General features: G+C 39.2%; 3 protein-coding genes and 1 pseudogene across 4 annotated transcripts; all 4 read left to right on the top strand.

The window, feature by feature from the left end:
• The first annotated feature begins 1,134 nt into the window (after nt 1-1,134).
• LOC124964510 (zinc finger protein 69 homolog) lies at nt 1,135-6,979 on the top strand. The gene is made up of 4 exons (XM_047524953.1): nt 1,135-2,151; nt 5,174-5,259; nt 6,572-6,698; nt 6,951-6,979. The coding sequence occupies exons 1-4, from the start codon at nt 2,025-2,027 to the stop codon at nt 6,977-6,979; spliced, it is 369 nt and encodes a 122-aa protein (XP_047380909.1). The 5' UTR covers nt 1,135-2,024.
• Nucleotides 6,980-7,015: 36 nt separating this feature from the next.
• Nucleotides 7,016-17,487, top strand: LOC124964458 (zinc finger protein 69 homolog B-like; annotated as a pseudogene).
• Nucleotides 17,488-21,992: 4,505 nt separating this feature from the next.
• On the top strand, nt 21,993-37,853 carry Zfp69 (ZFP69 zinc finger protein). 2 transcript variants are annotated; one of them, XM_047529845.1, is made up of 6 exons: nt 21,993-22,499; nt 23,531-23,970; nt 25,317-25,402; nt 31,941-32,067; nt 32,391-32,486; nt 36,586-37,853. In XM_047529845.1, exons 2-6 carry the CDS (start codon nt 23,847-23,849, stop codon nt 37,716-37,718), a joined length of 1,566 nt encoding a protein of 521 aa, XP_047385801.1. In that variant the 5' UTR covers nt 21,993-22,499; nt 23,531-23,846; the 3' UTR covers nt 37,719-37,853. The 2 variants fall into 2 exon arrangements, with proteins under 2 accessions (XP_047385801.1, XP_047385791.1); XM_047529835.1 differs by having other exon boundaries at nt 32,388-32,486.
• A 5,238-nt stretch (nt 37,854-43,091) lies between these two features.
• On the top strand, nt 43,092-47,950 carry Exo5 (exonuclease 5). Its single transcript, XM_047560957.1, has 2 exons — nt 43,092-44,009; nt 46,461-47,950. Exon 2 carries the CDS (start codon nt 46,490-46,492, stop codon nt 47,633-47,635), a length of 1,146 nt encoding a protein of 381 aa, XP_047416913.1. The 5' UTR covers nt 43,092-44,009; nt 46,461-46,489; the 3' UTR covers nt 47,636-47,950.
• Nucleotides 47,951-60,948: the final 12,998 nt, after the last annotated feature.

The raw sequence follows: 60,948 nt of genomic DNA, 5'->3' as shown, positions 1-60,948 counted from the left end.
ATGATAGCTAGAGAACAAAGCCTCATAATTGTAAACACTTATGCTAGCATATTAGATGGTTTGGGCTGCAATAACAAAATGACTACATAGTTTAAACGGTAGAGTTTTTTTTTTTTTTTTCTCACAGTTTTGGAGACTAGAAGTCGCAGATCAAGGTTCAGCAGGGTTGATTTTCCAACTAGGATTTGTTCCTGACTTGCAGACAGAGACTGCTCCCTAAGTCTTCACATGGCCTTTCCTTCTTAGTGACTGATGAAGAGAGGAGTGAAAGAGAGCCCTCTGGTGTCTCTTTTTATAAGAACAGAAAAGTCATTAGATCAGTGTCCCGCCCTTTAACTTTATTTAACCTTAATTCCTTCCATAAAGGTACTATCTCTAAACACAGTTGCATTGGGGGTAAGGGCTTCACAATAAATTTTGAAGGTACATATTCAATTCATAGCAGCTAGCAAGTCCCACAGTTTAGTCTATTTTCTAAATTGTTATTTTTGGCAGCTATTAACGGAGAGATGTACAGTATTTGAGATGATGTACTAGTTTGTTGAGGGGAGAAAATTCAGCAATAAAACAGCATTACAGTATAATCACTTCTATGGTAAATATCTTAAAATGCATGAAAAACAAACGGAACGTGTGCGTATAGGGAAGACTGCGGGTCAAATGTTAGCAATGGTTATCTGTTTGCTGAGATTACAGGTAATCACTATTCTCCTGTTTTTGTGTATTTTCAGACATTTCAGAAATGTAAGGAAGGCAATTAACGTGAGAGCTTTTATTGAATGGTAGAATAGAAAGCTACCTGGTTGTATTCTTTTAATAAAACTGCAATACATTTAATTTTTAGTCTTTTTCCGTATACATATTATTCAGTGAACGTGGGATTCGTGGGTTTTAAACAAAAAGCGGTTCCCTTTTGTCAAGGGCTCAAATGTCCACGTAGACACTTTGATGTGCATTCTCAGCATGGGGCACCCAGCTCCTTTCCCTGAAGTGGGGCTGACGTGTTGGGTTCGCATTCTGGGTGACCCAATCGTGGGGGTCAGGGCGGGGCGAGCGCCCAGGCCGGCTCCCGCGGAGGACGCCGGGAGGGACACGCGGGCCGCCGCGCAGGCGTATTGCGCGGGCAGCCGTGGCGCTCCGCGGGATCGTGGGCGCGCGGAGCGGAGCGGGCTGTCTGCAGTCGCGAAGCGGGTGTGCTGCTCGGCCGGTGAGCCGGGGTGCGGGGACGCTCCAGAGCTTGGGAAGGGCAGCGAACCGTGAAACCCCAGCACTGCTCGTCGTCAACGTGTCGCGCGCGGATGCCGCGCAGTTGACTCAGACCCAAGCTGCGAAAAGGCCCGAGCGCCACTGCCTTCGAGCGAGGTGTAGCCTCTCGGTTAGGGAGGGGGAACCCGGATAGAGCGGTGACATCATTTGTCTCAGCGCAAGGGAAGGAATTGGGATTCACACCCAGATCCTTTGCGGTTCCAAATCCCGGGCTGTTTTAAGCATAATAGTGCCTAAAACAAATAATTGACCTCTTCCTCTCTTTGTGCTTAGTGATACCTGCAGGTGTTTTGGACTGTGTTTCTATCCAAAAGTTCCTTCTCTCTTTTCTAAACACTTTACAGTGATTTTTGCAAGTTTTAGAATCTGATGGCATAATCGAGGCTTCTGGATACTTTCTTGACCCTAATGTTTTTTGCTCAGCATCTCCAGGAGACTTGAGAGGGTGGGGTGGCTCAGTGAATACCTGGAGCCTCCAGCCGCCTGCTGAGGCTTATGAATCCAAGGTGGGGGATGTTCCTCCACTGACAGAAAAAAGACCACACCCCAGATTTTGGTACTGTATCTTCCCCCTGGTTCCTGAGACTGAGGACCCAGAGGAGCAGGAGTTGGGTATTAGAGGAGGCCAGTACAGCCGTGGCTCCCTCCTCCTGCCGTCTGAGGTTCCAGCAGTTTCCTCATCAGAAGTGGACAGGTACAGTCATGACTTTGCCTCGTTGCTGAGGCAGAGTCCCTTGGAAAGGAGTACAGAAGTCATCATGCCGCAGCAGCTCCTGATTACCCTGCCCACCAAGGCCAGCACCTGGGTAAAGTTGCACCATCGGAGGAAGGCCAAAGAGGGGGCGCCCCTGTGGGAGGATGTGACTAAAATATTCGAAGGAAAAGGTGAGAATAGGCCGATGGGGGTGGGAGGGAAGCATTCTCCTCCAGTGTGGGAAGGAAGGTACACCCAGAGAGGAGAAGCATCCCTGGGGAGGTAGGGAGAAAGGTCTTTGGAGTTCATGATTATGGGCGTGGTCTAGAGTTTTCCTAAGTAGTGGAGGTCATTTCAGCCCAAAACCAATATTTCAGTGTCATGGCTGTGTATGTTACGTCTTTTCATCTTCACCACTCACATGAGGAACAGGATGGCTTGCTTGGTTTTCCACATTTTAGCAGTGAGGAAATATGAATTAAGTGGGAGCCCTGCCCAGAGTCATTCAGTTAGTAGTTAGGTCAGAAGGAGAAAGCAGCAGGGAACATAACAGAAGAGTGTCTTGTGCTAGAAAGCAAGTAGAGCTTAAATACATGTGGGTCAAAAGGGTGTGGGAGCCAGGTTCAAGAGACTCCCCCAGACAAGTTCTGGACAGTTTTAAGTGTCCTGATTGATTGTAATACCTTGAATAAAAAAAGTTTCACATGTTAACATGTTCTTTTTCTATTTTAAATAGAGAAAAAAGGGGGAAGGGCTCATTTGCAAATATTGGAGGTGGTTAATACACTGATTTCTTACTTTGAAAATAGATTATTATGACCAGGCATGGTGATGCATACCTGTAATCCCAGCAACCTAGGAGGGTGAGGCAAGAGGATCACAAGTGCAAGGCTAGCCTTGCCAAGTTAGCAAGACTCTGTCTCAAAAGAATTTTAAGAAGAACTGGGGGTGCTGGGATTGTGGCTTAGTGGTAGAACACTTGCCTAGCATGTGTGAGGCACTGGGTTTGATTCTCAGCACCACATATAAATAAATAAAGGCATTGTGTCTATCTACAACTAAAATATATATATATTTTTAAAAAAGATCTGGGGATGTAGCTCGGTGGTGGAGTGCTCCAGAATTTAATTTCCAGTACCACAAAAAAGAAAGAAAATAAATTATTATGTGATTGAATGATGCATTTACCTTGCCTTTTAGATCTTCAATTGGTAAGGGGAAGCTCTTTATAAAAAATTACTGCCAGTAATAACAGAAGAAATGATAGAATATGTTATGGCAAATGAAATAATTGAAAGGTTGGTGGGAAACACATACTTACCTGGTGTCAGAGTATTACACCCCACAGATTACTTGCTAAATGTCAAGGGCAGAACGTGGTTTTTCCAATGGTGAGGTCTAGTTTCACCATCTTAATCAAATGTTCCAGTAATGGAATAACTTGGTATTTTGTAGTTTCTGGGCAATATTTTATACATACATGGTATCCACAAAAATATTTTGCCTGATCCTAAATTAAGCTTACATAGACTGAATTTCTGCTTCACAGAAAATTTAGGGGCAGGAGAAGTAAAATTAAACCATGAGAATGCAGTCAGACTTTTCTGGGCTCTTAAATAAAAGTTAATGTCATGAAAATAGGAGTGCTGTCCTAGAGTGAGAGACTAGAGGTGACTACCACTTTATGTGAACTGGACTAACTCCTGGTTTGGAAAAAATTCAGAGTAAAAGAAAATTTGGGAACAGTTGAGGAAATATAAATATGGAGCAAATGTGAATATGGATGATACTATGGAATTAACAGTAATTCTATAACAATTTTTATTTATGATATGTGATATTGTGTTTATGTAAGAGAATATCTTTATTTGAAATATTTAGAGATGGAAGTATGGTGTCTGCAAATTTGAAATGATTCAGAAAAATACAGATAGATAAATGGCAAATCTTAACAATTATATGGGTACCCAATTTCATTATCTAAAGGTGTAATAAAAATACAAGACAGTAATTCATGGACTTTCATTTATAGTTTTATTTAAAAAAAATTTTTAAAATTTGTCAGTAGATCTTTTATTGTGTTTACTTATATGTGGTGCTATCAAACCCAGAGCCTCACACATGCCAGGCAAGCGCTGTATCACTGAGTCACAACTCCAGCCTTAGTTCATATTTTTTAAAAAATATATTTTAGTTGTAGATGGACACAATGCCTTTATTTTATTTATTTATTTTTATGTGGTGCTGAGGATCGAACACAGTGCTTTACATGTGCCCAGCAAGCACTCTACCACTGAGCTAAAACCCCAGCCCCTATAGTTCATATTTTTAGTACCTCAGTTTCAGCCATTATTTCTCAAATTCTAGCAACTTGGCATGGTTTATACTTAGCATTTTAACAGATGTAAAAAAAATTAACAAGATCCATTTTCTCCTCTATGCTTATATTTAATCAAGGGAGATAATTATACAAATAAATAGGAAGCAGCCTTGCATAGATATCAATCATGCTTTGGGGGAATATAGGGGAAAAGAAGCTCTCTTCTCATTAAGGGTGTCTGAGAAAATTTCACTTGAACTGGGCCTGAAGAATATTCTGTTTTCACTAGGTATAGGATTTGGAGAAAAGTACTGAGCTGGGTCCTATCCGAGGAATGGCGAACAGGATTGTGTGGGCAGGTGCATCCAGTGGCTGAAAGATGGCAATTAGAGGAAGCTGACACTTGGAGAGACAGCTTTGGACTGGTTGTGGGGGGTCTTGAAGTTCATGCTGAAGTGTATAGATTTTTCTTTCTTGTCTATGGGGAACCTTTGAGAATTAAAAAAAAAATTTTTTTTAGTTGTTGATGGATCTTTATTTTTATTTATTTATTTGCGATACTGAGAATTGAACCCAGTGACTCAGTGGTAGAGTGCTTGTGTGAGGCACTGGGTTTCATTACCAGCACCATGTATAAATGAATAAACATATACATACATACATACATAAATAAAGGTCTATCAGCAACTAAAAAATATTTTTTTTCTTTTTTTCTTTTTACAGACTGCATTTTGATTCATTGTACACAAATGGGGTATATCTTTTCATTTCTATGGTTGTGCATTTTGTAGACTGATTTGTTAATATATTGGGGGAGGAGCCCCATTCAATGAATCTGCAAGTAGTTTTCTGTTTGGGAAGATGCAAACTTCATGGTTGTTTTCTTTCCCCAGCTCTGCCACCTCTGCATGCTGATGAGCTTCAGGGAGAAAGTTTCAAGGATGAAGTGACTCCTGGGCTCCTGACAGCAGGATCCCAGGTGAGCTGGAGATTCCTGATGGTGCTGGGGATGAACCCAGGGCCCCCCACATGCTAGGCAAGTACTCTACCACTTAGCTGCATCCCCTCCTGATCTCCAAACTTGGATTTTCTTTGACTCCATTTCTTGAATTGTGTTTTTTGTAGCATCTTTTTCCTCAGGAAACTCAGTGACATCAATTGATTTCCTGTCTGGTATAACCCTCCTCATTAAACCTCTTGTTTTAATCAGACCTCTAGTCATTTATCCAACAAATTTAAAAATTGTGTTGGGGTACATATGAAAGAGGAAGTATGTAATGTAGTTCTTACCTTTAAAACTCAGATCTATCTGGGAGAAAGACAAACATTAAATAAATAAAACATTGGATATTTGGAACAATATTCTTATTTTTTATGTACTAGGGATTGAACCCAGGGGTGCTTTACCACTGAGATACATGCCCAGTTCTTTTTATTTATTTCGAGACAGAGTCTATTTAAGTTGTCCAGGATGACCTCAAAACTTGCAATCTACCTGCCTTAGCCTCCCAAGTGACTAGGATTACAGGCATGCACGACTGTGCTCGGCTTATTTTATTTTACTTTTAAAAGCATTTAATTTTTAAAAATTTATTTTAATTTTATTTTATTTACTTGCAGTGCTGGAATTGAACCTAGGACTTATTAGGAAAACACTCTACAACTGAACTACACCCCAGGTCCATTAAGCAACATTTTAAAATCAACAGAATCAGGTACCAATATCCTTGGAGGTCACTTCTTTAGTGACCTTTAGGAGAAAATTTTAGTCAAACCCTGGGGCACAAGTACAGAAAGAAAGGAATGAGTAGAGAAGATACTGGAACTTTACAATCCAGAATGTCTGCCTCAATCAAGAGGTCTTTCCTCACAAGGCAGATTTCATGTTCCCTCCTAAAATCTGCTGTTCTCTTATACTTTCGTTATTTAACAGAGAAACTTAGCTAAGGACATTTTGCCCATTCTAAAATATTCTCATTTTAATCAGTTCTTTCAGCCCAACAAAGGTCCCCGTGTGTGGCCTTAGCCCTCTTCGAACTCTCCTTTTTTCCCAAATATTCTTGAGGATTTTTGTCCTTAATCTAAATTCTTTAATATTTCATGAATGTTTTCCTTTCAACCAAATTGCAGCTTACATGCTGTTATATACTTTGATTTACAATCTTTAGCAGAATTCAGGAAACAGTTATCAAGAGGGTACCAGGAAAACTTGACTGGAATCTTTTTGCATCTAGACAAGGTCAGAACAACTTCCTGAACTCTGACTTGAAAGGATTTATGTTGATGTTCTAGAACTGTTAACCTTCAAAGATGTATGCTGTGGACTTCACTCAGGAGGAGTGGGGACAACTGGCTCCTGCTCACCGGAATCTTACCGGGAGGTGATGCGGGAGAACTATGGGAACCTGGTCTCAGTGGGTAAGGATTAGGTGCCCTCAAAAATTGGGTCCCCTATGGAAGAAAATCCTGATTTCTAAATTAAGCCTTTGCTTGGCTTTGGGTTCTATGCTAGAGATTCTAGTACCTTCTGAACACAATGTCAGAATTGCTGTGGTTATTTGCCCTGGGTTTCTACTCTATCCATCATAAGACTGAATACCAGAGGGCATTTTTAAATTCTTGGGATGGCTCGTTGACCACGAGAATGTACAGTGTCTTCTTCCCCTGTAGCAGATATCAGCTTTGTAAACCTGGTGTGATTTCCCAGTTGGAGAAAGGAGAAGAACCATGGCTTGATGGAGGGACAGGTTTTAGGAGGTTCTTGTTCAGGTAAGAGTGAGGCAGGTAGGTTTTGTGATGGTGGCCAGAGAATTCCCCTAGGCTGTGGGGAGATGGTGCATACAAGAAAGCTGAGTCTGCCTTTAACCCCCTTTTTACATCTTTTCATTAGCCTCTATGGAGTCAGAGAAAGAGAATGCCTTCGGATTTCTCTTGACCTGATTTTTGGCTCTTCCCTTTGTCCAGTATTCCAAACTTTGCTCTGATCTTTTCTTTGTGCATCTGAGGTATACATGTCTCTTCTCATTAAACACAACTCACTTACATCAGTTTCTCTGTCAGTTTATCATTGGTTTCACTCTCTCCATGATTTATTTTATATTTTTCCTAATTCTTATTCTCTTATCACAGCTTCTATTCTGAGTCTCTTTTTAATTTGTGCAATTCAGTTTTCATGCCAGATAACTTAGAACTCTTTGAGAAATCACCAGAGAATCCCTCTCTTACCAATTTCTAACAGCTTTTAATAGTCCTTCTTCAACATCTAAGAAAAGTAATATGACAGGTTTTTACCACACTGGCCTCTGTGAGTCCCTATACCTAACTCCATCTTACAAATGAGGAAAAGAAGCTGGTTAAGAAATTTGTACATCCAGGAGCAGTGGTGCATGCCTGTAATCCCAGCAGCTTGGAGGACTGAGGCAAGAGGATTGTGCATTTGAAGCAGCCATTCTGCAGTTTATTGAGATCCTGTCTCAAATAGAAAATAAAATAGGGCTGGGTAGATAAATCAGTGGTAAGAGCACCCCAGAAACTTAATCCCTAGTACCTGGAGGAAAAAAAGAGAAATTCCTGTAGACGTTTGGTTAGTATTGGAGGAGTTCATATATATAGGTGTGTGGGGGGCGATATGATCTCAGGGTCTCCACACTCTAGGCAGGTGCTCCCTACCGAATTACAGCACTCACAGCCTCTTTTTTTTTTTTTATAGAGACAGAGTCTCACTCCTGGCCCGGCAGTTTATGTTCTTATACAATTCTAGATAGCAGCATTAGATTATATAGATTTCAACACCTTGGTATGCTGTTCTTCACCAGGTAGATTAATAATTTTTTTCTACTCTCCTGTTGTGAGTGCTTTCTCATCAGTATATTTGAAAATGCAGATGTATAATTTCTTGCGTTGTTAAGATAGGCTAACATACTATAGCAAATAGACTTTAAAATTCCACAGCACATTTTGAGCCATGAATTACCTCACACAGGATATTTTTTAGGTCATAAACTGGTCTGGAGGAATTGTTTAGGTCGGTTGAGCAGTTCTGCCTAGCAATTCAGAGACCAAGGCTGCTTCCATTCTGTGACTTCACCATCCCTGGGGTTTCCTCATATCTGCATGTAGCCAGCATAGAATCGGAGCACAGAGGAGCTCATTTAGGAAGTTTTATGGGCCAGCTTAGAGTGGGTTCATGTCATTTTCCTCTCATTCACTTATCAGGGGAGACCTTTGTTACATCACTCAGTCTAATTCTAGGGAGATTGAGAGATATAGTTTAGTTTGTATGTCCCAAAAATGGGGAGAAACAGCTTTCAATGACCATCCATAGTCATGTGCCACAATCCCTCAGGAGCCTCTTGTCTTTTACACTACTTTTATGTTTCTTTGGAACTCCACAAATAAATTGTGATAGTTTCAGCTCTCCCTCCCATACCTATTTTCTCTGTATTCTCATCACTGCTTTGTTCATCCATATGACATTCCATTACCACATAGCCCTGACATTTACAGCATCTCTATACAAAAGCACTGTTACCACTGAAAAACCCAGAAATTCAAAAATAGAAATTATCTCTCTCCTAAACAGATTTCTCATGCTGACTTCCCCTGATTTTTCAGTCTCTGGAAATCATGGTTTTAGCAAGAATGTATTGGTCTGGGGTTGTAGCTGAGGGGTAGAGCTCTTGCCTAGCATGTGTGAGACACTGGGTTCAATTCTCAGCACCACATAAAAATAAATACATAAAATAAAGGTTTTGTGTCCATCTACAACTAAAAAAAATTTAAAAAAAGAATGTATCATGTTTCTACTTAGGTTTACCCTCATTCTCCATGCCTTCTTCCTTGATATTACTTGTTAGTTTTGCTTCTACTTTTCTCTTGTTGATGCAGTGCCAAGTTCCAAGTTATGCCTGTATTATTATAATTTCTAGTTGGGTTTGTTGATGTCTTATTTTCTTCTTCTGAATCATCTTGAATGTTACTACCAGATTTGACCATGTAACATATCACATTGTTCTTTTATTTTTTTTTTTCCCCAAAGATTGAACCCAGGGCACTTAACCACTGAATCACATCCTCATCACTTTTTATTTTGAGACAGTACCTCACTAAGTTGTTGAGAGACTCACTATGTTGCTGAGGCGATCTTGACTTGGGATCCTTCTCTGGCAAGTGGTCCCAAGTTGCTGGGATGACAGGCATGTGCCCACCATGCCCAATTAGCTTGTTCTGAAATTATGTTTACTCCCTATTCCCTGAAATAAGGAATCTAAACTTCTTTGCTTGCCTTTTAAGCCCATTCCAGAATTTATCTAGCTATCATTGAACACTTTTTATGTGTGGTTACTAAAGTGAGTTTAGTCCTAGGGAGTAAGATTTGCTTTGGCAGGAAATATTGATACTTAAGAATGGAAGGAACCAAAATGGGAGTAGAGATGAAAGAACAATATCGTAGGAAGTACCCTCCTCCAAAAAATGTGCAGATATACTGTGGACAGAATGATCATCTTTATCCTGAAACAGTAGTTAGGGCTGGACTGTAGCTCAGTGGCAGAGTGCTTACCTAGCACATGTGAGGCACTGGGTTTAATTCTCAACACACATAAAAATAAATAAATAAAATAAAGGCATGCTGTCCATTTACAAGTACAAAATTTTTTTTAAATGTACAAAATATATGCATAGTAGTATAGATTGTGGTATGAATTTGTAACAGTGAAAGTTGGAGACAACCTAAATATTTTTAGTAGGGAAATGTGAATATCATATGCCATACTATAGAAGTGCAATTATTAGAACGAGGGGAAGTCTAAACATGAAGACATAAAGGGAGGGCTCATAGATATAGTTAAATTAATAAAGCACAAACAAGGAATAGGAGTTTAGCTCTGTGGTAGAGCACTGGACTAGCATATGTGAGGCTCTGTGTTCAATCTCCAGTACCACAACAAAACTAAATATAGAACTATATATATACCAAGATCCCTTTTTCTGTACAAATATTAATGTAAAACCATGTATGCACAACAGGTTATACATTCACATAGACATAGTTGGAAATGCCCAATCCTCAGAAGACAGGGGGAGTTTCATTTCAGATAGGAGGAGGTCACCCATTTTTAATCAATACATTAAATAAGAAGTCATTATGTTACTAATATAATATTTTATATAATTAATATTATATAATAATACATATAATAAATTATCTGAAACAATATATTTAACATTTTATTTAAATGTTTAAAAAGTATTTGAGAGAGAGACTTGTCTTGTTTTGTGGTTGTGGGATTGAACCCATGGTCTTGTACATGCGAGGCAAGTGCTCCACCACTTAGCTATATCTCCAACTAAGAAATTTTTTAAAGTTCTTTTCTTTTAAAGAATTTTTTTCTTAGAAATATGATGTTAGAATCCTGTTTATCTTTATATATGTGTATATATATGTATGTGTGTGACACAACACTTTTATTTTATTTATTTATATGCTGAGGATCGAACCCAGTGCCTCACACATGATAGGCAAGCGCTCTACTACTGAACTACAACCCCAGCCCCAGAATCCTGTTTTTCTTAATCATATATTTAAATATTTGCCCTTATTTTCTTGGTTTGTTCCTTCTATGCAGTTCACATTGGAGGAAAACTCCTCACTGGTTTCAAGGCTACTTCCTCTTAACAATTTCTTACCAATTGCTTTCATATCAGCTGTTTTAGTGGCAGTAACACTTGGAAGACAGTCCAGCCTCCTGGAGCTACTGAGTATATATATTTTCCCCATCAGTCTGTTCTTAGTGGGGCGAATTAAATTTGACATGCAGTGAATATGGGTCTTTTTATATTTGGATTTCTTTCAGACGTGGAGAGTAAAACAAGCAACAAAGGAATCACACCTTACAGAATGACATTTCAATGGGGAAGAATTACATCCTGGGCTGATAATGGAAAAGGTTCCACAAGGAGAAGTACCTTGTATTCTACATTGGAAAGAGTTTTAAAATGTGGTAAATCAGAAAGTTACCTGGAAAACCAAGGAATGGGTGAAGGGCATTTCCCTCAATCCATAAGAAAATGACATTCAGGAGAGAAGCCAAGAATCTAAGAGATTTGACAAAAAAATTCATGTGAGTTCAAAAGCTATCCCAGGACTAGCAGGTGCTTCAAGAAAAAGAGACCATAAAAATGACACATCTGGAAAGAAAAGCAGATGCAGTTTAGATTTAATTAATCATTCAAGGAGTTATACAAAAATGAAAACCTTTGAATGTAACATTTGTGAAAAAATTTTCAAACAACTCATTCATCTTACTGAACATATGAGAATTCATACTGGAGAGAAAACCTTTCAGGTGTAGGAATGTGGAAAAGCCTTTAGCCAAAGTTCATCCCTTATTCCACATCAGAGAATCCACACTGGTGAGAAACCCTATGAATGTAAGGAATGTGGGAAAACCTTCAGAATCCTTCATCCCTTACTCAACATGTAGAATTCATACTGGAGAGAACCCTATGAATGTGGGGTGGTGTGAGAAAGCTTCAGCCAGAGCATTGGACTGATCCAGCATCTGAGAACTCATGTAGAGAGAAACCTTTTACATGCAAAGACTGTGGAAAAGCATTTTTCCAGATTAGACACCTGAGGCAACATGAGATTATCATACTGGTGTGAAACCCTATATTTGTAACATATGCAATAAAACCTTTAGCCATAGCACCTACCTCACTCAGCACCAGAGAACTCATACTGGAGAAAGACCATATAAGTGTAAGGAATGTGGGAAAGCCTTTAGTCAGAGAATACATCTTTCCATTCATCAGAGAGTTCATACTGGATGAAACCCTATGAGTGCAGTCACTGTGGGAAAGCCTTTAGGCATGACTCATCCTTTGGCTAACATCAGAGAATTCATACTGGAGAAAAACCTTATGATTGTAATGAGTGTGGCAAAGCCTTCAGCTGTAGTTCATCACTTATTAGACACTGCAAAAACACATTAAAGAAATACCTTCAGCAATGATACATGAAATATATTCACATTGAAGAAACTATTGGAGCAAAAGCCTCTAAATCAATGGTTCCCTAACCTTTAGATTTTAAGAACCACTATGTTTTGAATGATTGGATAGGTGTTACCAACTACTATTTTGCCATCTTAAAATTAACCATCTATTATCAGCATTGTTTCATAAAAGGGCATTTAATTTTAAAAATGTAGAAAGATGTAATTATGATCAATAGCCCATTATACTGACTTAACTATGAAGTCTCCCAAACTTGTCTTTACTTTCACATTTCACTATGGACCAATGCAAATTTCATGGCAGGTCAGAGATCCGGGGATTGACCATTGAGAATCACTGTTTAAATATCCTTGTAATGAATCAGAATAGAATATAGTACAACCTTATCCTATCCTTTTATATAGCTTGAAGGTGTATTCTAAAATTGTTGGTTATAGAAATAAAGGAGTTTTCTAGAATTGATGTATAGCCACTATACAATATATGTGTTTAAGGTATGCTTATGCATATTGTATAGTTTCCTGTAGATCAAGAATTGGCAAACATTTTTTTTTCAGTAAAGGCCACATGGTAGATATGTTATGTGTGACTGTATGGCTTCTGAAACAACTACTTAGCTTTGCCATTTGCACAAAAGTGGCCTGAGACTATATAAACTAGAGCATCTGAACCTGTGTATTTCTGTTAAGTATATACCTAGGGGAGAGATTGCTAAGTCAAAATTTAGCTTTGTATATAGAGCCAAATACATTTCCAGCAGTGTCTGAAAGGTTCTTAATTTTAATCTGGGATAATTTATCAATTTTTCCCATGTAGTAAATCTATGCCTACTATCAAGGTCATAAAAAACATTCTCCTCTTTTCTTCTAAAAAGTTTTGTTGTTTTGCCCATTCTTCTGGCTTAGATGAGATGTCCCTCCAAAACTTATTTGTTAGATATGTAAGAAAGTTAGAAGGGAAATGATTGGGTTATGAAAGTGTTAAACTTTCAGTGAATTAATCCACTGATAGGGATTAACGGGTGGTAATTGTAGGTGGGTTGGGTGTGATTGGAGGAGGAGGGTCGCTAGGGGTGTGATTGGAGAGCAGAGCTCGTTCTCTCTGCTTCCTAGTACCATGTCCTGAGCTGCTTTTCTCCACCATACTCTTCCACCATGGTGTTCTGCTCAGCTCCACTCCAAAACAATGGAGTTGGCCATCTGTGGACTGAGACATCTGAAACCATGAACACCAAATAAACTTTTCTTTCTCTAAAATTGTTCTGGTCAGGTCTTTTGGTCACAGCAGTGAAACAGCTGACTAAATACCTATCATTTAAGTCTTCAGTCCATCTGGACTGAGTCAACATGTGTATGAGTCAACATGAATATACAATTGCCCCAGACTCACTTTCTAAAAAAGACACTCTTTCCCCAATCTTGACATAATAGGAGGTGATGATCTATGTGTGTGTCCACTTCTGAACTCATTTCCTTCCCTGCCTCATTTTGTTACTCTAACCTTTTTAATAAGTCTTCATATTCAGTAATATGTCTTCTAGCAAAACATACTTTTTTTTTAACCAAAATTTAATTTTATTGAGCAGGGGTGAAACTCAGTAACAGAATACATGCCTAATTTGGGGAAGGGCTTGAGTTTGATCTCCAGTACCAAAGAAAGAGAGAAAGAAAAATTAACAATATCTCTACCCTATTACATGTAGTCACATGTAGTCATGCAATATGTAGAATGCTTTAACACCATTTACCCCTTTCCTGATCTATATGCTATTGTTCTTAGAAATACTATTATTTTTTTTATATTGGATATTGAACCCAGGGGTGCTTTATATCCTCAGCCCTTTTTATTTTTCTGTTTTGAGACAGTGTCTTGCCTAAGTTGCTGAGGTTGGCTTTGAATTTGCAGTCCCTCAGTCTCCCATGTTGCTGGGATTACAGGTGTGTGCTACTGTGCTTGGCTTGAATTCTGTTTTGTAAAATCACAAATTATTAAGATTTTTATTCTATGTCATTAGTGCTGTCTTAGATTTAGTCATATATTCTGCTTTCTTTGTTCTTTTACATCTTTGTCCTCTTGTCTGGAATCATTTCTTTCTGCCTGAAGTTCAACTGAGAATTTCTTCTAATGTAGTCTGCCGGGGACAAACTCTCTGTTTTTGTTTGCCTGAAAATGTCTTCATTTTGCCTGTGTGTTTGTTTGTTTGTTTGTTTGTTTAAGCTGGGGCCATACTGTGCCTAGGCTGTCGTTGAACTCATGCTCCTCTTGCCTCAGTTTCTTGAGTATCTGGGGTTATGGGCACAAAACCATAACTGTGGCAGGCTTGCCTACTCTTGAATATCTTGAAAAAAAAATATATATATATATAAACCTTTTAACCTGTATTGAATTCTGGGTTGTCAATTATTTCCTCACAACACTTTGAAGATTTTGTTCCACTATCTTCTGGCTTCCATTACTGCTGATGCTGTTGACTGTCACAGTATCTCCTGTGTTAGTTATCAGTTGCTTCGCCATTGTGTTAATTATTGATTGCTGTACAACAAATAACTACAACACTTAATGATTTAAAAAATAAACTTTGGCGAATTCATGGGTGAAACATGAGAGAAGTTCCTTATATGGGAACTACTGACTCAGAATGTAGTGAAGATGTCAGCTGAAGTTGAAGTCATCTGAAAGCTTGACTGGAGACAGAGGCAACAGAATGGGGAACTGTCCTGTTTGCACTGTCTCCTGGCTAGGACTGGCTCACTTGCATGGTGAAGGTGATTCTGGTAACTCAGCTGGGTTTCTACAGATCAAGTAATCTGTGTTAGCTTTTCATTGCTGTAACCAAGATACCAGATATGGACAACTCAAAGGAGGAAAGATTTGTTTTGACTCATGATTTCAGAGGATTCAGTCCATGGTTGACTGGCTTGAACATCATGGTGGAAGCATGGGGCAGAGGGAACTTGCTCAGCTCATGGCATCCAGGAAGGAGAGGAGGAGGAGACAGATAAAAGTAGGGAGGAAAGGGGAAGGAAGGGGCCAGGGAGAAGATAAACCCTTCTAGGGCATGCCCCTGTGGTGCTGTTTTTCAGCTAGTTCCTGCCCCCCAGTGTCCATTGTGCCATCAAAGGACTAATCCACTGATGATATGAGAGCCCTCAGGAAATCACTTTCAAAAGCCCCTCCTCTGAACCTTGCTGAATTCAGGATCATGCACTCAACATGAGATTATTGGGGACATTACAGATACAAACCAACATAAAGAGTGTGCATAGCAGAAATGGCAATGTCTCTCATGACTTAACTTTGGACATTATATGTATTACATTCTTTTCTTCCTCACATTCAAGGGGAATCTCCACCCATTGGAGGGAGGAGTAGGCATTTTATAAAATAACCACAGAAGTTTTTAAAGATTTTCTCTTTGATCATTAATATTTTTCAGTTTTACTATGATGTGTCTAAGTGTGGGTTTCTATTTATTTTCCTACTAGAAATTTTGTTGTCTTACATTTGTGATCTGGTTGCCTTTATAAGTAGTGAAAAATATTCATTCTCTATATCTTTAAATGCAGTCTCCTAGCTTCTTTTGAACTTACGTTAGAGCTGCTCACCGTGTCCTCCATATCTATCTTCTCTTCTATATTTTTTTTGTACTGGAGATTGAACCCAGGGCCTCATGCATGCTATGTAAGTGCTCTTCATTGAGTTACATCCAAAGTCCTTTTTTTGTTTGTTTCTTAATGTTAGTTTCTTCTGACCTAATTTTCATTTAATCTATTTAGCTATGTCTCATCTATTATCCTTATCCATCAAATTCTTAATTTTGTTACTGTACTTATCATAATATTTATATTTCCTTTTTGCATCTGCTGTATCAAATTTTAGACCTGATAGGTACCTGCCAAAATTGTCAGTTGTGTTTTATTTAAGAAAAAACAAATTATTTTATAGTTTGCCTCTGATAATTCTGAAAACAGTTTCTTTGCAGGACTATTTCTGGTGGTTGTGTTTCTGCTGGCTCTCATTAAAAGTCTAGTTTGTGTGTGTGTGTGTGTGAGTGTGTGTGAGGGGTTTTTTGTGTGTGTGCTGTGGATCAAACCCAGAGGCAAGTGTGCTACCTCAGAGCTGTGGTTATCTTTAAGTCTGTATTTGGCATTGCCTCTATGTAGGAAAAGTTGGGAGCCTACAATTGTCACAGGAAAGTGGGGAGCTGAAACTCCAAACCTTGGTTCTTTTGATCTTCTTTTAAATATATGTGTGTGTGTGTATGTGTGTGTGTGTGTGTGTGTGTGTGTGTTTATACACACACATACACACTGAGCCACAACGCCAGCCCTGATTCTTATGTTCTGATGAAGGGAAATTTAAAGTCATACACAAAAAGCCATGCAAGTGGACTGGGGTTGTGGCTTAGTAGTAGAGCACTTCTAGCACGTATGAGGCACTGGGTTTGATTCTCAGCACCACATATAAATAAATAAGTAAATAAATAAATAAAGGTTAAAATGTTTTAAAAAGGCATGCCAGAGAATTTTATTATAAGTGAAAGTAAGTAAAAGCAAAGCAAGGCTTAAGCAGAAAGCACTCTCAAGAGAGAGAGTGGGTCATCTCCAAACAAAGAACAACAAAGATAACAACGCTAAGTCCAAATTTATTACTGTTTGATGTTTATCAGACTGGGGACCACCTTCTTTGCCAATCAGGTATTCAACTCCTCCTTCATGCAGGAGATGGAGTTTTTTAACTTAGTTGGTCTCTCTGGAACTGTCATGGTGTCCATCCAATTTAGGGGGACTATATCTAAAGTCAATCCCACATTAATGTGGGCACTGGGTCAGTAGCTGGTCAGAAGTTATCTTAGCATACCTGCACTTCCTAGACAAATGGAGACACCTATAGCTGTAATTCCTAGCTTCACATCAACATCAATGAACCCTGTCAAGAGTTAGTCCTGGGGCTGGGGAGATAGCTCAGTTGGTAGAGTGCTTGCCTTGCAAGCACAAGGCCCTGGGTTCAATCCCCAGCACCCCCCCCCAAAAAAAAAAGAGTCCCAGTAATCCTTTACTTTTGACATATTTTCCCATTAGCTCCTTTGTTTCTGTTTATTTTCTACAAATTAACTATCACCCTCTGCTTTCTTGTCTACTTTAAAAGTAGTTTAAATAAGACCCTAAAGTAATTTAAAGAACACTTGTCATGGGCTGGGGAGATAGCTCAGCTGGTAGAGTGCTTGCCTTGCAAGCACAAGGCCCTGAGTTTGATCTCCAGTACCGTGGGAAAAAAAAAAAAAAAAAAAAAGAACACTTGTCCCCATTCATTTACATGAATCAAAATAAATCAAAATAAATAAATTATTAAAAAGAACACTTGTGAATTTTTATTTTACTTTTTTTTTTTTTTTTTTTTTTTTTTTTGCAATGCTGGGGATTGAACCCCAGGCCTTGTGCTTGTGAGTTAAGCACACTACCAACTGAGCTATTTCTCCAGTCCAACACTTGTCAACTTGCCATGCATTTCACTGCTTATTGCTAGTTACTACCTAACCCAATTATAATGCTTTCCTCTAAAGAGGATTTGTATTTCTTTTATCAGTCACCTGGTAAAATCACAATCAGAGATGAAATTGAAAATATTGTTTTTTTTTTTATTCTTTTTGCGGTACTGGGGATCAAACTCAGGGCCTTGTGCTTGTGAGGCAAGCCCTCTACCAGCTGAGCTATCTCCCCAGCCCTGAAAATATTGTTTTAGTCAGCTTTTTCACTACTGTGACTAAAAGACCTGACAAGAACAATTTTGAAGGAGGAAAAGGTTATCTGGGGGCTCACAATTTCAGAGGTCTCAATCCCTAGACAGCAGGCTCCATTCCTCAGGACTCATGGTGAGGCCGAACATCTTGGAGGAAGTATGTGGTGGAGGGAAGCAGCTCACATGATGATCAGAAAGGAGAGAGAGAGAGAGAGAGAGACACACACACAAAATGCATACTGCAAAGGCACATCACCAATGACCCACCTCCTCCACCACACCCTACCCACCTTCAGTTACCACTCATTTAATCCCCTCAGTGAATTAATTCACTGATTGGGTTAGGGCTCTCATAACCCAATCATTTCCTCCTCCAAACCCTTTTGCATTGTCTCACACATGAGCTTTGGGGGGATACCTCACATTCAAATCATAACATTCTGCCCCTTGCTCCCCAAAGCACACAACTATGTCAATGCAAAATACATTTAGTTAATTTCCAAGAGTCCCCAGTGTCTCAACAATTCCAGGATTGCCCAAAAGTTCAAGTCCAAAGTCTCTGAGACTCAGGGCAAACTTGCATCCCAAGCTCCTGTAAAAATCAAAAGTGATATACAAGTATCCAATATATAAGGTACAGAGTAAACATTTCCATTCAGAAAAATAGGGCAGAGAAATAAGGGATAGGACCGAAGCAAGACTGAAATTCAGCTGGGCAAAAAAGTTCTATAGCTCCATATCTGGCATCTGGGGCACATAGCACGGTGATGTTCTGCCCAGAAAGCTTGTGTAGCTCCACCCCTTAGCCTTGTTGGTTGCAGCCCAAGTGGCCTTTCTGTTGGTTTGTCTCTGCTTGATTCCTATAGCTTTCCTAGGACAATGTTCCACATTACTGGCATTTCTTAATCTTGGGGTTCTCCGCTGTAAGCTTCTGCTTCCTCCTCAAATCTCCATGCTTTGCCCTTTCAGGGGCTGCCTGAAGGAACTCCCACCCTGCTGCACTTTGCCTGGCTTTCCAAGCCTTCCTTTGAAATCTTGGTGGAAGCTTCCATGATCCGCTAACTCCAGCATCCTGCATTTCTGTAGAATCAGCACCACGTGGTTGACTCCAAGATCTGCTGCCATCTTGAGCAGCAGCCAAGTCTCCAGGACCCTGGCTGCAGCAGTCTCTGAGTGCCTGGGTGGCTGAGCATGTTTAAAAAACTTTCTAGGCCCCCTTGTGCAAGAAGGGTGCCGCACTGGTCTCTTCTCAAGAGAATTTTTACTTTTACTCCTTGAGTCTGAGATGGATATGATCTTGCCAATTCTTGATATGTCCTCAAGCCACATTTCTTATCATTTCTGGGCAAAGTCTTTAGCATTTCTTTAGTGACAGTAATGTCTTTAACAACTGTAACTTCCTTAGCTCCATTTTTACTCCTGCGTTTGAAGTTCACGTTTTTTAAATCTTTCTGCTCTACTTTCTGTTACTGAATATCTAAATAAACTTGGCTAAAAGCTGCCAGCAATATCCATGCCACCACCTAAATGCTATGCTACCTAGAAATTTCTTCTACCATATTTAGAAGTTCATTGCTTTTAAAATCAGCTTCACAGAAAGTCTCAGGACATGGCCAAAATGCAGACAACTTCTCAGCCTGAACAAAACACAAACGGCCTCTACTCCAAATTCCAATAGAGTCCTCCTTCTCTGAACCCACTTGAGCCCTGTCTTCACTGTCCATGGTCCTATTAGCATTCTGGTTATGGTTTGGTGAGGTATCCCCTCAAAGTTCATGTGTGAGATAATGCAAAAGGGTTTAGAGGAGGAAATGATTGGGTTATGAAAGCCCTAACCTAATTAATTCACTGATGGAGATTAAATGATTGGTAACTGAAGGTGGGTAGCGTGTGACTGGAGGAGGAACATTGGGGATGTGCCTTTGGGGTATATATTTCGTATCTGGCAAGTGGAGGAGTCTCTCTGCTTTCTCATCATCATGTGAGCTGCTTCCCTCCACCACACTCTGCCAACATGATGTTCAGCCTCACCATGAGCCCTGAGGAATGGAACCTGCTGTCTATGAACTGAGACCTGAAACTGTGAGGCCTAAATAAACCTTTCCCCCTCCAAAATTGTTATCAGGTCTTTTAGTCACAAGAGCAAAAAAGCTGACTGAAATAAAGATCATGACTTAAGACAGGAAACTTGATTCCAGCCAGCAAATACCTCTGAAGCTGTTTTCACTTCCTATTTATCCTCATTCTAAGGATATAACTCTTTGTGTTCTCAGTTTTTAGAAGGGCCTCCTATTTCACTCCCCATTTGTTGTGTTTGGTTTTTTTTCCCTTTGAAGTGCACGAGGAAGGGCCAAACAGCTGCCTTTGATTACCTTCCTGGATGCTAGCTTTCCAGGTTTTGGTCTGATAATTCCCTTCTATCTTGCCATCTCTTAAATCCCTTGTTATGGCTCAATTTCTCCTCCCCTGCCAAATCTATATGTTGAAACTCTAATCCCCATTACTTCATAATCCATCTGTATTCAGAGACTGGGCCTTTAAAGAGGCAATTAAGTTAAAATGAAGCTTTAGATATGCTCTAATCCAATCTGAATGGTGACTTTATAAGTAGAGGAAATTTAGATACTATCACATCCATGACCCAGTTGTGCCAGCACAGTGAGATAGGCTGCCAAGAGACCAAAGAAAATACCTGGAAAAGCTGTATAAGGCATTAGACTTTATGAAGAAATGCTTACAGGGAAGTTCCAGTAGCCATCTGCTGAACAGATAGCACCCCCAACCCTCACTGTGCTTTTGCCAAACAGTGCTTCCTCTTCCTCATGGTTTTGTCCAATGGTGGCCAGCTGCAGGAGTGACAGGTATCCATCCCCACAATGCCTTCAGTTCCTTCCCCGTTACCACTGAAAGAGGGGTATTATGTGTTAAGCTGCAGAAGTAGTGACATTACCAGCATTATTTTGCTTAGTTTGCTTGTATGGCCAGCTCCCAAGGAGCAACTGTCCTGATGTACATGCAATAAAAGTAGCTCTCTACAGATAACACTAATTTGCCCTAGTTCCCAGTGTGCATCAGCGTCCTTCAGGGTAATATGTGTCTGGCCCAGGCTTGCTCTCATTGTTCTCTAACTTAGCTACGTTTTGGGGAACATGAAGAGGGGCATTCAGGAACAAAATGTTTTACTGTTCACCTTTAAGATGATATGGATACATAAACACCAAGGAAACTTGCACGCGTGCGCGGTGCACAGTACACGTATACACATGTAGGCACGCGCCACACACACGCGCGCACACACAGACCTTGTGAGGACATAGAAAGAAGGCAGCCATTTGCAACCCAAAGGAGTTAGTCCGTCGGAGAAATCAAACTAGCTCCCAGAAGTGTGAGAAAATATATTTCTGTGGCTTAAGCCATCTGATCCGTGGTATTTTTTATGGCAGCCTTAGCAAACTAATACATGACTCTTTAATACTTAAAACATGTATTCCAGAGTTTTGTTTTTAATGTAATTTTCTGGGGCTCCTGCTATCACCTGAGGGCATCATCGATTTATTTTCCTATTTATTACTATTTCACCAGAAAGAAGTTTCAAGAGAGCAGGAAAGCGAGCATTCACTACCGCATCCTCACATCCCGTAGGACCGCGTGGCGGGTCACGAGCACCGGGAAGACAGAGGCTGTGCGAGTGAAGAACACCCGACTCAAGCTTTCCCACCAGCTGGCGGGGCCGCGGGGCCCAGGCTGGGTCAGTAAGGGGGCGGCCCGGCCGGGCGCCGCCCCCGGGGTCTGGGCCGCGGGCGCGAGCCCGGGCGCTCGGCGGCTTCCGGCTTCCGGCTTCTCGGGCGCGCGCTCCTGGGAGGGCGGGCCGCGGGTTGCGGGGCTGCGGGAGACGCTCCCGAGCAGGACCTACTCTGAGTGGACCGCGTGGGTTGGGCGGGCAGGCTGGGGCAGGCTGGGGCAAGCTGGGGCAAGCTGGGGCAGGGCTGCGGGCTGCGCAGACGACCTGGGGGGCGCGCCTGGGGGCACAGGCGCTGCGAGACGCCCGACTCGGCCTCGGAGGCCGGGTGCGCTTGGCCCCTGCCGCTGGCGCGGGCATCAAGCAACAGCCAGCGTGGTGCCCTGCGAGGAGCCCTGCGAAGAGCCCTGCGAGGAGCCGGTTCAGCGCGCCCTCCCATTCCGGCCTCTAAGCTCCGCTCCGGGAGCGCGGCTGGCAAAGCCACCGCCCTAGCGGGCCCTGGATGGGAATTTGGAAGAGACCCTGGTCCAGTCCGGAGGGCCCTCCGGGCTTCGGAAGGAAGTCCAGGCGAACGCTGGACGTTGCGGACTGTCCATAAAAGGCTGGGAAAGTACAGTCTGTACCACCCAGTCCTTCTCTAAAGAGACCTCTCTGCAGCAGAAAGGCTCGGGAGCGAGCTCCCACGCCCAGCTCTGGCCCTCCCCGGGTCCGAGGCCCACCCGGTGAGTACTCCTGCCTGGTCTGCCTCTCTGTTCGAGGCTGGCTTGTCTGGGAGCGCTGTGAGGATGCGGCGACTTCAGAGTGAAGCTCCGCGGTCATTAACTGCTGCTTACGGAAGAGTCAAAAGTTTCCGTATGACGGTTACGAGATCTTTTCAATATTCAGGGATAGGCTATTTCCTAGAAGCTCCAGTCCCCAAGGCGCACGCACGCAGTCACATAACCCTCTTCTCCACAAACTTCATAAAGTCGGGCCACCCCCTTTTCCATCGAGCTGTTTTGAGGACGCCAAATACACAGGACCTGGTCAAGGGGTACCTGCCTAGATGCCAGTGGTTGGATGAGATGATGGATTTGGGTTGTTTCCAAATCTGCCAGTTACAAACAATTCTGCAGGAGTTCTCCTTAAACTTGAAGTACTGTATTTCTTCCATTTAAGCACTAGCCCCTCCCAGTTTTAACATTTCTGAATCCAGGATACATTTTACCAGTTGCTAGGCTTCACGGGTGTTGATTGTCGCTGTTTGCCCAGGCCAAAACACAGCTATGTAATTATTCCATCAGTCAAGATAGTAAAAATGAACTTTAAATGCAGATTTCAAATTAAAAAAAATAACTTTAAAAGATAATGTTATGACACAGCATAAAATTAAAAGTTTATATAATAGTGTTAACCAAGGGTTTGCTTTATGCCTAGTGTTGTCTCAATTAACATTGCAGCTCTACGAAATGCAATTACTATCCCCTTTTTAGAGGTGGGGAATCTGAAGCTCAGAGAGTTGAAGTGCCTCAGAGCTTTTATTTGATTTTCTGGGTTCTAGCCAGGCTGTCCGGTTTTAAAACCTGTGTTAACTCCCAAATCTGGAACCAGGCAGAAGGTGCATGTAGCTTACAAGGTGGGAAATCATGCAGATGTTTCTACATCTTTGATGTTTGCATATTTTTGTGTTTGAATAAATCTGGTTTTACTTACTCTTGCATTGATGCCATATCTTTGTTTTAGATCTTTTACATTTTTAAATATATTTCTACAGGTTCTGGAGTTCTGGCCATATGACATGTGCTTCTGGATCCCTTCTTTCTTGCCTATTCCTCTAGAATGAGTACAAAGGCATGTATTCAAACCAACTCACCTGACTGCCTCCCAAAAAATGGTGTCCAGTTTTCAGAGTTGTTAAAGTCACACTGACCTCTAGGATCCTCCAGGTCCTAGTGCTACAGGGACATGCCAAAGCTCCAAGGGCAGAAGATTGCAATCTGAGAAGGACCACACAATTGCCAAACCTCTCATAGGAGGTTTTGGCAATTTCCTCACCAGAAGTGGACAAGGCCAATCAGTTGTGTATCATCATGCCACAGCAGCTCCTGATCACCCTGCCCAAGACAAGCTCCTGGGTGAAGTTAAACCATCCAAGAAAGTCAAAGGGGGAGGTGCCCCTATGGGAGGATGTGACTAAAATGTTTGAAGAGGAAGGTGAGAATAGACTGAAGGAGGGGGAAGAAGGAGGTCTCATTTATGTGAACAGGCATACTTCATTGAGGTTGCCTGTCGGGGAAAATTGGAGGAAAGAAGGTCTTTGAGAGGGTTCACTCATGCTGAGCTTGTGGCTTTTGGGAGTGGTCTAGGTGGGATAGAAAATATTGGGCTCCTGTCTCAGGCTCTTTTCAACACATGCTCTATGCTGCTCCCATCTCCTGGCATCAGATAAAATACAGGACAGGAAGCTAGAATACAATGTTCCCCACCTGTGGCTCTTGAGTGTGGGAATGTGGGTCACAGGCAAAGGGATTAAAGGTTTCTGACTCCTTAAGTCATCCCAGGGTTTTCCTGCTAAGGTTCCAGTCATTTTAGCCTTAAACCAATATTTTTTCACAAGCATCAGTTTTTATTTTTATTTTTTCCCATCTTCCTGTGAGAGGCAGGAATGACACTCCTGATTCCTCTCATACTACCTTGAACTATGTGGATTCTGCAGGAGACATGCCCAAGACATGCCCACCTTATTTAGTGATCTGGTCAAGAGAAGATAGATGGAGAGAGGAAATTCATATGTCTCATGTGATGTCTTTGTTCATACCTTTAATACTTCATATCCAGCCAGTGTTTTTTATTGTATTCTAGTTATGTCAGGCAGGGACTTTGGCTAAGCATCTTGACAGATGGGGGAAAAAAAGGAATAATTATCTCTAAAGTGATTATTAATTGAAAGAGATAGACATACAACTCTGTCAAAATAATAGAAGCCTAAGAAAAGCTCTTTCAGAATTCAAGGGATAGGAAATTTTCTTCTCATTACATCTACCTGAGGAAATATAAATCAGATGATTGAATTGGGTCTGGAAGAGTATCTTAAGCTTTTTCATAGAAGACTTGGAGGAAGTAGAGAAAAGTGGGTACCTTGAGAGGTTCAGAGAAGGGGAAATATTTAGTCTAAATGAGGGTTAAGAATGTGAACTGGGTGTCCCACGTATAGATTGATAGTTTGGAGGTAACCATTACTGAGAAAATCTGCTTTGGGCAGATCATAGAATGCCTTGAAGTCCATGGTGAAACTTTAACTTTTTTCCTTGTCTGGGGGAACCCTTTGAGGATTTTTGAACAAAGTTGCCTGATAGATCTATGCTTTTGACCCTTGGGAAATATTGATACCCAAAGCAACATGCTGCAGGTCCTCATTAAGGAGGCTTGGGCTCTTCTGAGTCACTCTAAATGTCCCTTTTTTTGAATGTTTTGGGGGAGGAGTCAGTGGTTCTGCAGGCAGTACTTGTGTTTGGGAGATTTGAGGATATGCAAAATTCATAGTTCTTTTCTTTCCCTAGCTCTGCTGCCTCCGGATGCTGCTGAGACCCAGGAAGAATGTTTAGAGGATGAATTGACGCCTGGCCTCCTGATAGCAGAACCCCAGGTGGGTTGAAGCATCTCCATTTTCTTAACATTACTTCTTGTTTTTAACCTGTTTGTTTTGGGAGAAGTTAGTGGGTTGAGACTAACAAATTCAACGTAGGGGTCTCAGTGTGAGTTGCTTTCATTCAGAAATTTAAGCACCCATGGTGGCAATTTCTCTGCTCATAGGGGCCTTCCTATAACTCTTGTTTCTCACCAGCATCTTGATCTAATATTGTGCTATTTTTTGTAGAGAAAGCATAGTGAGTGATACCCTTCCAGCTCTTAAAAATCAATGGATATCACTTGGGATCTAAGATAAATGTCAGTACAATATTCAATATCCATAAATGAGATGAAATTCTGACCTTCTTAGTGATGTATCCACATCACTGTGAACTCTACGAGGTGACCCTTGACACAGTATTGAGAAGAAGCCAAGTGAGAAGTGAGTAGAGAAGAAATGGCCACCTACACCTTTGAGGTAGGGCAGAGAGCAGGAGCAGCTTTTTTTTTTTTTTTTTTAAATATTTTTTTAGTAGTTGATGGACCTTTATTTTATTATTTACATGTGGTACTGAGAATTGAACCCAGTGCCTCACACGTGCTAGGCAAGCGCTCTGCCACTGAGCCACAACCCCAGCCCCAGGGGCAGCTTTAAGAGCAGTTAGGGCAGCATGTCAGAAATGGGTTGGGTCTTCACTATCTGATGGAAACATGGGTGAAACAGAAGGAAATTGAAAGAAAGACTTTTATAGAGATACTATTGGAGATAGAAGAGTTTTAAGTGAAAAGAACTTTAAATCTGAAATTAGATGGTATTGGATTAGATTTTATCTGAAATTTAGATGGTGCGCAGTTTGATTTTATCTCATCTTACTTGCTCAGTGGTCTAGGGCAATTTTTTTTTTCTTTTAGCTCTTTACAGTGTTTCCTTAGCTAAGAAATTTAGATGCTAATGTCTGCCTTCTAGGATTGAAATGCATTCTAGTTATTTATGGTAATATGGAAGAAGTCATAGTTAAATAATAGTCTAATTATTTAAAGAATTATCTCTACATTCCACTTATCTGGAATCCTTCACTTCCTAACATTTATCAAAAAGTAGATTCGTTTTCAATGGGAAGGGATTACATTTTTTAAAAAATAGTTTTAGTTGTAGATGGACACAATACCTTTATTTTATTTATTTATTTTTTATGTGGTGCTGAGAATTGAACCCAGTGCTTCACACATGCTAGGCAAGTGCTCTACCACTCAGCCACAACCCCAGCCCCATAAATTTTTTTTTTTAATATTATGTAAGGTTTTCTTAAAAATATGGAATGCTTCACAAATTTGTGTGTCAGGATTACATTTTTTAAAAATATTGTTTTGGTCGTTAATGGACCTTTATTTATATTTGGTGCTGAGAATCGAACCCAGTGCCTCACACATGCTAGGCAAGTGCTCTACCACTGAGCTACTACCCCAGCCTCAAGGATTATTACACTTTTTAAAAATTGAAGTATAAGTGACAAACAGAAAAATACACTTAGGAAATGTATTCTGTTTTGACATATGAATGTACCCATGTAATCGAATTAATAAAGAGAACATTTTGCCTCCATCTTAGAAAGTTCCTTCTTGCCCTTTCCAATTGGTACTCTGTTCCAGCCTTCATAAGGAATACATGAAATTTGTGTTACTTATTACAACTGCATGTAAAGCCACAAGTATCTTTTAAAAGTTTCATTTTAAAAAAGAATGTATATTCTGTAGCTGTTTGTGGTGTTCGATAAATTGTCAGGTTTAACTATTTGATAGTAATGTTCCAATCTTTTATATCCTTGATGAATTTTTGTCTACTAGTTTTATCAATTACTGAGAGGATAAAATCTGTAATCACGATTTTATCTTTATCTTTTTAGTTCGGTCAACTTTTAGTTAGTTTTAAGTTTCTCATCAAATGCATAAACATGATTGTTAGCTTCTTAAATTGATCCTCTTATCTTTATGAAATGTTCCTCTGAATTGACTCTCTTATCATTATGAAATGACCCTCTGATTTATGGCCATACCACCCTGAACACACCTGATCTTGTTTAAAATAATCCCCTTTTTAAACCTATTGGTGTGTTTATAGTTAAAGTGTGACCTTCTTAAATGAGGGTGGGTCTTGCTAGTTGAAGTCCATTTTCAGTTAATCACGGATATGAATGGGTGTGAGTGTAGGTTGTTCTTTGCTATTTGTCCTTTCTGTTCTTTGTTTCTTTGTATCTTCTCTCCTACCTTCTTTTGGATTAAATCTTTTCTGAGTATTATCCCATTTTATGTCTTTCAGTGACTTTTTTTTTTTTTTTTTGGTACCAGAAATTGAACCCAGGGTCACCTAACCACTGAGCACATGTCCAGCCCTTTTTATTTTATTTTTTAATTTTAAGACATGGTCTTGCTAAGTTGATTAGGACTTCGCTAAATTACTGAGTCTGGCTTTGAACTTCTGATCCTCCTGCTTCAGCCTCCCAAGCCATGTACCACCACACCTGGCTACTGCAGTGACTATTTTCTTATAATTTTTTGGTGGGGATTGAACTCAGGGGTACTCAACCACTGAGCCACATCTCTAGCCCTATTTTGTATTTTATTTAGAGACAGGGTCTCACTGAGTTGCTTAGCACCTCACTGTTGCTGGGACTGGCTTTGAACTTGCTATCTCCTGCCTCAGCCTCCTGAGCCACTGGGATTAAGACATGCACCACTGTGCCCAGCTCACTCCAGTGACTTTTTTTTTTTTTTTTTAGAGTTTTGTTGTTGTTGTTGATTGTCCTTTATTTTAATCATTTATTTATATGTGGTGTTGAGAATCACGTGTGAGGCAGGTGCTCTACCACTAAGCCTCAGCCCCAGCCCTCCAATGACTTTAAAAAAAATTGGTTTTTTTTTGTAGTTGTAGATGGACAGCATGCCTTTATTTTATTTGTTTATTTTTATGTAGTGCTGAGAATTGAACACAGTGCCTCACACATGGGAGGCAAACACTCTGCCACTGAGCTACAGTTCCAGCCCCTTACACATTGATTTCATTTGGGAACAGGAAAAATGTGAACATTTTAGAGTCTTAGTAAAGTAATATGTGGTATTGAAAATTTTTTCATTTTTTTTTTGACAGTGATAGTGATAAATATTAAAAAAATATTTTTCATACATGTATATAGGGTAATAATGTCTGTCTTATTCTACTGTCCTTCCCATCCCCACCGCCTTACCCCTCCTCTTCCCCTCTGCACAATCCAAAGTTCCTCATTCTTCCCTACCCACCCCCCACTATGGATCAGCATCCGCATATCAGAGAAAAAATTCTGTGTTTGGGTTTTTGGGATTGACTTGTTTCACTTAGCATGATTTTCTCCAACTCCGTCCATTTACCTGCAAATGCCATAATTTCATTCTTCTTTAAGGCTGAGTAATATTCCATTGTGTATATACATCACATTTTCTTTATTCATTCATCTGTTGGAGGGCATTTAGGTTGGTTTCATAGTTTAGCTATTGTGAATTGAGCTGCTGTAAACATTGATGTGGATGTGTCATCTCCAGTGACTTTTAAGTTACACTTTTTTGACTTGTTTTAGTGGTCATTCTGTCATGGTGTGCATTTTTAAATTTATTTCCATTGCTTTGAATTAACATACTGCTTCAGGTGTACTATGAAAACATATATCCACTTACTGCTTCTTTGTACTCTCATCATCATATATTTTACTTTATGTGTTATAAACCCCACAATACATTGTTTGCAATTTTGCTTTTAATGGTAAATTGTCTTATTAAAAAATTAAGAAATCAGGGGCTGGGGTTGTGGCTCAGTGGTAGATCGCTCGTCTAGCATGTGTAAGGCCCTGGGTTCAATCCTCAGTACCACATAAAAGTAAAGGTATTGTGTCCACCTACAACTAAAAAATATATATTTAAAAAAATTAAGAAACCAGTTGTGGTGGCACACACCTATAATCCCACCAACTCAGGAGGCTGAGGCAGGAGAATTACAAGTTTTAGACCAGCCTCAGCAATTTAGAAAGACCCTGTCTCAAAATAAAAATAAAAAAGAACTGGGTGCATGCCTATTCTTACAGTGACTTGGGAGGCTGAGGCAGGAGGATCACTTCAAGGCTAGCCTGAGCAATTTAGCAAGACCCTCTCTCAAAAAATAAAAAGAATTGGGAATGTAACTAAGTGGAAGAGCACTTCTGGGTTCAATCCTCAGTACCACAAAAACAAATGACAACCTGACTCTTTTGTATTTACCCACTATTTACCAATTCAAGTACTCTTCAATTTTTAAAACTTTTGTTTCAAATTTCTGATATTTATTTCCCTTCAGTCTAAAAAACTTTTTTTCATTTCTTGTAGTGTAAATATTCTGATGACAAATTTGCAGTTTTGGTTGATCTAAACATACCTTAATATTTACTCCTATTTGAGGATCTTCTATTGGATTTAGAATCTAAGTTTCTTATTTTTTCTTTAAGTACTTTAAAAAGGTTCCTTTTTGGGGGGGTGCGTACTGGGGATTGAACTCAGGGACAGTCAACCACTGAGCAACATCCCCAGCCCTATTTTATATTTTATTTAGAGACAGGGTCTCACTGAGTTGCTTAGTCACTCGCTTTTGCTGAGCCTGACTTTGAACTCCCAGTCCTCCTGCCTCAGCCTCCCAAGCTGCTGGGATTACAGGTGGGCACCACTGCACCCGGCTTCCATTATCTTTTAACTTGTATTATTTCTGATGAGAAGTTGCCTGTTATTCTTATCATTTGTGATATGTCTTTGTTTCATATCAACTTTTCATTGTTTTTTGTTTCCCTTTTCTTACCATCTTTTGCTCCAGACAGTTGCTCATCTTGGACTAAACTCCAGCTGTACTCCAGAATCTTTTGCCTACTTTTATGATCTTTCCCTTTATTTTTGTTATTCAACAGTTTTGCTGTGATGTGCATAGGTGTGGGGTGTTTTGGGGGATGGGTGGGTGTTTAGTTTATCCCTCTTGGGGCTTGCTGAGCTTGAATTTGTAAGTTCCATCAGTTTGGAAGTTTTTCAGCTATTTAAATATTTCTTCTTTTGAGGTTCTAATTATATTATATCACTTGATACTCACCCTCAGGTTTCTTTTTTTTCTCTTGCTGCTCTATTTTGAATAATGTCTATTGACCCATTTTTAAGTTTCACTGAGCTTGTCTTCATCTGCCTTGTCTACTTTAAGGCCATTCAATTAATTTATCGTACATTTTATTTTTCATTTATAGAATTTTTATTTCTCTTCTTGCATTTCTGTGTCTCTCTAAAGTTATCCCCATCTCTTTATCCATTCTATCCTTAATGTAAATTCTTTAACATATATTTAAATAATTGCTTTGACGTTCTTATCTGCTTATTTCAGTGACTTGATCATCTATGTGTCTGCTGTGTTGATTTTTTATTTGCTTGATTATAGGTTATATTTCCCCTTGTTTACATGTTTGTTTTATTTTTTGGTACTGGGAATTGAACCCAGGGGCACTTAACCACTGAGCTACATCTCTAACCCTTTTTGAGACAGTCTCACTAAGTTAGTTAGGGCCTTGCTCAGTTGCTGAGGCTATCCTTGAACTTGGGATCCTTGTGCCTCAGCTTCCCAAGTTGCTGGGATTATAGGTATGTGTCTCTGCATCCAGCATCTAATAATTAAAAACAAACAAACAATGGAATATGAGGGAGGGGTGTGTGTGTATAGGTAGATAGTTTTTTTTGTTTTGTCTTGTTTCTAAGATACTCTAAGGCCTTTCCTCTGTCTGTTGTCTAAGATGAGGGGCTGATTATTCTTATTCCTCCTGGAGCTGTGACTGAGCTCTGGCTGTGATGCATCTTGAATTTGATTCAGTTTAGCTTCACGCCAGTGCCTCCCACCACCACTAAGGGGGTGCTCTTCTTTATCTTTTGGTATTTAGGCTAGGAAGTGGGTAGACTACAGTTCTAGACAGTTGTTCATCTTAGACTAAGTCCAGCTGGGCCCCAGAATTCAAGCTCAGCAAGAATACATAAGAGTTTGATGAAAATGTTGGGAGCAGAAGTGCCTTTTTCCTTGTCTAAACCCCCATTTCCCACCCCTTCTGATCTCATCTCCTTCTGCTCTCCCCTTCCTTAACCTACCTCCATCCATGCTCTTCACCTCCTGTTCCTCAAATAAGCTAAGAATGTTTTCACCTGAGGTCCTTTACACCTCCCTGGAATGCTCTCCCCACAGATTTCCACATAGCTCTTCCTCACTGAATTCATATCTCTGGCCAAATATCACCCTTTCAGAGCAACTTTAAGTACCTTACAAAAAGATCATTCTTACTCTCACTTTGATTCTCCCTATTCCCTTTGACCTGCCTAATTTTTTCTAAGGCATGTGCAATCTTATGTCCTACATATTTAATTGTTTATAGTAATTTCAAAACAGATCCAGGGAGGCCCCTCCCAAAACTTAGAAAATGTCAGTACTCCTTGGACTTTGAAAGTGGTGGCCTCTAACTGAAAAGGAATGTTTGATGTTCTAGGAACTGTTGACCTTCAAGGACATATTTGTGGACTTTACCCAGGAAGAGTGGAGGCAGTTGGCCCCTACTCACCGGAATTTGTACCGTGATGTGATGCTGGAGAACTACAGGAACCTGGTGTCAGTGGGTAAGGATGGGTCATCCATATATCCAGAAACCTGCTCATTATAGGAGAGTCATTGTTTCTAAATTATCACTACTGTAGATTCTTTGAAGCTTGGCCTTGGGTTCTATATTAGATATATATTATACTTTTGAAAACCAAGCCAGGGCAGATCTGATTCCTTGGGAAATCAGCTTTACTTCATAGAGCTAGAATAGAAAGACATGCCCCTTTTCCCTCTCAGAACCCCTGAATACCAGAACACTAGAACTAAATTCTTGGGATGGTACTTAGACATCAACATAAACATTCATATTCTTTCTCTTTTTCTTTTACTTCATAAGCAGGATATCAGTTTTCTAAGCCTAGTGTGATTTCCCAGTTGGAGAAAGGAGAAGAGCCATGGATGATACAGAAAGGAGACCCAGAAAATACCATTTCAGGTGAGACCAAGGAAGATGGTAGCTTTTAGTATGTAGGCCGTCCTCAGGGTCCTCCCAGCCTGCCAGGAAGGCTCAGGCCACTGGACAAAACCTGCACTAAAACTAATTTTACCCACTCTGTCTTCACTGAACTCTTGCAAAAGTCTTTCTTGAATTGTCCTCATTAAGGTTTAAGTTGATTTTCCTTCTTCAGTATCCTAAATCCTGCCTACCTAAAGCTCCTTCTTCTAACAGTCAGATATATGTGGTCTTTCCACAGAAAACAGATCTCTTTTCAGGGCTGTACAGATCTTTAATTTTCTCTCTTCCACTCTATTTCCACTTTTCCCCATCTTTTATTTTACAATTCCAGTTTTCATCTCTTTTTAACTCACATATCTTAATTTTTGGTAGCAGCTACTTCATGAAAAGTCCTGCAAGAGAAAATAGCACAGGATTCCTTCTCACCCAATCCAGTAGCAATTTTTCTGAACTTTGCTTTTATTATGGAAAATTTTACACATTTTGAAAGGCATAGAGAACTTTATAACACACTTCTGTGTAGCTTCCACCCAGATTAAGAAATAAAAGTTGAAGTCCTGCTGCTTCCCTCCCACCTTTCAAAATAACCACTGTTCTGTTTAAATATTACCATTGCCACTTTGTCTTCTTATTTTCATTACATACATATATCTCTAAACAACTGCATTGTTTTGTACATTCATATTCTTCAAATAAATGATATATGTACTTTCTTGCTTTTCTTGTTCAACACTGTTGATATTTCTCCATCACTGTTGATGTTTCTAGTTTATTCATTTCCATTGAATTAATAAACCACAATTTAGTTACGAATTTTTCTGTTGGTAGACCATATTATTTCCAAATTTGGAGGTTACAGAGATGCTGCAGTAAACCTTCAGGCACATATCTGCTCATATACATCCAAATATTTCTTCAAGGTAGTTGGTAGAACAAAACTGTTGGGTTATGGGATATATATGCCTTCATTTTGCGAGTTATTACCAAGTTCCTCTTCAAAGCATTGTCACCAATTTTTGTTCCCTTTAGCAGGTTTTGAGAGTTCCCAGAACTTAGCATTTTATCAATACTCGGCATGTCAAACTTTAAAATCTTTGTAAATTCAGTGGGTGAATATGATATTATTTCTTTAATTTTCCTGATTACTCATGAAAGGAAGCATATTCTCATGTTTGTTGACCATCCATCCAGAATTCCTTCTGTGTAAATTACTTGTTATAGCCTTTGTCAATTTTTCTATTATCTTTGTTAAAATTAATTTCTAGAAAAAAATGTGTGTATGCATGTGTGTGTGTGTACGTGTGTATGTGTGTGTGTGTTCTGGATACTAATCCTTGATGATTTTCTTTTATAAATGTTTTCTCTCAGCCAGTGACCCATCTTTCATTTTTTAAAAATAATGTCTTTAGCCAAGTACAGTGGCGCATACCCATAGTCCCAGTGTTTTGGGAGGTTGAGGCAAGAGGATCACAAGTTCAAAGCCAACCTTAGCAACTTACTGAGACCCTGCCTCAAAATTAAAAAAATAAAATAAAAAAGGGCTAGGGATGTGGCTCAGTGGTTAAGAGCCTCTGATTCAATCCCTGGAACCAATAAATAAGTAAATAAGTAAAGTCTTTTAAAGGATATGTATTATTAAATTTAATTTTACTTAATTTATCAGTTTCTGTGCTTTTTATTATGTAAGATATCCTTTTCTGCTGTTATCCTCCATTTTACTATATGCAGATGATATATATATATATATATTACTTTATACTGTATTTTTTAAAAAAATTTTAGTTGTAGATGGACACAATACCTTTTATGTGGTATTATTTATTACTTTTATGTGGTGCTGAGGATCAAACCCTGTGCCTCACATGTGCTAGGCAAGTGCTCTACCACTGAGCCACAACTGTAGCACCTATACACCTGTATTTTTAGAGTTTTGCTTTTCATATTTGTTTGGTTCATCTGGAATTCATTTTATATAGTACGAGATTTAAAAAAAAAAATCTAGTTTAACTTTTTCCACGTGGACATTCAGTCCAGGAACCATTTGTTGGATAATTGATGCAGCTCTGTCACCTGTTAAGTTTCTTTATATGCTTAGGTCTATTTCTGGGTTCTTTCATTCCATTTCATTTAAAAAAATTTCCTGTCCCTACTCTAATTCCAGGCTGTCTTCCATTACTATGTTTCATAATGAGACCTATTATCTAGTAGAAGTAGTTTACCCACTTTGTTTCTTAAAATTGCCCTGGCTATTACTTAACCCCTTGCTTTTCCATATGAATTATATAGTCAGTGCATCAAGTGACACACACAAATGCTCTGTTGCCATTTTTATTGAAATAGAATCAAATATATAGATCAATTTGAGAAGATTAACATTGTTGTGGTATTAGATTGTACTATCCAGGAACATGGTATATTTTTTCATCTACTGGTATTTACTATAAATTTTTGTTCATTTAAAGTTTCAGAATTTTTTCCATGAAGGTCTTGTACATGTTGCAAATCTTGTTAAAATTCATTCTAAAAATTGTGTATTTTATTGCCATTATAGATGGTATATTTTTAAAAATTGTTTTCTGCTTGTTGCTTGTATGTAATAACAATTTATTTTGAATATTGATATTATATAGGCAGCCCACCTTGTTTCACTCTATTATGAATTCTAATAATTGTTTGTATATTGTCCTGAGTTTTCTCTTCTGCAACTTATAATTATTATTTTTTGGTACCAGGGATTGAACTCAGGGGCACTTGACTACTGAGCCACATCCCCAGCCCTATTTTGTATTTTATTTAGAGACAGGTTCTCACTGAGTTGCTTAGTGCCTCACTGTTGCTGGGGCTGGGTTTGAACTCAAGATCCTCCTGCCTCAGCCTCCTGAGCTGCTAGGATTACAGGCATGCACCACCATGCTCAGCCTCTTCTGCAGCTTATAATAATGAAAATAATATGGGCTAAGGGTATAGCTTAGTGGTACAATACTTCCTTAACATGTGCAAGGCCCTGGGGTCTGTCCCCAGCATCACAAAACACAACAAATTACCAAAAGAAAATAATAAAAAAAGATACCCTGAATGTTCTTGCCCTACCTCTGGACAAAATCTTAAAGAGATCTTATACATGGTCCAGTCTCTAAATAACGAAATAGTCTTGATTTTAGTAAAATATTTATTGAATTCAGTGAAATAGTAAAAACTCCCAGTATCATTCAGAGTTAAATTTTGTTTTTTCCTCTTCCCCTAGAGTGGGCCTGCTTCAGGCCTAAATACTGAATTGGGGAGGGGTACAGAGATGACTTCTTTGCCCTTTCCCTGTTGTCTTCTCTTCTTCCTCCCCTATTCCCAACCAGAATCAGGGACTGGAAGAGTACAGCCTTTGTTATGCCTCTATTCATTTATAATTTGGAATGTGAAAGTGCTAATGATTATTTTGTGTTGACCAGGTTGAAGGATATTTTCCTGGAACCTAACAGCAGTAGCAATGCAACAGTCGGGGTTTCTTACATAAATAACATTTTCCTTTGCAAAAATAACATTTTAGAAATATATTAATAACTATAGGAAGCAGAACTAAATACAAACATAAATTTTAATAAAGGCCAACGTAATGTTTTTGTGCATATTCTTAGTTCAAACCCTAGTCTTTGAACCAGTGTCTCTCCTGATTCTGCTGAAATGGGGAGAGGAACATTTTATCTTTGAGATTGTTTTCAAAAAATAGTGTCAATGAAAAAAAAATTCATAAAGACAGCTCTGAAAGTTCATTACTTATTATTAATGGAATTAGTATTTGTTGATACCAAATAGTACTAATAATTCATTAGAATTACCAGAAAGAACAGTACTAAAAACCTCAAATTTTACTACATATGAAAGAAATGATGCATTTAACCTGTTCACTGTTTCTTAAATTTTATTTCCCATTACTGCTGTAGGCTGCATAACCATATTTAAATATAGTCAAAATCTCATGTAATTTATGTATTGTTGCCTAAATCTCCATCCTATATCCACTACAGTAATTGATATTTTCAAAACACAATGAAGATGAGTTATTTGCATTTTTCATTTCTTTCAGACTTGAAGAGTAAAATAGAAGCCAGTGAGTCAACTGCAAACAATGACATATCCCAGGAACATTTATATCATGACATTATGATGGAAAGGTTCATAAGGGAGGATATCATTTATTCCACATTGAGTAAAGTTTCCAGATACGATGATGTGTTAGAAAGGCACCAGGAAACCTGTGGAAGAAATGTAAGACAAGCCATTTTGACCCACAAGAAGAGAGTCCAAGATGTTAACAAACATGGGGAAACTGTTGTGAGTTCAAATATTTTAGAACAGAAGCATCACAAGTGTGACACACCTAGAAAGAGGAACAAATACAAATTAGATTTGATTAATCATCCAATAAGTTGCATAAGAGCAAAAATCTATGAATGTAATATATGTGAAAAAATGTTCAAACAACCCAATCACCTTACTGAACACATGAGAATTCATACTGGTGAGAAGCCTTTCAGATGTAAGGAGTGTGGAAGGGCCTTTAGTCAAAGCGCATCTCTTAATACACACCAGAGGATCCATACTGGTGAGAAACCCTTTGAATGTGAGGAGTGTGGCAAAGCCTTCAGACATCGCTCATCGCTTAATCAGCATCATAGAACTCACACTGGAGAGAAGCCTTATGTATGTGACAAATGTCAGAAAGCTTTTAGCCAGAACATTAGCTTGACCCAACATCTGAAGACTCATTCTGGAGAGAAACCTTTTATTTGCAATGAATGTGGGAAAACCTTTAGACAGATTAGACACCTTAGTGAACATGTAAGAATTCATACTGGGGAGAAGCCCTATGCATGTACTGCATGTTGTAAAACCTTTAGTCACAGAGCATATCTAACACATCACCAGAGGATCCATACTGGTGAGAGACCCTACAAATGTAAGGAATGTGGAAAAGCGTTTAGACAGAGGATACACCTTAACAACCATAAGACTGTCCATACAGGAGTGAAAGCATATGAATGCAAACGTTGTGGGAAAGCCTACAGGCATGATTCATCCTTTAAGAAACATCAGAGGCATCATACTGGAGAAAAACCTTACGAATGTAATGAATGTGGAAAATCCTTCAGCTATAATTCATCACTTAGTCGACACCATGAAATACACAAGCGGAATGCCTTCCGAAATAATGTGTAAAAAAATATTTATTTGGTGAGAACAGAAGCCACATCTGAATCAGTGATTCTAAGCTTTAAAATTTCAGGACTCAAATAAATTTGAGAAATTGATTTAATGATGGCAACATTAAATTTTACCTGTTGTGTAATAACATTAATAACTACTGACACTTCTATACAAAACACTTTAAAAATCTGGTCCTTCTAATTAAATAAATTCAGCATCATGAAATATTCATAACAATTTTTCCTGATTTCATGGTGGATTAGTAAGTTATTTCCTCATGGGAATTCACTGATTTGTAGACCAGCATTTGGGGAAATACTGTGTGAAATACAAACTCCCTTATTTTTAAATTAAAAAAGAATTCCTCGTGGGGAAAGTTTTCACATGGTATGACGTTCACAAAGTACAGTTATATACAATGAAAAGCCTCCTTCACCCATTTCCCACCACAAAATTCTCTTACCTAGAGGCAAACATTTTTTATAACTTGTGCATCCTTGCAGATTTTTGTCTGCAATAACGCAAGTACATTTTTTTTAAACATAAATAGCAACCTGTACAAAAATATTTTTATTACTTAGTATATCATGGGGGTCACTCCACTATATAAAGCACTGACTTACTCTCTTTTTATAGCTGCATCGTGTTTCATGGTATGAATATACTTTAGCCAGTTCGCTATGGATGGACTTGGGTTATTTCCAATTGTTTATACAATTGCAATGAATAGCCCAACACATTTTCATTACACATGTAAGTATATAGGTAGGGTAAATTCCTAGAACTGGAATTTCTGCACTGGGGGTATATGTTAGCAAATAGGCCTTCACAGAGCTTGGACCAATTTATTTGCCTTCTAGCAAAACGTGAAACTAAAAGAGCCTTATTTGAGGCTGAAACATCTCCTGGATCAATTGCTCTGTCAGCCATCAAAGAAGCATCATCTTGACGACATGGCCTAGAATACTAGCTGAGCTGCATCTCAGAAACAGCAGCACCTGCCATATCCGGCACCAGTAGGAAAACTTATCTTCATTTCAGCTGAAGGGTCAGGCATCTTTCCAATTGTTTCACTCCTTGACTTCTGAGCCTTTCTGAGATGGTAGTCCATTTAAAGAGACTGGACCACTTACCTTGATGAATATAATCTTGGCTGCAACCCCTCCACCTGGAATGGGGGAGAACTGATAGTCAAGGAAGGGCACTTAGTGGCAGGGTCTACCATGGATGACTGACTGACTGTACATTGTGTAGCATTTTACAGCATGATTCCGTTAGCAAATTTTAACCCATGGAGAGAGACAGGAGGGACATGACTTTCTAGTTAATAAGTACTAATAAATGAGAATTATTTAACATTGCTTTTTAGGCTATGAAAGATGAATACCAAGGCCAAACCTGTGATTCTGTGTTTAGTTTTCAATCTTAGTGTTTTGAAGTTTTAGTGATTCTGTCAATGAATTTTCTTTTAGCTCTCACAACACAACCACTACTCTAGTTATAATCCAGAGTCTGACAGGATCCTCCATTATATATAGTCCTACCTTCTAGGTAGTGCTGTTTATATGTATCTATTTTCCCACCTTTCCCGTTTTGTTTTCTGCTTCCCATATGGGCTCTATTATCAGTATATTAGGATTCCATTGAGTTGCAAATAAATCAGATAGGGCTAGTATAATTCTCAAAGGAGGATATTAGATCTTAATGTATCATGAAGTTCAGGAGCTGTAATACATGCTAACAGTGGATTGGGACCAGGAGCACTTTGGAAATCCCGGGTCATTTTCTCTCTTCATGTCCCATCTCTGCTTCTGTACCTTCATTCTGCACTGCTGCACGCCACCTTTAACAGCTGATTATAAATCAGTTATCATCAGCTCCATGTTTTATATATATAAAGAAAATCTGTCTTTTTTCTCCCTTCCAGTCTCAAGTTCCTGGGGAATGATTCTTACTTGCCTAGGTAGGTCAGGTGCTCAGAGATCTCAGCTACCATGGGAAGTGTGGATGGAGTAGTGGCTGGTAAGGAAAGAAATTCCTAGAAGAAGGGGTTAATGTTCATAGAGTTCCAAATCCTACCCATTCTTCAGTGCCAGCCTAGAGGACCAGGATTTTAGAACTGGAAATAGTCTGGCAGCTCACCTAATCTAAAACTCTGACTTTATAGATGAAGAGATGGAAATCCTCTTTTTAAATTACCCATGTCCTTTTACCTGTTACATTTAAAATATATATTTTTAGTTGTGCAAGGACACAATAACTTTGTTTTATTTTTTATGTGGTGCTGAGTATTGAACCCAGGCAAGTACTCTACCACTGAGCTACAACCCCAGCCCCTCAGTTACATTTCTGACCATCTTTTCTCCAAGTTTGTTACCCTAGCTTTCCAAACACCTGCCTTTAGTTGGCTGAACACAGCCACTGTTGGCTGATGTAAGAGGTTTACTTCTTACATCTCTGACTGCCCCAGGAGGTCATATGTTGTGCTTCAGAACTTGCCCACTGGCTTAGCCTACTGTGCCTGTTCATTCTCTTTATTTCACAGGCACTTTTCCCTCTGCTGATCACCCAGTATACTTTTCTACAGGGCCATCTTATTAAGCATCTTCTCTAAAACATTTTTTCTAGTTGATCTCATTAATATTCTAAGACTTCTAACATCTATATCTCTATCTTAAAATCTCTCCTGAGTTCCAGAACATTATCACCAGTGCCTCACTGGATATTGTCTCTTAGATATCCCATAGTTGACATGTTGAAAACTCAAGTCATAATCTTTTCAATAAAATCTGTATTCCTTAAACCAGAAAGAGGTATTGCCATCAATCCACTTCTCAAATAGTTGAAACTTTTTCCTGTCATCCACCACCTCCCCCAACCAGTCACTAAGTACTGTATATTCTACCTGGAGTCTCCTCAGTCTATCTCCTCTCCATTTCCATAGCCAGAGTTAATCATGTTCTTAGCATCTCCTAATGGCTTAAGTAGATTACCAACTAATTTTTCTATAGCCAATCTGTATGCATCTCTCTCTCCTCTGTACTGTTAGCATGATCATTCTAGAACACATATCAAACCACTTTATTGCTTAAAATCCCTCAGTGGTTTGTCATCACTTGAAAATAAAGGTCAAATTTTAAACTACAGAACACTTGCTATACAGCCCTGCCTATTTTTCTGGGAGAAGCTTCCAAATTTCCACCCAACCAAACTTTGCTTCAGCCATAAAGATCTTGTATTCCTCTAAATATTCTGCACTATTTCATGGGCTTTGGTCTTCAACTATGTAAGTTTCTCTTCCTTCCCTAGCTTCTTTGTTTAGTTTGCTTCTGTTCATTCTCCCGTGTATCACCAGGGAATGGTATGTGATACACTTCAGAAAATTTGTGCCTTCCTCAATGAATTGTTGAATTTATAAAATAAACCAAAAAGACAGACCTTATCCTACAGGATTTTAGACCAGAAAGTGACAACGTAAGATAAAAATTTTATAAAATTACTCTACAGCTCAACATGAAGTAATGGCAGATGCAGTAACATACCACTTCAATTTGTTTCACATTGTTGCTTTCTTCACCTTCCTCTTTTCTTTCCTACTATCAGTTTGCACCTTCTAAGTAAAGAAGAAGAAAAAAACAGTATTTCTTGCCTCAGGCTCTATTTTCTAGCAAACTTTGGCTCAAGTAGGCAGGTAACCCCCAGTTCAACTAAGGGCCAATTTTCTGGACTTCTGTTTGGGTAATAGGGAAATGAACTTGTCCACACACACACACACACCCCATCCCCGGCTCCGGACACAAATCTGAAAGGCTGTAGCCCTGAAAACTACTGACAGTGAAAGAGGAAAATGAACGATATGGGAAAATCAATCACAAGAGAAATAGACCCAAGAGATGGAAAAAGGAAGCTCAATCCTGGACATACTGTTTGGCCCCTAGATCAAGCCTCACCTGAAGTTAGTTTTCTGCCTCCTCCCCAGTATAATCTTCCCCAATCCTGTCACTCATTAACCACCCTTTTCCCCAAATATTTCATGATTGTTTTTCATCCTCTTCTGCTTCATTCCACCGGCCCAATTGCCCCCACCCCCCCTCATCATTTGAAAAATGGTCCTTGTGTGAAGGGGTCCAGTGGGGTTTTCCTGGCATTCCAAGTTACATCCTGGCTAAAGATGGTTATACTGGGGAGGAGGTCGAAATCTCCAACCTCATATCAGCAATGCCTTCTCATATCTCACTTAAAATGCTTTTGTTTAACTTCCAGTTTTCTAAGAAAAATGACGTTTCCTTACATAACCACATCATTACTACACTCGGGATATGTACAATTGGGTTGATAATAGCGGACACAAACCACTTTAAACTTTTCCCAACTGACACAACGTGCTTTGTAGTTTTTAGCACCTATATTAGTCTAAAAGTCTTACTGTTGAGCATTTCACATTTAATTTTTTTTTTTTTTTTGGGTGCTGGGGATTGAACCCAGGGCCTTGTGCTTACAAGGCAAGCACTCTACCAACTGAGCTATCTCCCCAGCCCCACATTTAATCTTTAATTCACCTGAAATCGACCTTTGTGATGAAGTGTGAGGTTCCCATTTTACATTGTTTTCCATAAGTACTATATTGTCACAGAATCTTCATTAAAAAGACCATCTTTTTTCCATTGCTGTGCGATCCCATCTTTGTCATCAACCAAGTCTGCTGTAAAGCAAAGTAAGCAGTCACAAAAGTCAGGGTAGTGGATGCCTCAGAGTGTATCTGGGGAGAGCCTGGTTGTTCTATTTTTGTACTAATGGTGACAAGTGTTATAAAATTATTGTCTTTAATATTTCAGAATATAATTGTTATGTTTCCCAATAAAAAGGGTTAGTTCCAAGTAAGTAAACAACAAGGAAAAGAAAGAAAAAGAGAGAAAAAAAGGGGGTGTGGGGGCTGGGGAGATAGCTCAGTTGGTAGAGTGCTTGCCCTGCAAGCACAAGGCCCTGGGTTCGATCCCCAGCACCCCCCCCCCAAAAAAAAGGAGTCGGGGGGAGACAAGGTGAGCGCCAGAATCCGAAAAGCGAGTTCCAGGCCCACCTTCGGCTGGGAAAGCCGGTTTGCGGTTCTAAGATGCGGACGCAGCGCCCAAGGGTGTCAAGGAGGAGACGCGGCGCTTACAGTCAGGGGAGAGTTCGGTATAGAATTAGACGGCCAGCACTCACGGTGCCACACGCTTCCGCGAGCTCCCTGGCGCCCGCCCTCGGTTAACAGCCACCGCCGCCGCCCGCAGTGAGCGGGATTGGCGTCCGCGCCTCTCCTCGCGAAGGCGGGGCGGCGCCGCGGAGGACTCTGGGAAGGGGCGGTGTCCGGGCGGCCGCAGGGCACTCTGGGACTGGGCTCGCGGCAGCGCGCTGTTCTCCGCCTCAGCCGTTCTCCGCCTCAGCCCTCGCCGCGCAGCCTGCTCACGCTCTTAGGGGAGAGTCCTGAAACAGGTCGAGGGGACGTTGAAGCCAGGTGGAGTCCGGCGGGCGAACGAGTTGGCGGACTGAGCAGACCGCTTTTCGGAGTCCAAGGGTTTGTGCTCCCGGATCGCCGCGTCCTCCTCCCTCCTTCCCCAACTCAGTGAAAATCGCCGGCGGCCACCATCTCCACTCCTCTCCCGTCGCAGGCCAGGTTCTCGTGAGTTCTGAACCTTCTCTCTGCGAAGACTATGCGATTGGCTAAGAGAGTTCCTCAAGGCCGGCGGCCGCTTACTCTCATTGCCGGCTGCTCCAGGACGTTGTAGGACGTGTTTAGAATACTTTACAGCATGTGTGGCACTCCCGGAGAGACAGTGGTTTGGGATCGGAGGAAAGCGAAAGCCTAGTGGCATTTCCGCAGGCTGCAGGAACCTATCAGAGAGGCAGAACCTCAGACACGAAGTCTCCTACCGAAGCTCCTGGGCTAAGATTGGAGCTGGAAGAGAACCGACCTCAGAGCGTCTGGGGGACCTTGGTTATTTTTTAACCCTTTTACTCTCTGAAGCAGAGACGTGGGCAAATGACTGCATCCAGGGCATGGGGAAAATGAAGGAGTCAGCCCCAATAGAGAGCAAGGATCTGGGGTGGTGGGCAACAGTCTGTGCAGTGTGGATTGGAAAGGAGGAAACAGCATAATGTGAGGGAGTGGTCCGATAACAAAGACCAGAAGACCCGGTTTACCATAACCAAGTCCCAAGTGGCTAATCTGGTTCTTTGGCGCACCTGAGGTCTTCACAGCTTTTCTCCTCCCTTTTTCTCTGTAGTATTCTGCCCTGTGAGGAGGAAGATCAGCTTGAGTCTCAGGTGAGTTGGCTGGCGTTTCTGCTTTCCTAAAGTTTAGTCTCACTTGTCAGAAGAAATAGATACACACTGTCATCCCTTCCTTGATAAGGAAAAGGAGAGCCATATTTTTTGAGTACTAATTCGGGTACTGTGTTTTATCACTCAATGATTGAGTAGCTGACTAGAGTTAGGAGTTCCCTGCTCTCACTGGGACATTTTAAAGATGTGTCAGCTAAAAACTTGTCCAAGATTACTCAAAAAGTAAGTAGCATACGACTAAATTCTGCTGAACTACTCAAGATCAGGTTCAGAATCCAGGTCTGTAGACCCTAGATTCATGACACTGTGCTGATGTTTCCAAACATCTACCACCTAAGTAGTACTATCTATATTATTCATCTCATGTGTCAGTGGTGTCTTGCTCTTGTTTTTGTGTTTGGGGTGTGGTCCTGGGTGTGTGTTAAGCATAGCAAAGTTTAGGCCACACATCTGAGTCCAAATGGTCTATCTCTATTGTATTGTTTTCTTCTTTTACATGAATAATGCCACAGAGGATGCTCCTGTTCTTTGTTTTCACCATAAGACATTAATTCACATTAAGTCCTGTTAAGGACTATCCTGTACTCAGTGTTTTATGTAAAACAAGTGGGGAGTCTGTATCTTTCAGGAGCTTACTCTCTTTGGGAAGTTAATGCATACACATGATATATAAGTCAGTGTTGTCCAATTAGATTTTCTGTGATCAGAGAAATGTGCTATATTTGTGGCTTTTAAAGTATCCACTAGCAGCATGTAGTTCCTGAACACTGAAATGTCGCTAGTGCAACTGAGAAAATTAATTTTAAATTTTATTTCATTTTAATTATGTAGCCACTTAGGTCTGGTGTCTACCATATTGGGCAGCCAGGTTTAGATATTTGAAACAATATTTTCAAGATTAATTGATTTGGATTTAATGCTCCCCACCCTCCTCAAAAACAATGCAAAACCCAGAGCATACCATTTGATTTTAGTTTGTTGGACTGTAAAAACCATTGCCAATATTCAGGAACTTCGTAGTCCAAATAAAGTTACTCATTTTGAAATTATCATCATTTAAAATACATTTAGAGTTTTAATATATTTATACAAAAATGTGTTTCAGTATTTTATTACTATTGAAGTATCCTGTAAAGCAACAACTTTACAGAGTGTAAGCAAATGTCTTAGCATTGCATTACTTTTGCTCTTTGCAAATAACCTTTCTTCTGGCTATGTATGTTTTCTTTGACTAGTGACATGTAGGCTATTTAAAAATTAGTTAAGAACAGACATATTTAATAATAATGACGCTCTCAGGGTGTTAGATCTTAAGCTTTGACGTGGGAGTTGGTACATTCACCATGTTCATTAGAGTAGCAAAATGGAGACATTTGTTTCATAGTTACCCTATCAGCTTACATTTTTTGTCTGACACTAGTGTACTGGTCATGCCTTGTTTTTTGTTTTTGTTTTTCTTCTCCCAATCAAAGTTAGATATATGAGGTTAGGAGTAAGGGTTAAAAATATCTTCACAAAATAATTTGCCTAGTTTCTTAAAAATACGTCAGAGACAAAACAATCAAACATAATGTGTGGTTGTTGTTTCCTGATATAAAGAAAAATTATCCAGGTCATTTTTAAGATAGTTGGGGAAATTTGAACCTGGACTGGAATGTTAGGGAATTATTAATTTTGTTGGATGTGTTAACAGTACTGTAGGAGAATGCCATTTGGAAATGTATGCTAAAGAATTTACATCTGAGCTGGGTGGTGGTGTGGTGGTACATCCCTGTAATCCCAGTGACTTGGGGAAGGGTAAGGCAGGAAGATTGCAAGTTTGAGGCCCGCTTGGGAAACAGTGAGCCCTGTCTCAAAATAAAAACTATAAATGGCTGCAGGTATAGCTCAATGGTGAAACATTCCTGGGCTCAATACCCAGAACTGCAAAATAAATAAATAAATAAATAAATAAATAAAAGTTTTTAAAAGTTTCAAGTCAATAGAAATTTGAAGAAAAAAAAGGCAAACCTTAAATCTCCTTTTAAATCTGAAGAAACTGAAAAGTGATTTTGCTTAAAGCCATACATAGTATTTTAGTGACAGATCCAAGAATAAAACTATTTTCCCACTTAAACTTTTCTGCCAGACTGGTGATGTAACTTAGTGGTAGTTTGCTTACCTATCATGAATGAGGCCCTGGGTTCAATTCCTAGCACCTCAAAAAAAAAAAAAAAAAAAAAAACTACCAAAGAGACATAGATAAATGATACAAGGAATAATTTTTTAAAGCATACCTGTATACAACTGTTTGGTGTCACTGCTTGGTTATTAAGAAATTTTTCTTTAATGTAAATAAATAATTCATTATGAGTCTTTTTTAATCTCGTAGGATTTTGAAAGTGATTTTGAGAAACAATTTTGGATAATGCATGTCTTTAACATGTTTTGCAGGAACCTCTTTGCCTAGTCAGAGTTGTACCATGGCAGAGACTGGGGAAGAGGAGATAGTATCCCCAGAAGCCTCAGGGTTCTCAGACTTGAGTGACTCAGAGTTCCTAGAGTTTCTGGATTTGGATGATGAGTCAAATGCTTCAGTTAGCAAGGCTGACCCTTCTGAACTCCCTGGTAAGGATGGCAAATCTGTGAGCTTACAAAACTGGAAAAGAGGATTGGATGTCTCTTCACCTATGGAAAGATTCCACCTAAAATATCTATATGTCACGGACCTGTCTACTCAGAACTGGTGTGAATTGCAAATGGCATATGAGAAGGAACTTCCTGGTTTTTCGACACCTGAGAAGGCAGCTGTTTTGGACACTGGTGCCAGCATCCATCTAGCTAGAGAATTAGAACTTCATGATCTTGTGACTGTCCCCATCACCACTAAAGAAGATAGTTGGGCAGTTAAGTTTCTGAATATACTATCAATGATTCCTACCCTGCAATCAGAAGGATGCATCAGAGAATTTCCAGTGTTTGGGGAAGTGGAGGGTGTGTTTCTTGTTGGAGTAATTGATGAGTTGCACTATACAGCTAAAGGGGAACTGGAACTGACTGAACTCAAGACACGCAGGCGCCCTATGCTCCCTCTGGAAGCTCAGAAGAAGAAAGACTGTTTTCAAGTCAGGCTATACAAATTTATCTTTGATGCTATGGTGCAAGGGAAAGTGACACCTGAGAGCCTAATCCACCACACAAAATTATGCCCAGACAAGCCACTGGGGCCTTCAGTGCTGAGGCATGCCCAGCAGGGAGGCTTTTCTGTGAAGACTTTGGGTGACCTCATGGAACTGGTCTTCTTGTCTCTCACACTATCTGACCTCCCAGTTATTGATATTCTAAAGATCGAGTATATTCATCAAGAGACTGCCACTGTATTAGGTACAGAGATTGTAGCCTTTGAAGAGAAAGAGATGAGAGACAAGGTGCAGCATTATATGGCTTACTGGATGGGCCACCGAGAGCCTCAAGGGGTTGATGTGGAAGAGGCTTGGAAGTGTCGGACATGCAACTATGCAGACATCTGTGAGTGGAGGAAGGGCAGTGGAGTGCTCAGCTCCACCCTAGAGCCCCAAACCAAAAAAAAACAAATGAATAGAAGGAATGTTGATCCTTCCTGCTCCTAATGTACCTGAGGAAAAGAAGACTGACCTCTGAGCATGGCTTTCATGGATATTGTTCTTATTTTTTAATATTTCTACAACCTCTAATCACATTCAGTCCAGGACCAAGGTTCACAGATGAGTAGGAGAGATCTGGGGTTATACTGTCCCTGGAGCTTTGACATGGATTGCCAAGAATAAAGATGCTCATCGTAATGGGAGCAAAGATAATGCCTTCAGCAAGCATTATTTTCCTAAGAAAATTCTTCAGATTCTAATCTTATTTTTCTCTCAATCAGAATTTCTACATTTTACATAATAAAATAAAATGAAATGCTGTCCAGTTGAACTGGGGTTCTTTTTTGTGGGGGGAGATCATAATCCTGTTTCTTCAGATGACCAATATACATAGTTGCGTATATGTTATCATAAGCCTTTATATTTATATATAAATATTTTGGAAGCAGAATTAGAAGGTGCATATCAAGAATTAAACAAGTATAATAGATATTCTCAGAGATAAGGGAATTTGAAAAAGTGGAAATACTAGATATGAGAAATATATGATATGAGAAGGATGTGTAACATTCACACACTGTACAATCCACACCTGGGTATATGCCACAATTTTATATGTGAACAACAGTAAGTATGAGAGGGCTGAGAATGTGGCTCAGTGGTAGGGCACTTGCCTAGCAAGGCCCAGGATTTGATCCCAGCACCACAAGACAAACAAACCAATCCAAATAAATAAATAAATAAATAAATATGAACAAACAATAACAAATAAATATGAACAAGAATATATTTTGTAGTACTGCCACAATAACAAGCCTAGAATCTACCTAGATGCCAGCCGTCAGAGGAGTGGATGATATAGCAACCAAAACAAATGAACTACAATGACATGTAACAGTACATATAAATCTTAGCAACCCTTAAGTTAAAAAAATAGGTCCCAGAAGATTACATATAGCATACCCTTTTTATAAAGTGAATAATAACAAAAATGAAAATGTAGGTAGTGGAGCCCTAGCTACAAACATCACCAAAGAGACCAGATACAGATATCTGAAGCATAAGAACTTGTTTATGAAGATACTACTGGAGAATCTGCAGAAAAAGTTGGATGGGGGGAGGACAGTTGGCATGGGTAGAGTTTCTGGATTAATGGATGGTGAAGAGTCAGCAGAACATGGTGAATATTGTTATTGTGACCTCATGTTACACATGAGCTGTTAACATTGGGCATCTGTAGGAGATTCAGTGGGTAACCTCTGGAGGCCTTTTATGAGCTACATGTACTCTTATGATATTCCTTTCATTTACTGCGTGGCAAGTTATATGCCAGGCATTGTGTTAAGTATTTTATATGGTGAAATCTGTGTATCAATTGTTATCCCCAATGAGGGGACTGAGGCTTAAAATGTTAAAAATTACTCACCCACAGTCCCATTGTTTGAAAGTGGTAAATTCCAATGAGATAGGTCTGACTGCAGTGCTTATGCTCTTACTCATTAATCTATAAAGTTTTTCTTGCTGTTATTAAGTCTCCTGAACTGTAAGCATCTCTCTTCTGAAATGCTGAGACCAAAGGGTTTCAGATTTCTGATGCCCCCCACCCCAGGTTTTGGAATATTAGTACATATGCAATGAGGTTCTTTGGGAGTGGGGGTCAGCATCTAAGCAGACTTCATTTATGTTTTCATATATAGACTGAAGGTAACTTTATACAAAGTTATTTATGTACCTGCATTTTTACTGTAACCCATCATCTGAGGTTGGGGTGTAATTTTCCACTTGGGTCATGTTGGCATTCAGAGTCTCAGATTTTGGAGTATTTCAAGATTTGGATTAGAAATGTTCAACTTGTATTATTATAGGACTTATTAAATTTGGAATTAAGCCAGGGATGTAGTAAACTGGAGTTTCTAGGATAAATAGTATTAAGCTAATTGTCTCCAAGAAAAAAATTTTTTTTTGCTCAGGGTTCTACAGCATCATCTTAAATTATATAAAGAAGTTTCAAGAAAAGAAAGAAAAAAAAAGTTGGTTTTAGAGAGTGACACTTAGAATCCAGTAATTTTCTGAGATCCCTAATCTTTATTTTAGATTAATATTCTAGTTACCTCTTTGGGGTTTCTCACAAGGATAAGTTGAGGCATCTGTAGTTTGGATTACCCCAAGATCAGTACTACGGTGTGCATGTTTGTGGTTATTAGGCAATGGAGAAGAGCCCTTGTAAATGGGATTGGTGCTCTCATAAAAGGACCAAGGGAGCATGTTTGTCTTTAATACTTTGTGAAGACATAGTAAGAGTCACCACCTGTGAAAGAGAAAACAGGCTCTCATAAGACCATGAATCTTCTGGAAACTTGATTTTGGACTTCTCAGCCTCCAGAACTGTGAGAAAAATTTTTGTTGTTTATAAGTCCCCAATCTTGTGATATTTTGTTACGGTAGCCTGGATAGGTAAGATTATCACCGATGCTGTTCTCTACAACAAATATTTCACTGGTTTGCAGTCTTTATATATCTAATAATGTCATCTCTTTCTGGTGAATTCTGCCTAAGGTGTCTGAATTCCAAATTGTGTCCCTCTTGGATGTTTGATCAGTAAGTGGATAAATGAAAAAAGACATTGCAACAAAGCTATTTCTTAATGTTTTTTAAAAATGTGCTTCTTGGTCTAGAAAGTTAGTTAAGCACCTTAATCTGGGTTAGGTGCAACTGTTTATAATATAATAGAAATCAACAGAACAGTAGTGGCAAAACAAAATAAAAATTTATTGCTCATTCAAAAAATCCTAAATATAGTTATTTCATGCCTGGTGTGGCACCCATGGTATCAGGAACCCAGGTTTTTTCTCTTGTTTCTCTAAGCATATACCCAGCCAAAACTTAGGGGTTCTATGACTACAAAAAATAGGGAGAACAGAGAGAGGATTCCAGGAAGATGGTGGAGTCAAAAGCACAAGAAGGAAATCTGTCTCTTCGCCTAGAAAGCAGTTGCATTGGCAGAATATGTGTGATGCAACTATTTTGGAACTCGGGGCTATTGAAGGCTTGCAACGTCCAGGGGAAGACTTAGATGCTAAATCATGGTTAAATTTGGTCAATTTCAACTTATAGTTCAGTAGTGGCTAACATGCTCCCACCCCTCACTCCTGTGGCAGGCAGCTGTGTGTATACACAGGGCAGTTTGCACACAACTCATGGAGGCCAGAATGGGGAAAAAACCTGTCCTTCTAGTCCAAGAATCTATTCTCTGATTGCTGCTTCTAACACAGCAGCGCAGAGAAAGAGGCAGTGGCCACAGTTGCTGCCCCTCCCTTTGTTGCAGCTTCTCCCCCTCTGGTCGAAGTAACATTCAAGAGTAACTGAATATGTTAGCGAAACTAGAAATCCACTGTGGGTACTGAAGGTAAGATGGAGGCTCACAAAAGGCCTTAAAAGACTGTTTCAACATAGGTTGACTGTTGGCACAGACGTAACCTAAAACAATCTAAGCACAAAACAACAACAAACCCTGGGAAATTGGGAGAATCTAATTTGCAGACTTAATATATGGTTAGATTCAAATATCCAGTTTTCAATAAAAATCACAGGCAGGGGCTAGGGTTGTAGCTCAGTATGGTAGTGTTTGCCTAGTATGCATGAAGCCCTGGGTTCCATCCTCAGCACCACATAAAAAGTAAAGGTCTTGTGTCCACCTACAACTAAAAAATATATTTTAAAAAATCATAGGCATTCAAAGAGACAAAAGTTTTGCCCGTTCAAATAGGAAAAATAATTCAACAGAAACTGTAAAAAGGCTTGATAGCACTATTAGACAAAAACTTTAAAACAACTCTTAAAAATGCTCAAAGAACTAAAGGGAAAAATTAAGAAAATGACTGTCCAGATAAAGGTCATCATATACAAGGGATCCTCAATAAGATTATTGGCAGATTAGTCATCAGAAACTGGAGACCAGAAAGAAGTGGGCCAATATTCACGGTGCTAAAAGAAGAAGAAAAAACACCTGTCAATGAATGATTTTATTAATCCTATATTCATAAATACTTCAAAACTAAGGGAGAATTTAAGACATTCTTAGAATTAAAAAAAAAAAAAGCTGATGGAACTTGTTACTGCTATACCTGCCCTGCAAGGTAATGCTTAAGGAAGTTCTACAGGTGAAAAGGAAAGTACACAAAGCCATATGAAAAAGTAAACGTCCCCGAAATGCTAACACACAAGCAATCACAAAAGCTCGTACTGTTATAACAATGGTTTTAACTGCACTTTTTATTTGCTATGAGATTTATGAGATTTAAGAGATTAATATTTAAAAAAAGTCTAAGAATCTAAAAGCTAGTTTTGTAATTTTGATTTATAACTTCATATTTTGATTTCTACATAATTTAGGAGACTTGCACTTAAGAAAACTGTTTCTACAAATGGTATGCCTTTACGCCATGTACAAACAGACAAACAACATGTATCCCATTTGTTTACAATTTAAAAAAAAAGAAAAATAGGCCAATATGCATGGTAGGAGTGTAAAAGTTTATCTAAGACTTAAAGTCATGACTCTTTTACAATGCTGAAAAAAAAATTTGTTTCTAGATACCATGTAGAAAGAAATAATTTTTTGATAAGAACTGCAAGTGATGGGGACAAAGCTGTAAAAGAGTAGTTTTTGTATATTATTAGGTTAAAATGATATAAATTCAAATTATAGTGTAACAACAATAGAATATTAAATGTAACTTTTTTTTGATTCTTCAGCTAAAACAGCAGAAGGGATGATTTATTGTACACGGGTTACATTGACCACAATTGAGAAATGAATAAGTCCAGAATGCCAAAGGTCCCAGGTAAAGGACCAACAGGGGCTGTTATGAACAAGGTGGGTCTTCTCTCAGTGGTGGTCTTGGCGAGGGGATGGGTGATGTAAGTTCTAAATCCACTGAGACAAAATCTGAACAGTAGCAGGCAGTCTAACATACCAATGTCCATGGTCCCTGGCATTTCTTATTTCTACTCCTTTGACCTCCACGGTGCACAAGCTAGTTTACTTGGACTTCTGCTTCATCTTTCTTCTTTTGTACTTCAGCCTGCACATTTGCTTCTTCCTCCACTTGGCTCTCATGGCTCAGAGGTTTCCAAGAAGATGGTGCTAAGGTCAAGAGAGTAAACGTAATTTTTATAGTAACCAGAAAGAGATAACTGGAGAACAAAAGGAAATGAGAAAAAATTGCAGGAAACGAACTAAACACAAGATAGTAATTCATGAAATTAAGGACAAAAACCTATAAGGCATATAGAAAACAAATAGCAAATTAACAGAAGTAAGCCCATCCTTGTCACTAATTACTTTAAATGCAAATTAATTCAACTATCCAATCAGATTGATAGAAAGTATAAAAACACATGATCCAAATATATGTTGTCTACAAGGGACTCACTTTAGATTCAAAGACACAAATAGACTAAAAGAATAGAAAAGTTCAAGAATGGAGGAAGGAAGGACTGTATAGAGGGAAAAGAGGGGTGGGAGGGGTGGGGGGGAAGGGAAAAAAATAACAGAATGAATCAAACAACATTACCCTATGTAAATTTATGATTACACAAATGGTATGCCTTTACGCCATGTACAAACAGAGAAACATCATGTATCCCATTTGTTTACAATAAAAAAAAAAGAAAAGTTAAAATGAAAAGGGCATTTCATGGAAATAATAACCAAAATATAGTAAGAGAAGCAAACAGACAAACTTTTAAATCCAAAGAGTTTATAAGAAATAGAGGGCATTATATATTTAAAAAGGTCCAATACAGTAAGAAAATATAAATATTTACTCACCCAATCACACACCATCAAATATGTGAAGCAAAAATTGACAGGATTGAATGGAGAGACAGTTATGCAATTAAAACTGCAGATGTCAGTATCCCATTCTCAATAATGGATAAAATCATTATAGGGAAGATTACTAAAGAAATAGGGGACTCAAAAACACACAATATATCATCTAATAGACATACAGAGCATGATCCCAAAATGGAATGTTATTCTTCCCATGTACACATGGGACATTTTCCAGGATAGACCATATGTTAGGTCACAAATTAAGTCTCAATAGAGTTTAAAAGTTATATGTCCATACAAAATATCTCCTCCAAACAAAACTGGAAATAAGTAGAAATTAGAAATGAGATAAACTGGAAAATTCATAAACATGAATCAAAGGGAAAAAAATCACACATTAGGAAATATTTATGGATGGATGAACAAAACGTTATATTGCAAAACTTATGAAAGACAGTGAAAGCAATGCTAATGGGAAACTTTATAGCTATAAATTCTTATATTAAAAAACAAGATGGGGATGGCTCTTGCATGTATGAGAAAGAAAACACACAAGACAAACTGTACATAAAATGTGTTTATTACTTACAGATGGCCACGTAGAACAACAAAAACCTAGAATTCAGGGCAATTCAGCCTTAAAGTGCAGGACAGCTTCCCAGAGTGATGGTGGCTTGTCTGCATATGATCCACTTGCATTGCAGCTGAGGGACCCTGGGAAGCAGCACATGATACACTGAGCTAGTGTTAAAGGCCATCCTATATCTAGGAGCGGGAAATAGGAAGAGAGTTGAGCTGTTTCAGTCAGCTTCTCCTCTCAGCATATTGCATTCCCAACTCTTATTCTTGAGAACTACAAGCAAGAAGCAAGAACTGTGTTAGTCCAACATTACCCTGGGAACTAACCTTGAATATAACTAGTAATGAGACTGAATCAGAAATTAAAAATCTCTGAGAAAAAAACTGTGAGCCTGATGACTTCACTGCACAATTGTACATTTACAGAAGAGCTAATACCAATCATCCTCAAACTGTTTCAATATTTGATGATAAGGAAACTCCTTCTGACTTATTGTATGGGGCCAGCATTACCTAGCATCAAAGACAGACAAAGACACTACAAGAAAGAAAACTAGACACCAAACTCCCTTATGAACATTGATGCAAAAATCCTCAAACTAGCAGACCAAATTCAGCAACATATTTAAGGAATATAAATGATGACCAAGTAGGTTTTATTTCTGGAATGCAAGGATGGTTCAACATTTAAAAATTAATTAGTATAATATGCTGTGTTAATAAATGAAGGGAGAAACCACCTGATCATTTCAGTTGATTCAGAAAAAGTATCTGACAAAATTCAACATTCTTTCATTAAAAAAAAAAAACACAAAAAGCTGGGAATGATTGAAACTCAGTTGGTTCTTTGACTAACTTTTAGCTCGGTGGACTAAGACAAAAAAGAGAAGACTCAAATTACTTAAATCAGAAATTAGAGCCATTACTGACAATTCGATAGAAATATAAAGGATATACTACCCTAACTTTATGCCAATATTTTGAGAACTTAGGTAAAATATGCAAATTCCTTGAAAAACGCAAACTACCAAAGCTCTCAAGAGTTTTATATCCCAAGTAGTCCTGCATCTAATGAAGAAACAGCCCTGTATCTAATAAAGAAAGCAAAACTATTTCTGTTCATACTGTAGTGGAGGATCAAGTAAAGGCATCCACACTGCAAAGGAAGAAGTAAATTTATCTGAAGGTGACATAATCATCTATGTAGAAACTGTGGAAACACTTAAAATGCTACTAGGTCAATATTCAAATATACATTGTACTTCTATATACTAGCAACATAGAAAAAATTTTTTATTCAACTTATAATAGCATAAAAATATGAAGTAGGGATAGATCTAACAATCAAGAGTTTCACTGAAGGGCTGGGGAGATAGCTCAGTCGGTAGAGTGCTTGCCTTGCAAGCACAAGGCCCTAGGTTCAATCCCCAGCACTTAAAAAAAAAAAGGTTTCACTGAAAATATAAAACATTAATAAGAGAAATTAGAAGATCCAAGATGGTGGACTAGAGGGAGGCTGTGTTCCTTGTTGCTCCGTAACTCCAGTTTCAAGCAGAGGATATCTGTTACTTGGTGAGGCAGTTTTTGCTGCTTATTGATCACTTGCTGTTTACCCCGTTTGTCTACTGTGATCATCTGCAGTCTGCCAGCATATCGACGCCTTTTTTGAGTGCAGATTGCTCACTGTTAGGCGCCTATCATGCGCCATTTGCCTGCCTCTCACCTGTCCATCGCCTGCCTTACACCTATCCATAACCCAAAGCAGAAGTTCACCTCCCGATCATACGACAGCTGCCAGCAAACTGATTGCCGACTGCCAGTGGAGCACCAGCTGCCTGCTTTTGCCTGGAACTTCACTGGACAGTACCTGCACGTTTGATTACACTTGGCTGCTGCCATTTTGAGACAACAGCCAGGCCCCATAGGACCCCTGGCCAGACTGACTGAGCCCCGTCTCCAGGATCCCTCAGCCCGACCCATCACTCCCTGCCTCTGGAGCCCTCACATCGATTGACTGCTTCCTGTCACCAGGATTCCCAGACTAACTAACTGCGCCCTCTCACCGGGACCCCAGATCGAATGATTGCACCCAGCCTCCAGGATCCCGCAACCACATTAAACTCACCTGACCTCCAGGACCCCTGCCTGAACAACTGCGCCCCCCTTTAGGACCTCCAGCTGACCATGTCCACACCCTGAGCTGCAGCTCCCCATTTGCCAACACATTTGGAAGCCAGAGCGGCCATCTTTGATAAGCCTGGAAGCCGGAACTTCAATCTTTAGGTGGGGCAAATCCCATCCTGAGACGCCTGCTGGAGGCTTGAAGCTCATTGTCAGGTACCTCTCACACATCAGGCTACTGGACTCTGGGAGGTTTCATTACTATATGACTGTTATACTGTAGATTTTCTTTTTCTCCTTATTGAAATATTTTAAGTTTCTATCTCTTTACTTTTCTTGCTCTCTTCTCCTTTTGTTTTCCTGTTCCCTCAGAGTCTCTTTCTCCCTTTTTTGCAAGCTAACATCCACTTTCTTTTGATTACACTCTCACCCTTTCTATTATCTAGAACTTCTGTATATTCTTTTATTATCTCATTAACAGCTATTTTCTACATCCCTCTGCATCCTCTTTGTCCTCCATTAGAAACTGCAGACCTAATTGCAAATCTGTTTGTTTTACTGAAGATAATATTTTAACTCATTTTGTTTATTATGACAATATCGTTATTGTCCTCATAGGGGCTATTTGGTCTAGGATTGTATAGTGTTTGAATTGGGCACTGCTAATATTGATCTCCCCTTAAAGAAAAGGTTTTGGAAACCTATAGGGCCACTATAAGCCTATAGGGGGAAATCTGCAATACCCTAGATCTGCACTGCTAGAGGGGAAGATACATGAACAACATGAAAAAACAAGGGAAGAAAATGATCCAAACAAATCTAGATTCTGTATTAATAGAATCCAGTGACAGTATGTTAGAAGAAATGTCAGAAAAGGACTTCAGATTATACATGATTAAAATGATTCATGAAGCAAAGGATGAGATAAAAGAGCAAATGAAGGCAATGAATGATAATACCAATAAGCTGAAAGAGCAACTGCAAGAAGTAAAAGATCATTTCAACAAAGAGATAGAGATTCTCAAAAAAAAAAAAAAAAAAAAAAAAAACCAAACAGAAATCCTTGAAATGAAGGAAACAATAAACCAAATAAAAAACTCAATGGAAAGCATCACCAAAAGACTAGACCACTTGGAACACAGAACCTCAGACAATGAAGACAAAATATTTAATCTTGAAAATAAAGTTGACCAAACAGAGAAGATGGTAAGAAATCATGAATAGAATCTCCAAGAACTATGGGACATCATGAAAAGACCAAATTTAAGAATTATTGGGATTGAGGAAGGCACAGAGAAACAAAACAAAGGAATGAACAACCTATTCAATGAAATAATATCAGAAAATTTCCCAAACCTGAAGAATGAAATGGAAAATCAAATACAAGAGGTTTACAGAACACCAAATGCACAAAATCACAACAGACCCACACCAAGGCACATTATAATGAAAATGCCTAACATTCAAAATAAAGATAGGGTTTTGAAGGCCGCGAGAGAAAAGCATCAGATTACATATAGGGGGAGACAAATACGGATAGCAGCCGACTTCTCAACCCAGGCTCTAAAAGCTAGAAGGGCCTGGAACAACGTATTTCAAGCTCTGAAAGAACATGGTTACCAACCAAGAATCCTGTACCCAGCAAAACTAACCTTTAGATTTGAAGATGAAATAAAATCCTTCCATGATAAACAAAAGTTAAAAGAATTTACAAATAGAAAGCCTGTGCTACAGAATGTTCTCAACAAAATATTCCATGAGGAGGAAATGAAAAACACAATGGAGGTCAGCAAAGGGAGGAACTACCTTAGAGAAAAACCACTCAAAGGAGAAACCAAGCCAAATTAAAAACCAAAAATAAGCCCAAATGACTGGGAATACAAATCAAATCTCAATAATAACACTGAATGTTAATGGTCTAAACTCATCAATCAAAAGACATAGACTGGCAGAATGGATTAAAAAGAAAGACCCAACAATATGCTGCCTGTAAGAGACTCATCTCATAGAAAAAGACATCCAGGGCTGGGGAGATAGCTCAGCTGGTAGAGTGCTTGCCTCGCAAGCACAAGACCCTGAGTTCAATCCCCAGTACAGCAAAAAAAAAAAAAAAAACAGAAAAAGACATCCACAGACTAAAGGTGAAAGGATGGGAATAAACCTACCATGCACATGGACTCAGTAAAAAAGCGGGGGTTTCCATCCTTATATCAGATAAAGTGGACTTCAAGCCAAAGTTAGTCAGAAGGGATAAAGAAGGACATTTCATACTGCTTAAGGGAACCATAAATCAGGAAGACATCACAATAGTAAATATTTATGCCCCAAACAAAGGTGCATCCCTGTACATCAAACAAATCCTTCTCAATTTCAGGAATCAAATAGAACACAACACAATAATTCTGGGTGACTTTAACGCACTGCTATCACCACTAATAGATCTTCCAAACAAAAACAAACCAAAGAAACCATAGAACTCAATAACACAATCAATAACCTAGACTTAGTAGACATATATAGAATATTCCATCCATCAATGAGCGGATTCACTTTCTTCTCAGCAGCACATGGAACCTTCTCGAAAATAGACCATATGTTATGCCACAAAGCAGCCCTTAGAAAATGAAAAAAAAATAGAGATACTGCCTTGTGTTCTATCAGATCATAATGGACTGAGAGTAGAAATCAATGACAAAATAAAAAAACAGAAATTACTCCAACACCTGGAGACTAAATAATATGCTATTGAATGAAACATGGATAACAGAAAACATCAGGGAGGAGATAAAAAAATTCTTAGAGGTCAATGAGAATGACGATACAACATATCAAAATCTCTGAGACATTATGAAAGTGGTACTAAGAGGAAAATTCATTGCATGGTGTGCATTCCAGAAAAGAATGAAAAGTCAACAACTAAATGAGCTAACATTACAGCTCAAAGCCCTAGAAAAAGAAGAACAGAATAACAGCAAAAGTAGTAGAAGACAGATAATTAAAATCAGAGCTGAAATCAATGAAATTGAAATAAACAATTCAAAAAATTGACAAAACAAAAAGTTGGTTCTTTGAAAAAGTAAACAAAATAGACAAACCCTTGGTCACATAACAAAGAGAAGGAGAGAGAAAACTCAAATTACTAAAATTCGTGATGAAAAAGGGAATATCACAACAGATACCACTGACATACAGAACATAATGAGAAGCTACTTTGAAAATCTGTATTCCAACAAAATAGAAACTACTGAAGACATTGACAAATTTCTAGAGACATATGCTCCTCCCAAGCTGAACCAGGAGGACATACACAGTTTAAACAGATCAATATCAAGCAATGAAATAGAAGAAGGCATTAAAAACCTACCATCCAAGAAAAGCCCAGGACCAGACGGATTCTCAGCCGAGTTCTACAAGACCTTCAAAGAAGAACTCATTCCAATACTTCTCAAAGTATTCCAGGAAATAGAAAAGGAGGGTACCCTACCAAACTCATTCTATGAAGCTAATATCACCCTCATACCCAAACCAGGCAAAGGCACATCAAGGAAAGAAAATTTTAGACCAATATCCTTGATGAATATAGATGCAAAGATCCTTAACAAAATATTGTCAAACCGTATCCAAAAACATATTAAGAAAATTGTGCACCACGATCAAGTGGGGTTCATCTTGGATGCAAGGATGGCTTAACATCCATAAGTCAATAAACATAATCCATCATGTCAATAGACTTAAGGATAAGAATCATATGGTTATTTCAATTGGTGCAGAAAAAGTGTTTGACAAAATACAACACCCCTTCATGCTGCAAACACTAGAAAAAATAGGGATAGTAGAAACATACCTGAACATTGTAAAGGCTATTTATGCTAAGCCCATGGCCAACATCATTCTTAATGGAGAAAAACTGAAACCATTCCCTTTAAAAATGGGAACAAGACAGGGATGTCCTCTTTCACCACTTCTATTCAGCATTGTCCTCGAAACTCTAACCAGAGCTATTAGACAGACTAAAGAAATTAAAGGGATACAAATAGGAAAAGAGGAACTTAAGCTGTCACTATTTGCTGATGACATGATTCTATATTTAGAGGATCCAAAAACCTCCTCCAGAAAACTTCTAGACCTCATCAATGAATTCAGCAAAATAGCAGGCTATAAAATCAACATGCATAAATCGAAAGCATTTTTATACGCAAGTGATGAAACAGCTGAAAGGGAAATGAGGAAAACAACTCCATTTGCAATAGCCTCAAAAAAAATAAAATACTTGGGAGTCAATCTAACCAAAGAGGTAAAAGATCTCTACAATGAAAAGTACAAAACACTGAAGAAAGAAATTGAGGAAGACCTTAGAAGATAGAAAGATCTCCCATGTTCTTGGATAGGCAGAATTAATATTGTCAAAATGGCCATACTATCAAAAGTGCTATACAGATTCAATGCAATTCCAATTAAAATCCCAATGATGTACCTTACAGAAATAGAGCAAGCAATCATGAAATTCATCTGGAAGAATAAGAAACCCAGAATAGCTAAAGCAATCCTTAGCAGGAAGAATGAAACAGGGGGTATCGCAATACCCGAACTTCAACTATACTACAAAGCAATAGTAACAAAAATGGCATGGTATTGGCACCAAAATAGACAGGTAGATCAATGGTACAGAATAGAGGACACGGACACAAACCCAAATAAATATAATTTTCTCATACTAGACAAAGGTGCCAAAAATATGCAATGGAGAAAAGGTAGCCTCTTCAACCAATGGTGCTGGGAA

The sequence above is a fragment of the Sciurus carolinensis genome, chromosome 1 (assembly GCF_902686445.1).
Source record: "Sciurus carolinensis chromosome 1, mSciCar1.2, whole genome shotgun sequence".
Taxonomy (NCBI): domain Eukaryota; kingdom Metazoa; phylum Chordata; class Mammalia; order Rodentia; family Sciuridae; genus Sciurus; species Sciurus carolinensis.
Note: the sequence above shows the minus strand (reverse complement) of the source record. Positions and strands in the feature narration are given on the sequence as shown.

Bases quoted from the DNA above. Each gene is read 5' to 3' on its own strand.
- LOC124964510 (XM_047524953.1), top strand. From the start codon at position 2,025: ATGCCGCAGCAGCTCCTGATTACCCTGCCCACCAAGGCCAGCACCTGG. The intron at 2,152-5,173 runs GTGAGAATAGGC...TTCTTTCCCCAG, and splicing joins TAAAATATTCGAAGGAAAAG to CTCTGCCACCTCTGCATGCT. The intron at 6,699-6,950 runs GTAAGGATTAGG...CTTCCCCTGTAG, and splicing joins TGGGAACCTGGTCTCAGTGG to CAGATATCAGCTTTGTAAAC.
- Zfp69 (XM_047529835.1), top strand. From the start codon at position 23,847: ATGCCACAGCAGCTCCTGATCACCCTGCCCAAGACAAGCTCCTGGGTG. The intron at 23,971-25,316 runs GTGAGAATAGAC...TTCTTTCCCTAG, and splicing joins TAAAATGTTTGAAGAGGAAG to CTCTGCTGCCTCCGGATGCT. The intron at 25,403-31,940 runs GTGGGTTGAAGC...TTGATGTTCTAG, and splicing joins TCCTGATAGCAGAACCCCAG to GAACTGTTGACCTTCAAGGA.
- Exo5 (XM_047560957.1), top strand. From the start codon at position 46,490: ATGGCAGAGACTGGGGAAGAGGAGATAGTATCCCCAGAAGCCTCAGGG.